A 72,089-nucleotide genomic window follows, 5' to 3' on the forward strand; every position below is an offset into this window, starting at 1 on the left:
ACTCGGGCCCTAGTGACAAGCATTAAACACAACAAGATTGCAGCAACAATAACTTCACAAACTTTATAGATAGACTAATCATAATGTAACAATCCATCGGATCCCAACAAATTACACAACACCGATTACATCAGATGAATCTCAATCATGTAAGGAAGCTCATGAGATCATTGTACTGAAGTACATGGGGGAGAGAATACCAACTAGCTACAGCTAGAACCCGTAGTCCATGGGGGAACTACTCACGGAGCATGATGGAGGCGGTGGCGTTGATGGAGATGGCTTCCGGGGGCACTTCCCCGTCCCGGCGGCGTGCCGGAACAGAGATTATGTCCCCCGAATTGGAGTTTCGTGATGGCGGCGGCGCCCCTGGAGTCTTTCTGGAGTTTCATCAATTTGTATCGCGTTTTTAGGTCGAAAGGGCTTATATAGGCGAAGAGACGGAGTCAGAGGAGCCACGGGGCCCCCTCACACCAGGCCGGCGCGGCCAGGGTGGAGCCCGCGCGGCCACCATGTGTGGGGCCCCCAGGGCACCCCTCTGGTCCCCCTTTGACTTTCTGGAAGGTTCCGGGAAAAATAAGATGTTGGGTCTTCGTTTCGTCGAATTCCGAGAATATTGCCCGAACAGCCTTTCTGGAACCAAAAACAACGAAAACAAGAACCGGCCCTTCGGCATCTCGTTAATAGGTTAGTTCGGAAAACGCATAAAAACATTATAAAGTGTGAGCAAAACATGTAGGTATTGTCATAAAACAAGCATGGAACATCGTAAATTATGGATACGTTGGAGACGTATCAACATCCCCAAGCTTAGTTCCTACTCGTCCTCGAGTAGGTAAACGATAAAAAGAATAATTTCTGAAGTGACATGCTACCAACATAATATTAATCATACTATTGCAAACCACATGAGATGAATGCAGTGACTCAAGGCAATGATCTATATTTTCTAACAAATAGATAACATATAGCAAAACTTTACATGAATAGTACTTTCAAGACAAGCATCAAAAGTCTTGCATAAGAGTTAACCCATAAAGCAATAGATTCAAAGTAAAGGCATCGAAGCAACACAAAGGAAGATATAAGTTTCAGCAGCTGCTTTCAACTTTCAACATGCATATCTCATGGATAATTGTCAACACAAAGAAATATGATGAATGCAAATAAGCAAGTATGTAAGAATCAATGCACAGTTGACACAAGTGTTTGCTTCTAAGATGGGAGGAAGTAGGTAAACTGACTCAACATAAAAGTAAAAGAATGGCCCTTCGCAGAGGGAAGCAGGGATAAAATCATGTGCTAGAGCTTTTCAAGTTTTGAAAACATATAGAGAGCATAAAAGTAAAGTTTTGAGAGGTGTTTGTTGTTGTCAACGAATGGTAATGGGTACTCTAACTACCTTATCAACCGGACTTTCAAGAGCGGCTCCCATGAAGGACGTTATCTCTACCAAGCAAGGTAGATCATCCCTCTTCTCTTTTGTTTACACATGTATTTTAGTTTTATTTATTAGATGACACTCCTCCCAACCTTTTGCTTACACAAGCCATGGCTAACCGAATCCTCGGGTGCCTTCCAACATTCACATACCATGGAGGAGTGTCTATTTGCAAAATTAAGTTGCTTACTGATAGATCGAGGCAAAACACGTGAAGAGAATTATTAATGAAAGTTATTAATTGGGGCCGAGAACCCCATTGCCGACTCTTTTTGCAAAATTATTGGATAAGCGGATGAAGCCACTAGTCCATTGTGAAAGTCTGTCAAAAGTAAATGACAAGATCGAAAGATAAAACACCACATACTTCCTCATGAGCTATAAAACATTGACACAAATAAGAGATGATAGCTTTTGAATTGTTTAAAGGTAGCACATGAAGTATTTACTTGGAATGGCAGGAAATACCACATAGTAGGTAGATATGGTGGACACAAATGGCATAGGTTTTGGCTCAAGGTTTTGGATGCACGAGAAGCATTCCCTCTCAAGTACAAGGCTTTGGCTAGCAAAGTTGTTTGAAGCAAACACAAGTATAAACCAAGACAAAGAAAACTTACATAAGAACATATTGCAAGCATTATAAAACTCTATACTCGTCTTCCTTGTTGCTCAAACACTTTTACCGTAAAATATCTAGACCTTAGAGAGACCAATCATGCAAACCAATTTCAACAAGTTCTACGGTAGTTCTCCACTAATAGGTTTAAACTACATGATGCAAGAGCATGATCTACTTGAGAGCTCAAAACAATTGCCAAGTATCAAATTATCCAAGACAATATGAAGCATTTTCTGTTTCCAACCAAATAACAATAAGTGAAGCGGTTTTCAACTCCGCCATGAACATTAAAATAAAGCTAAGAACACCATTGTTCATATGAAAAAGCGGAGCGCGTCTCTCTCCCACACAAGGATTGCTAGGATCCGAATTTATTCAAACACAAACAAAAATAAAAACGCTCCAAGTAAAGCACATAAGATGTGACCGAATAAAAATATAGTTTCAATAGAAGAAACCTGATAAGTTGATGAAGGAGTGGATGCCCAAGGCATCCCCAAGCTTAGACGCTTGAGTCTCCTTGAAATAAGCAGGGATGAACCACGGGGGCATCCCCAAGCTTAGACTTTTCACTCTTCTTGATCATATATCATCCTCCTCTCTTGACCCTTGAAAACTTCCTTCACACCAAACTTCTCATAAACTTCATTAGAGGGGTTAGTACTCAAAAAACTTTAATCCACCTTGGCCCTGTAGTGACACATTGCAAGAACTCAATAAAACATTAGCTACAGCTCTCCACGTCTAGAAAGCCTCACTTAAAGTCCACAAGAGACAATGCAAAAAAACAGAGACAGAATCTGCCAAAACAGAACAGCCAGTAAACACGAATTTTTACGGGGTACTTCTGTTGCTCAAATCAGAAAACTCAAAACTAAAGAAAGTTGCGTACATATCTGAGGATCACGCACGTAAATTGGCAGATTTTTATGAGTTTCCTATAGAGAAATCTTCCCAGATTCGTGACAGATAGAAATCTGTTTCTGCGCAGAAATCCAAATCTAGCATCAACTTTACCATAGAGACTTTACTTGGCACAAAAACATGATAAGGAGAGGTTGCTACAGTAGTAACAACTTCCAAGACACAACAAAACAGTAGCAAAATAAAGACATGGGTTATCTCCCAAGAAGTGCTTTCTTTATAGCCATTAAGATGGGCTCAGCAATTTTAATGATGCTCACATAATAAGGGTGAGAGTTGAAGCAAAAGAGAGAATCAAAAAGCAAGTTCAAAACACATTTAAGTCTAACCCACTTCCTATGCATAGGAATCTTGTACACAAATAAATTCATGAAGAACAAAGTGACAAGCATAAGAAGATAAAACAAGAGTAACTTCAAAATTTTCAGACATATAGAGAGGTGTTTTAGTACCATGCAAATTTCTACAACCATATTTTCCTCTCTCATAATAATTTTCAGTAGCTTCATGGATAAACTCAACAACATAACTATCACATAAAGCATGATTTTCATGATTCACAAGCACATACTTTTTATCAAGCTCAAAAATAGTGGAATCAAAACTTTCAAACCCACTTTTATCAATAATATAACAAGATGATTGATCAATCTCAAAAGATATGAGACTCATAGATAAAGTCAAGAACTCTCCAATCCCATTTTCATTAGTAGTACCATTAATATTATCAAGTAACATAGGACCATCATCTAGAGATTTATCATAAACATTTGCCAAACAAAACTCTTTAGTACCATGCATTTCGACATCAGGCACAAACAAAGCATTATCATAAGATTTATCAAAGTAGCATGGATTATCATGAATAACAGTAGCATAATTATTCTCACAAGTTTTACTCATAGGGAATATTTCAAGAGAATCCACAGGAACATAACATTCATCCTCTTTCGGTAAGCATGGAGGACAATCAAATAGTGTAAGAGATAAAGAGTTACTCTCATTAGAAGGTTGGCATGGGTAGCTAATCCATTCTTCCTCCTTTTGTTCATCACTATCCTCTTCTTTTTCATCCAATGAGCTTTCAGGTTCATCAATTTCCTCCTCTTTTTCATCCAATGAGCTTTCAGGTTCATCAATTTCTTCTTCCACTGGTTCCTGCAAATTGTGAGTGCATTCTTGTGCATTAATGAGTCTCTCTTTATAATCAATGATATAAGGATTATCACTCGTAGCTTTCTATGCAAAAATTAAGGATAGAAGAGACATAATCTTTAAGGTCCTTACAAACAGCACAAATTTCATAATTTTTAGACATGAATGATTCTATCTCAGAGGCTCCCATAAATAAGACAAATTGTTCTACCTCTTCGAACCCAAAATGAATATAGCTATTCCAATTATAGTTCATAATTAAAACTTCCTCACTAAAGCCACATTGAAATTTAAGATGTTTAGTATCCTGTTTAGAGCAACAGTTTATATCATGGCATTTAAGCAAGATTTTAGCAATTGTATTTAATTTTCTATCACAACACTCATAACTTTTCCCTTTCTTGATTCTCTATAATTATTATATAATTATATAAGCTCCAAATAGGTTGTGGGTTCTCCCGTAATAGCAGTTTTTAATTTTTAGGTTTTTCAAATTTTTATGGATTTTCGGGTATATAGGGAAAATAAAACAAGACAAAAATAAACTAGACAAAAGTAAACTAGGCAAAATAATACTAGATAGAAATAAACTAAGCACAAATAAACTAGACAGAATTAAACTAGCAAGACAAAATAAAATAAAAGCAGAGAGAGAGGTAGAGTGTACTCCCCAGGTGAACTTATGAGTAGAGCTATGCCTCCCCGGCAACGACGCCGTAAAATAGTCTTGATGACCCACAAGTATAGGGGATCGCAACAGTCTTCGAGGGAAGTAAAACCCAAATTTATTGATTCGACACAAGGGGAGGTAAAGAATACTTATAAGCCTTAACAACCGAGTTGTCAATTCAGCTGCACCCGAAAAGCACTAGTAACAGGGGTGATGTGAAAAGTAGCAGTAATATGAGAGCGAGTAGTAACAAGAACACGACAGCAATAGAGCAGTAATATGAGAGCAATGGCACCGTAAAATAGTTGATACTACTTCCAATGACATATAGAACGAGTATATGATGATAAGAGATGGACCGGGGTTCCCGACTATCTACACTAGTGGTAACTCTCCAATAACAAGTGTGGGGTGAACAAATTACAGTTGGGCAATTGATAGGATTGAAATAGCATTAAGACGTAACATCAAGATTATTAATCATGTAGGCATGCTTTCCATATATAGTCATACGTGCTCGCAATGAGAAACTTGTACAACATCTTTTGTCCTACCAGCCGGTGGCAGCCGGGCCTCTAGGGAATCTATCGGAAATTAAGGTACTCCTTTTAATAGAGCACCGGAGCAAAGCATTAACACTCCGTGAAAACATGTGATCCTCATACCTACGCCTTCCCCTCCAGCTATCCCAGCTTGCCTGTCACTCGGGGCCTCGGGTTCCGGACATAGACATGTGCAAACAACTTGTAGATACAATCTAAGCAATAAGTATAGAGCTTAAATCTAAGATCATGCCACTCGGGCCCTAGTGACAAGCATTAAACACAACAAGATTGCAGCAACAATAACTTCACAAACTTTATAGATAGACTAATCATAATGTAACAATCCATCGGATCCCAACAAACACAACACCGATTACATCAGATGAATCTCAATCATGTAAGGCAGCTCATGAGATCATTGTATCGAAGTACATGGGGGAGAGAATATCAACTAGCTACAGCTTAGAACCCGTAGTCCATGGGGGAACTACTCACGGAGCATGATGGAGGCGGTGGCGTTGATGGAGATGGCTTCCGGGGGCACTTCCCTGTCCCGGCGGCGTGCCGGAACAGAGATTCTGTCCCCCGAATTGGAGTTTCGCGATGGCGGCGGCGCCCCTGGAGTCTTTCTGGAGTTTCATCAATTCGTATCGCGTTTTTAGGTCGAAAGGGCTTATATAGGCGAAGAGACGGAGTCAGAGGGGCCACGGGGTCCCCTCACACCAGGCCGGCGCGGCCAGGGTGGAGCCCGCGTGGCCACCATGTGTGGGGCCCCCAGGGCACCCCTCTGGTCCCCCTTTGACTTTCTGGAAGGTTCCGGGAAAAATAAGATGTTGGGTCTTTGTTTCGTTGAATTCCGAGAATATTGCCCGAACAGCCTTTCCGGAACCAAAAACAACGTAAAACAACGAATCGGCCCTTCGGCATCTCGTTAATAGGTTAGTTCCGGAAAACGCATAAAAACATTATAAAGTGTGAGCAAAACATGTAGGTATTGTCATAAAACAAGCATGGAACATCAGAAATTACGGATACGTTGGAGACGTATCAGTTAGTGCCGGAAAATGTATAATAATGCTGTAAAGTATGAATAAAACATTCAAGTATTGTAATAAAAGTAGCATGGAACATAAGAAATTATAGATACGTTTGAGACGTATCAAGCATCCCCAAGCTTAGTTCCTACTCGCCCTCGAGTAGGTAAACGATAACACAAATAATTTCTGAAGTGACATGCTACCAACATAATCTTGATCAACATTATTGTAAAGCATATGAGATGAATGGAGTGATCTGAACAAAAGATTGCTAACAAAGATAATGACTAAACAGATGAATCATATAGCAAAACTTTTCATGAATAGTACTTTCAAGCCAAGTATCAATAAGACTTGCATAAGAGCTAACTCATAAGCAATAAATTCAAAGTAGAATGCATTGAAGCAACACAAAGGATGATTAAGTTTCAGCAATTGCTTTCAACACTTAACATGTATATCTCATGGATATTTGTCAACATAGAGTAATATAACAAGTGCAATAAGTAAACATGTAAGAATCAATGCACACAGTTAACACAAGTGTTTGCTTCTAAGATAGAAAGAAATGGGTAAACTGACTCAACATAAAGTAAAAGATTGGCCCTTCGCAGAGGGAAGTATGGATTACTATTTTTCTGCTAGAGCTTTTGTTTTGAAAATATAGAAACAATTTTGTCAATGGTAGTAATAATTCATATGTGCTATGCATAATACTTCCTACAAGTTGCAAGTCTCATGCATAGAGTACTAATAGTGCTCGCACCTTGTCCTACTTAGCTCGGAAACACGGATTATCATTGCATAACATATGTTTCAACCAAGTGTCACAAAGGGGTACCTCTATGCCGCCTGTACAAATGTCTAAGGAGAAAGCACGCATTGGATTTCTCGCTTTTGATTATTCTCAACTTAGACATCCATACCGGGACAACATAGACAACAGATAATGGACTCCTCTTTTAATGCTTAAGAATTCAACAACAGTTAATATTCTCATAAGAGATTGAGGTTGTATGTCCAAACTGAAACTTCCACCATGACACATTGCTTTAGTTAGCGGCCCAATGTTCTTCTCTAACATATGCATACTCAAACCATTTGATCATGAAATCGCACTTACTTCAGACAAGACGAACATGCATAGCATCTCACATGATATCCAACAAAGGTAAAGTTGATGGCGTCACCAGAAACATGGTTACCGCTCAACAAGCAACTTATAAGAATTAAGACACATAACTACATATTCATCACCACAATAGTTTTTAAGATATTTGTCCCATGAGCTATATATTGTAAAGGTAAAGGAATGAAATTTTAAAGGTAGCACTCAAGTAATTTACTTTGGAATGGCAGAAAAATACCACATTGTAGGTAGATATGGTGGACACAAATGGCATGGGTTTTGGCTCAAGGTGTTTGGATGCACGAGAAGCATTTCCTCTCAGTACAAGGTTTGGGCTAGCAAGGTTGTTTGAAGCAAAAACAAGTATGAACAGGTACAACAAAACTCACACAAGAACATATTGCAAGCATTATAAGGCTCTACACTGTCTTCCTTGTTGTTCAAACACTTTACCCGAAAATATCTAGACTTAGAGAGACCAATCATGCAAACCAAATTAAACAAGCTCTACGGTAGTTCTTCATTAATAGATTAAACTACATGATGCAAGAGCTTAAACATGATCTATGAGAGCTCAAACAATTGCCAAGTTACCAAACCATATGCAGCATTTTTCGATTCCAACCAAATAGCAATTTAACGAAGCAATTTCAGCCTTCGCCATGAACATTAAAGCACAATTAAGAACACAAGTGTTCCATATGAAAAAGAGGAGCGTAATATCTCCAATATAAGAATGGTGGGATCCAACTTTATTCAAAACAAAACAAAAATAAAAGCAAACCGACGCTCCAAGTAAAGAACATAAGATGTGATGGAATAAAAATATAGTTTCACTAGAAGTGACCTGATAATGTTGTCGATGAAGAAGGGGATGCCTTGGGCATCCCCAAGCTTAGATGCTTGAGTCTTCTTAAAATATGCAGGGATGAACCACCGGGGCATTCCCAGGCTTAGACCTTTCACTCTTCTTGATCATAGTATATCATCCTCTTCTCTTGACCCTTGAAAACTTCCTTTACACAAACTTCAAGCAAACTTATTAGAGGGTTAGTGTATAACCAAAATTCACATATTCAGAGGTGACACAATCATTCTTAACACTTCTGGACATTGCACAAAGCTTCTGAAAGTTAATGGAACAACGAAACTTATCCAACATAGCAAAAACGGCAATGCGAAATAAAAGGCAGAATCTGTCAAAAACAGAACAGTCCGTAAAGATGAATCTGGCAGGGGCACTTAACTTGCTCAAATGGAAAAACTCAAAACTAATGAAAGTTGCGTACATATCTGAGGATCACGCTCGTAAATTTGCAGATTTTTTCGATTTTTTACAGGGAGCTCTGCGAGAATTCGTGACAGACAGCAATGCTGTTTCTGCGCAGCAATCCCAAATATAGCATCAACTTTAGCATAGAAACTTTACTTGGCACAAAAACATGATAAGGAGAGGTTGCTACAGTAGTAAACAACTTCCAAGACTCAACAATACAGTAGCAAAATAAAAACATGGGTTATCTCCCAAGAAGTGCTTTCTTTATAGCCATTAAGATGGGCTCAGTAATTTCGATGATACTCTCGCAAGAATTAAGAGTTGAAGTAAAAGAGAGCATCAAAAAGCAAATTCAAAACACATTTAAGCCTAAACCACTTCCTATGAAAAGGAATCTTGTAAATAAACAAGTCATATAAGCATAATGCAATAAGCATAGAAAGGCAACACAAGCGCAACTTCAAGATTCTCAACATAAAGAAGGGAAACTTAATATTATTAAGATGCATATAACCATGTTTCCCTCTCTCATAATAACTTTCAGTAGCATCATGAACAAACTCAACAATATAACTATCACTTAAAGCATTCTTGTCATGAGCTACATACATAGAATCATTACTCTCCACATAAGCATAATCATTACTATTAATTGTAGTGGGAGCAAATTCAATAAAGTAGCTATCATTATTATTCTCATCACCATAATCATCATATATAGGAGGCATATTGTAATCATAATTAATTTTCTCCTCAATAGTAGGTGGACTGAAAATATCATATTCATCATTGCAAGCATCATATATAGGAGGTAAAGTATCATCAAAGTAAATTTTCTCCTCCATGCTCGGGGGATTAAAAATATCACAACTAGCTTCCCCAAGCTTAAATTCTTCCATAGCATTAGCAACAATGGTGTTCAAAGCATTTATACAAATAACATTACCATTAGCATGCATATAAAGTTCCATAGGTTTTTTAATTTTCTCTTCAAACACCTCATGTCCTAACTCAAGATAAATACTATAGAGATCTCTATTTTTTTTGTTTTTTTTTCATTAAGCCTAACTAGTGAAAATAAAAACAAGTACAGGACTAGACATGATAACAAAATAAATTAAATGCAAGTAACTAATTTTTTTGTGTTTTTGATATAAGAAAGCAAACAAGACAATAAATAAAATAAAGTAAAGCAAGACAAAAACAAAGTAAAGAGATTGGAAGTGGAGACTCCCCTTGCAGCGTGTCTTGATCTCCCCGGCAACGGCGCCAGAAAAATGGCTGCTGGCGTGTAGTTAACAACTTCCTTGTGACGGTAAAGCACACGTCCATTGGGAACCCCAAGAGGAAGGTATGATGCACACAGCGGCAAGTTTTCCCTCAGAAAGAAACCAAGGTTTATCGAACCAGTAGGAGCCAAGAAGCACGTGAAGGTTGTTGGTGGAGGAATGTAGTGCGGCGCAACACCAGTGAAACCGGCGCCAACGTGGAACCCGCACAACACAATCAAAGTACTTTGCCCCAACGTAACGAATGAGGTTGTCAATCTCACCGGCTTGCTGAAAACAAAGGATTAAGCGTATCGAGTGGAAGATGGTGTTTGTTTGCAAAGAACAAGAAAAACAGAGATTGCAGTAGAATGTATTCAGATGTAAAAGAATGGACCGGGGTCCACAGTTCACTAGAGGTGTCTCTCCAATAAGATAACTAACATGCTGGGTGAACAAATTATAGGCGGGCAATTGACAAATAAAGATTCAATACATATCAATGATGATTACTATGTGATTTAATCAGGGCATTACGACAAAGTACATAGACCGCTATCCAGCATGCATCTATGCCTAAATAATCAACCTTCAGAGTTATCATCCGAACCCTTCCGCATTAAGTTGTAAACAACGGATAATTGCATTAAGTATGGTGCGTAATGTAATCAACACAAATATCCTTAGACAAAGCATCGATGTTTTATCCCTAGTAGCAACAAGACATCCACAACCTTAGAACTTTCCGTCACTCGTCCCGCATTAAATGGAGGCATGAACCCACTATCGAGCATAAATACTCCCTCTTGGAGTTACAAGTATCAACTTGGCCGAGCCTCTACTAGCAACGGAGAGCATGAAAGAACATAAACAACACATATATGATAGATTGATAATCAACTTAACATAGTATTCTAGATTCATCGGATCCCGCCAAACACAACATGTAGCATTACAAATAGATGATCTTGATCATGTTAGGCAGCTCACAAGATCTAATCAATGATAGCACAAGCGGAGAAGACAACCATCTAGCTACTGCTATGGACCCACAGTCCAAGGATGAACTACTCACGCATCAATCCGGAGGCGGGCATGATGATGTAGAGCCCCTCCGGTGATGATTCCCCTCTCCAGCAGGGTGCCGGAGGCGATCTCCTGAATCCCCCGAGATGGGATTCGCGACGGCGGTGTCTCTGGAAGGTTTTCCGTATCGTGGCTGTCGGTACAGGGGGTTTCGCGACGAAGGCTATTTGTAGGCGGAAGGGTAGGTCAAGGGGCGTCACGAGGGGCCCACACAACAGGCCGGCGCGGCCAGGGCTTGGGCCGCGCCGCCCTAGTGTGGCGGAGCCTCGTGGCCCCACTTCCTTTCCCCCTCGGTCTTCTGGAAGCTTCGTGCAAAAATAGGACCCTGGGCGTTGATTTCGTCTAATTCCGAGAATATTTCCTTACTAGGATTTATGAAACCAAAAACAGCAGAAAACAGCAACTGGCGCTTCGGCATCTTGTTAATAGGTTAGTGCCGGAAAATGTATAATAATGCTGTAAAGTATGTATAAAACATTCAAGTATTGTAATAAAAGTAGCATGGAACATAAGAAGTTATAGATACGTTTGAGACGTATCACGCATCAATCCGGAGGCGGGCATGATGATGTAGAGCCCCTCCGGTGATGATTCCCCTCTCCGGCAGGGTGCCGGAGGCGATCTCCTGAATCCCCCGAGATGGGATTCACGGCGGTGGCGTCTCTGGAAGGTTTTCCGTATCGTGGCTCTCGGTACAGGGGGTTTCGCGACGAAGGCTACATGTAGGCGGAAGGGTAGGTCAGGAGGGGGCACAGGGGCCCTAGACCATAGGCCGGCGCGGCCAGGGCCCAGGCCGCGCCGCCTTATGGTCTCGGCCCCTCGTGGCCCCACTTCGTGTACTCTTCGGTCTTCTGGAAGCTTCGTGGAAAAATAGGACCCTGGGCGTTGATTTTGTCCAATTCCGAGAATATTTCCTTACTAGGATTTCTGAAACCAAAAACAGCAGAAAACAGCAACTGGCGCTTCGGCATCTTGTTAATAGGTTAGTGACATAGGCATCCCCAATGGGCTTGCCAAAGATGGTACCCGGGGTTTACTAAAGGCCCAGGACTCGAAGAATAAGAAGACTCGGAAGCCCATTTAGCGTTAAGGAAAGATAGTTTGTATTAGGAAAGATAGAGATTTGTAATCTTACGGGTTGAGTACGAAACCTTCCCGAACTCTGTAACTTGTGTATTACGAAATCCTCGGCTCTACCCTCTATATAAGGGGGAGTCGAGGGACGAAGCAAGGATCGAATCTACTGTCAACACAACCCTAGTTTTCATAATCGTCGAGTACTTTTTCGGCTGAAACCTTCGAGATCTACTTGCCCTCTACTTCTAGCAAAACCCTAGTCTACAATCTGTAGGCATTGACAAGTTAATCCTTTGTCAATTGGCGCCTTCTGTGGGAATTAGAGGTTGCAAGGAGCTGATCTCGATGGCACGTTCAAGATCGTCGACTTCGTCGGTAGCAAGCAATGCGATGGATCGAGGTAACAAGGGAAAAACTGATCTAGTCAATTTTATTCCTCACCCGCCCTCCCGTATGGATGCATGTGCTTATCTGGAGGAGCCCATCATCATGACGTTCGGAGAATTCCGATTTGGCGTCAACAAGGACGGATCTTACCGTCTCGAAGTTCCGATCTCGTCGGAATTTCCAGCGGTCGATTCTGACTTTTCGTCGACTGACGAGGAGTTTTCTTCACCACGCTTCATCGACACCAAGGCGAAGGGAAAGCTCGTCAAGATCTTCAGCGACACATCTTTCGAATCGTCTGCGGACTCCTTTATAAGCAGCGATTCCGACAGCGTCGACAGCTTCAACTTCATCGACAAATCTGTTGCCATCGGAAAGGTCTTCACCAATCTATATGATGGTGTCACCAATCCTGATAAAAATCAATGCTCAAAATATCATCAGATCTATGCGATCGAAGAGGCAGGCCGATCAGAGCCAGAAACATCAGAGGCTTTCGACGATTTGGGAAATCCATACGTCGATCCCGCTAATCTCAGAAGAGGCCTAGGCACTAAATACGTCGGGTCCTCGCCTCGAGAAAGAGTACAACTCCCGCAAGCAGCATGGGACAGGGCTGCAAGAGCCATGGATGGTTCAGAACCAATGACCACCACTGCTACTGCACAAGAGCTACAAGCATATCAATATAGACTTGCTCGAGTAAGTCGAGAGCTAGAAAAACAGACAGCATCCTTGAATAGGAGAAAAGAGGCGGCCTCCGCGTCCAGCAGGCGTCGAGCAGGGCTCAGTCGACAGTCAGAAACTTCGGCGGATAGCCATAGAGAGGCCCGAAGAAGATCGAGATCTCGGCTGCAAAATATACCCGAAGGAGAAAGGGGAAACCTAATTCAAAATCTCGACATGTCCTTCATGACGATCGATGAAAGGGGAAATATCATCCCAAAGACACCAGAAGCAGGTTACATGGCAACACAAGCTTACATCCTCGCGTCCAGACCACCTCCTGGGGACCCGAGAGAACCATTGTTCAATATGGCGATGGCTGGAGTAGGAGTTATGGGAACAGCGTTTGCAACAACGCCTCCCAAAGAAAATCCTAGGCAAAATAGTCCACGACCCACCGCAGCAGTTCAAGACCCCCCAAGAACAAGTGGAGCAAGAGACACAGCAGTCCAAGTAAGGGTGGAATGAGCGCGACAAGAAAGAAGGGAGCGTCAGCACTCACCAGAAGTTGCCGACGAAGATATGTGTGGGCTCCCGTGTTTCACGAGAAGAGTTCGAAAGACTCGAGTCCCAAAAGGGTTCAAGCTACCCGAAAATTTCAAGAAATTCGACGGCCTGCAAGATCCCGAGGATTGGCTCGTGGATTATCTCGAGATGGTGAAGCTGGTAGGAGGAACCAGAGCAACAGCTATGCAAAGTATACAAGTCCACTTGAGCGGTGCCGCGAGATCTTGGATAAAGAAACTCCCCCCAAGTTCCATCGACAGCTGGGATAACTTTGAGGATATCTTCGTGAAAAATTTCCAATCCACCTGCAAGAAACCTGCGTCATTGGAAGAGTTGAGGGCGTGTCGAAAAAAACATGACGAGTCGATGAGAAAATATATACAGCGGTGGAACATTATAAAAAACTCGGCAGAAGATATATCTGATGAGAGAGCAATAGATGCGTTCGTGGCAGGAATTCGGCGAGGAGACTTCGTCGAGGACTTAGGGAGAACTAACCCTAAGACCATATCAGCACTCATGGAGATAGCCAATAAGTGGGCAGATGGAGAAGACGCAATATACAACAAGCGACACAGGTCGCCAGAAGAGGATCGTGGTCGAAATTATCAAAATAGAAGGCGATTTTCTCGCCAGTTCTACAACAACGATGCTCCTGGCCATATATCGGCCGGATTTCGGGGAAATCCTGGAGGAAATAGTCGAGATGACTATCAAAGGAGTAATGAGCAACAAGGCGACAATAGAGGTGATTTTCGCGGCAACAGGCAAAATAGTGGACCAAGGTTTCAAAGACCTTACGTGTCTCCCGAGGAGATGATGAACGGTCCGTGTCAAATGCACTTTTACCTCGACAACAATGGAAAGAGGCAGTCAGGACATCTCCAGAAAGACTGCCGTAATTTTCAGGCAATGCTGCGAGCCGCAGGAATTGCAAATGCCCAAGCAAATAACAGAAACCCTCGGGATCCAAGGAGCGAGATCCACCTTCCACCTCCTCCCGCAATTACTAACGAAAATCGGCACCAGCTCAGAATAGCGGCAGCACCACACCCACCTCCATATGTTGATCCTAATTCTAACGGTGCGGTCTCGATGATTCAGAAAGCTAGGCCATCCAACAGGGCGCAGAAGGTAATATCACGACAAGTGTTCATGGCGAAAAGATGCCTCCGCCAACGGTCGAGTACTTAAATTGGTCGGGGCAAGACATCGGCTTCACAATCGCGGACCATTCGCGAGCAAGTTCCTCGACCAGGACAATCAGCACTCATTTTACCCGCAGTAATCGCTGGTTTTGACGTGTCGAGAGTTTTCATAGATGGCGGCAGCAGCTTAAACCTTATGTATGCAGATACATTAAGGAAGATGAACATATCCCTGGCAAACTTGAAACCAACTGCCACACGTTTCCACGGGATTACGCCAGAAAAGCCAAGTTACCCATTGGGCAAGATAAACCTCGACGTTCAGTTTGGAACCCGAGAAAACTACAGGATAGAGAATTTGGAGTTCGAAGTTGTGGATTTTCCGTCGCAATATCACGCTCTGTTGGGACGACCAGCGTATGCCAGGTTCATGGCAGTACCGCATTATACATATTTGTTGTGGAGATTGCCCGGGCCCAAGGGACCCATCACAATCAAAGGAAGTTTCGCGTTATCTGATAAATGCGACAAGGATTTTCATCGATCGTAGAAACTTTCGGGATGCAAGCAGAGTATGCGGCGCCAAGGTTCACTGATTATGATGTGCTACCAGAGGTAGGGAGATCTTCTAAGGAGCCAACTTTCAACACAACCAAAGATTCAAAAGAGGTACAGATCCACCCGACAGACCCAAAGAAAACGACGTCCATTGCAGCAAACATGGATGTCGCATAGGAAAGCGCGCTCGTCGAGTTCCTCCGTGAGCACTGGAAAATCTTCGCATGGTGCCCAGCTGACATGCCAGGAGTACCCAGGGAACTTGCCGAGCACCACCTCAATTTGGATCCTCTCGCAAGAGCAGTCAAGCAACCTTTGCGGCGTTTTTCGGAACCTAGCCGCAAAGCCATGTTATCGGAAATAGATCGACTCAAAGATGCTGGTTTTATTAAAGAAATAACTACAGAAGCCACGTGGGTATCTAACCCAGTGATGGTGCCGAAGAAACACACAAAAATCCTTCGCATGTGTGTCGACTTTACGTGTGTCAATAAACATTGTCCCAAGGATCACTTTCCCCTCCCAAGGATCGATCAAATTATCGACTCCACGGCAGGATGCGAACGTCTTTCCTTCCTGGACGCATACTCTGGTTATAACCAGATCAGATTAAAAGAAGAAGATGAAGCCAAGACAGCGTTTATAACACCTTACGGCGTGTTTTGCTACAAAACAATGCCCTTTGGTTTGAAAAACGCGGGAGCAACATATCAGCGGATGATGCAGAAGTGCCTAGCAACACAGATTGGAAAAAATGTGCAAGTCTACATCGATGATGTCGTGATAACATCAAAGAAAGGGTCAACTCTGATCGAAGATTTGAAGGAAACCTTCGATAATCTCGACAAGTTTTGCATCAAGTTGAACCCGACAAAGTGCTCTTTTGGAGTTCCTGCAGGAGAACTTCTCGGGTTCTTGGTATCAGCAAGGGGGATCGAAGCCAACCCCGAAAAAATCCAGGCCATCGTTACTATGAGAAAGCCAACAAAGTTAAAAGAAATACAACAGTTAACGGGGCGAGTCGCAGCTTTGAGCGGATTCGTCGCCGGGCTAGGAGAGAAGGCATTACCGTTTTACGCATTGATCAAACAGGGGAAAAATTTCAATGGAACGAGGAAGCAGATAGGGCTTTCGAGAACCTCAAGCGGACAATTTCGACACCACCAATCCTGGTGGCGCCTAAAGAGAAGGAACCTCTCCTCTTATACATTGCAGCCACACCTCAGGTGGTCAGCACAGCCCTAGTAGTCGAAAGAGAAGAAGAAGGAAAGCTCCATGGAGTTCAGAGGCCAGTATATTTCATCAGCGAAGTACTGTCGCCTTCAAAACAGCGGTACCCGCAATATCAGAAACTGGCGTATGGAGTATTCACGACAGCAAGAAAATTGCGACACTACTTTTCGGCGCACCCGATAATAGTGGTCAATGAAGCTCCCTTGTCAAACATATTGAACAACCCAGAAGCTACGGGTCGTGTCTCCCTTTGGGGAATAGAACTTTCCCCTCGGGACATCACGTATGAAAAACGAAAGGCAATAAAATCGCAGGTTTTACCAGATTTCATTGCAGAGTGGATGGAGTTACAAAATACGGGACCTCCAGATTTATCAAGAACCTGGACTATGAACTTTGACGGGTCCAAAAGGTTGGAAGGCGCAGGAGCAGGCGTGATACTGGTGTCACCCGAAGGCGACAAATTGAAATATGTCCTGCGGATGACGTTCCCAAACGCGTCTAATAACGAAGCAGAATATGAAGCTCTCATACACGGGATGAAGATGGCGAAAGCTTGCGGTGCAACCCGATTGAAAATCTTCGGCGACTCACAATTGGTGGCACAACAAGTCATGAACCAATGCGATGCAGTCAACGAAAGTATGATAGCATACATGGAGGTATACAATGAGCTGGAAAAATTGTTTGATGGATGCGAGGTAAACCACATCAGCAGGCTAAGTAACGATGAAGCCGATGTTCTCGCAAACATCGGGTCACAATGTCTCGCGATCCCTCCAGGAGTATTTTGGGAAGAAATAAGCGAGAGATCAACAAAGCCAGCCAAAATAAAGAAGAAGGAGAAAACAGAGAAATCTTCGAGTACCGCTAAAAATTCAGAAGAAGAAGAAGAAGAGAAACAAGAGCTAGTCATGATGGTGCAAATCCCTTGGATGCAGGCCTACATATCATACATCCTAAGGAAAACAATACCCGACGATCCAGTTGAAGCAAGGCGAATAATTAGGCGATCAAAAGCTTTTACTGTGGTCAAAGGGGAGTTATACAAACGAAGTATCTCGGGCGTATTGCAAAGGTGTGTCACACCCGAAGAAGGAAGGATCATCCTGAAGGATGTACACGAAGGAATATGCGGGCATCATGCGAGCAGCCGAGCTATTACGGCTAAAGTCTTCAGAGCAGGATTTTATTGGCTAACAGCAATCGAGGACGCGAAAGAAATAGTGCGAACCTGCGACGCGTGTCAAAGATTCGCGGCAAAACCTCACTCACCAGCAGCAGAACTTATGCCAATTCAATTGTCTTGGCCCTTTGCTCAGTGGGGTCTCGACATGGTAGGAAAACTACACAAAGCTTCGCCAGGAGGATATGAGTATATGCTTGTCGCTGTCGATAAATTTACCAAGTGGATAGAAGCAAAGCCGATAAATTCACCAGACGGCGCGTCGGCAATCAAGTTCGTGAAGAGCATCGTCTTTCGATTTGGAGTCCCTCACAGCATTGTCACAGACAACGGCAGCAATTTTACGTCCAAGGAATTCAAGGCATATTGCGCAGAAGTGGGCATCAAATTGAGTTTTGCGTCTGTCGCACATCCACGGACCAACGGTCAAGTCGAGAAAGCCAATGGCATCATCCGCAATGGTATCATGAAGCGCTCGTTAGGTCCATTGGAAAAAGCTCGGCATACTTGGCCGGAGGAGTTACCAAGCGTGTTGTGGAGTATTCGAACAACACCAAATACGGCGACACGAGAGACGCCGTTCTTTCTGGTCCATGGAGCTGAGGCAGTCCTGCCGATAGAAATAGAGCATGACTCCCCAAGAGTTACAGAATATGACGAAGAAACTTCGAGAAAAGTTTTGGAGGATGATGTCGACGCACTTGATGAAGCTCGAGACGAAGTCCTGTCACGAGTCGCCAAATATCAACAGGACCTAAAAAACTACCACAGTCGACGGTTACGGCCAAGATCCTTCCAAGTTGGTGACCTGGTTTTGCGACTCAACCAAAAAAGCCATGAAAAACTTGAGTCACCATGGCTAGGACCTTACATCGTCACAGAAGTAATCGAAGGAGGAGCATACAGAATCAAAGACAAGAAGACAGGGATTGCAGAGCCAAATCCTTGGAACGTGGCGCAGCTCAGGCGTTTTTACGCTTAGATGCCGAAATATAGTCTCCTCTGTAAAACATACAATGTACTGAAACGCCCGCGAGTTTTCAGACGCACTCTTTTCCTTTTTCGGGGCACCGAGTGGGGCCGGAAAAGGTTTTTAATGAGGCGGGCTCGCGGTGCTGCAATATAATAAAGATAGTAGAATTCTATATCTTTTTGTCGACGGGCTCGGGGGCTTTCCTCCTAGACGTTACAATATACATATACATAGTGTCGGCAAAATACAACTCGCAAAAATATTTCGCCTTGGTATAAAGCACCTCGCCAAGACAATTTTTTTTTGACAAAACAGAAGTCAACATAGAGTTCGGAGACTCATACTCGCAAAAATAGTACGAAGTATACTTTATTGTGCCTTGGGAAAACCTCGCATTATAAAAATACTGCAATCAAAACGCCCGGGGGCTGGGCGATAAAAATAAAAATAGTAACTTTACAATATAGATCATATACAAGAAACAATCTTCGGAACAAGTTTATCTTCAAGGATTTCCCAATAAATTGTCTATCATTAAGCGTTCAATATTTACAGCACGAGTACTATGCTCAGCATAGCTGCCCTTCACAAAGAATTCAGCATCCATCCGAAGAAGTTCATCCATCATATCTTCGGCAACGGGAGTAACAATATCGTCATATTTGCCGAAGTTTCTATTCCTCTTCGACATCTTGGCCAAGCACTTGGGAACAATTTGCTTTACATCCAACTTCGGGTAGCAAATCTTTATCATAATCATAGCAAATCTTGCGCCAGCAGCCAATTGGGCCCGCACAAAGCCGTGGATCCGAGGAGCATCCCGAAACTTATCCATTAAAGCAGGAAGAGTCTCTGGCATCTTGTTCCGAGGAAACATGGTACCATAGACCAGAGACAGAGTCCTTGTACAGAAGTCGAGGTAATCACGAACCTGGAGTGCGCGATCTTGAAACCTGACAATCTGGCGAGTTCGTTCAGGTGTACCCCAAAATAATACTCCATGCTCCTTGGCAAGACGAAGAAGTACATTGGATCGAGCTTCGACACGTTCATCTTCAGTAGTGGCATCCAAAAAAGAACCTATTTTTTTTACAAGAACCAGTGAGCAATGAGAAGACAAGCAAAAAGGAAAAGGGAAAGCACGACAATGAAGCACACCTGCCATATCCAAGCTAGCATCTGTCAGCAGTTGAAGCATAGCATTTTCGCGGGATGTAGCTGCAGCAGCTTCAGCAACAGCGGCGTCCTTTTCAGTTGTGGCATCCTGAGCTTGTTGAAGCGCAATTTTTTCCCTCTCAGAAGATTTTCGACATTGTTCCATAAGCATAAGCGATTGCTTCTTCACGGACTGGAGTTGTCCTCGAAGTTCTTCCAATTCTTCTATCAAATCCTTACTCGCAGAATCGTCAACAAAATTAACAGGGACAGAGGTCTTCTTCGGAAGGGACGAAGGAAAAACTTCGGAAGGACCAGGAATTGACGTATAGTTGTCAAATATTAACTGAAAAAATAGAAAAACGTCGACATCAATCATTGAGACAAAGATAGATTTCCATTCATTCTCATAATATATACATGTCTGTTACAAAAGAAGGACCTCTAGAAGACCTAATCATCGCCAGGAGCACTAAGGCGACAACATCAAAAGATAGAAAAAAAAAAGACAAGGTGGTCTACTTGACCTCCGGTTTGGATGCGCTTGGAGCAGGTGCTGGTTTAACACCAAGGAAGGAGAGGATGGGTCTTGCAGAAGGTTTGGCAGCTCTAATTAGAGATTGCCATTTCTTTGTCTCCATCTCCCCTATGTTGCCAACCTTGGCCCAGTTGACGTCTTGTTGACTATCAGCAATTAGCGCGATGGTGCCTTCAACGCCAATTTTCAAGCCTTCTTGGCGAAGTTTCAGCCCAAGATCTTCGGGCCCGTTGAAGGTTTTTGCGAGCTCCACAAAGGTAGAGGGGGTCTCTTTCTTTGGGAAGAAGTAGGGGAAAAGCTTCAGCAAGCCAGCTTCAGCGTTTTCAAGTCCGTCGCGCGCTTCATCCCCATGAATCTCGACAAGGGTCAGCGCGTCGAGAAGCTCGTCACCCTCTGGACCGTCAACCTCATATTCTTGATGCGTCCGCCCTACAAACAATCAGAGAGCCATATAGAAAATAAAGAATATAGGTGCAGAGCGAGATAATCCGAGGAAAAGCAAGGATTCAAGAACTTACTAACAAAGCGCCGAGCTTGCGATTCCAAGCGGGAAAGAATCTCTCGCCTCTCGAGCCGATTGCCGAGTTATGTTATTACTCAAGGAAGTTTCAGCCTTATGAAGCCTCTTTCGAAGATCTTCAATGGTGGCAAGCATCATTTTCAGCCTTTTGGCGAGCTTCTTCGCTCGCTTCAACTTAACAGCAAGAGCGTCCGCACGTTTGTTGCTTTCCGCAAGATCTCCTGGAAAAATTGCGGCAGATAAATACTATGATAAAATCATGGTACGCATGCAGCAAAGGAACAGGACAATAATACCTTCGAGCTTCTTGGTGTAGTCACGATACCCGACAAATTGGGTACCAAGGCGAATAAATTCCTTCACCAGAGGCTGAAGAAACGATTAAGGAGGAAAAAGAAGTCAATATAACCAATATAAATTCGACAACATTTAGTATGATCGAAGTATCGAAAGATTCAAGATTTACATCATCCAATGAAGGTGTCGAAGAACCACCGAGGAATTGGATAGAATCTCTCGATGGCTCAATTCTCGCTCCTTTTGATGGAGAGGCTCGGGGGCTCTCAACTAGCGGCGGTTGCACGATGTCTTGTTGGGGAGGAGAAGTTTCATCCCCATCATGTTGAGCTTCCGACACAATCAAAGTACGCGATGTACTCGTTCGTGCAGTAGCATCAACAGCTTGTTCTTCCTCGTCATCACTACAATAAAATGGCGGCAGTATAAGAAGCAAGAGACAAGAAACATCAAAACAGGAATAGTAAAGAGTAAGGAGTAACTCACGAGCCGACGAGGGCATCGGTGTATGGATTAAAAGCTGCCTTTTTATGTGAAGGCTCAGCCTTCTTCGGCTTTGGAAGTGCCGGAATCTTTTACGTCATCTCTCTTCCTCTTTGAAGCATGAGGAAGAGAGTGTGTCGAGGCGATGGCCTCTGACTCAGCAGAAGCCGCGGATTTGGGAGAACCCGCGATTTCAGTGGCAGGGCGAGTGGTGCTTTGGTTGTCATCATCGACAACGGCACGCTCCTCCACTTCTCCACCTTCAGGAAGAGGAGGAAGAGAAGCAAGAACGAGGTGGCCCTGAGAAAAAAAAAGTGTCGAGAAAAAGGCGTTAACAAAATAGTAATCGACAAAATAACAAAGCCCGAGGAAACAAATACAGCTATTAAAAGGAAATTACCTCGGGGAGGGGTTTGGCGCTACTATACGGCGCGACACGGCAAGAAGTGGGAATTAAATCCTTCTTGTTGAGCGATGAGATTTTGCGGATAAGTTTTTCAAAGTCCTTCAAGGGAAGATCCTTTGAGAGCCTCGTCGACATCTTCTTCACCAGCATATTTCCAGAAGGGGTTTTGCGAGCCTGGAGAGGCTGCACTCTAGTCCTAAGGAAATAGGCGGTAATCTCAATACCCGAAAGTTCTTTCCCGCGGGTATTCTGTAGCTCGTGAATGCGAGTCATCAGCGCCTCTATCGCCAATTTCTCCGCTTCGGTAGCTTCAGCATCCCAAGAACGGCGACGAAAGATTTTAGCTTCTCCGTCAAAAGGGGCGATGTTCTCTTCCGCCGGATTGGAGCTTTCTTCATGGATGTACAGCCACTTTTTCCGCCAGCCTTGGACGGAGTCGGGAAATTTGACATCGAAATAGTCGACCTCCGAACGAACACATATAACAACGCCGCCAATATTGTAGGCGACGTTGTGGTGGCTATTGCGGCGAATACAAAAGATGCGTTTCCACAGGGCCCAATTGGGTTGGACCCCGAGAAAGCACTCACAGAGTGTGATAAAAATCGAAATGTGGAGGAGAGAATTGGGCGTCAGATGATGCAGCTGAAGCCCATAGACAAAAAGGAGACCACGTAGAAATTCGTGGATTGGGGGAGAAAGTCCTCGGATGAGGTGGTCAACGAAACTGACCCGGTAGTTGATTGGAGGCTTTGGGTAGCTCTCCTCCTTGGGGAACTGGAGAGCGTTCTCAATCTTGCTGAAACCCATCTTCTTCAGCATGTTGATGTCTTGGCCTGAGATCTTGGATCTCTCCCACTCGGCGCTTCCCAGATCTGTTGATGTCATCTTCGATTCTGGTGTGCTGTGTCTAGTCAAACGAGCGCGCGGCAGCATCAACGGACCTAGCAGAGAAGGGAGAGAAAGTGCTCGAGCGCTTGGAGTAATGGGAGCAAGGGAGAAGTTGCAGAGGAGAAGCAGAGATGCGGCACGAGCGAAAGTGCTCAAGGAGGAAGACGATAGCTTTATATAGCGGTATGACGCACCGTCGCAACCGTTGGATGGGCAAGGACGGAGACAGATGGCAACCATGTGGACAAGGGGTAAAAATGTATTTTTACCGGGAAGTGAACAGACAGGAGATACAGTGTAAGTGCCAGAAAAAGCGGAGGACGTGTGTACCCCACTTGCAAGACGTATCAATCAGATGGTGAATTTGGACCCACAAGGCAGTGAAAGGAGCGGTTTTCGCATATTTCCAATACAGAAATCGTAGCTATCATCAGCAATGACGTCATCATGGTAAAGGAAAAGCTCGACTATGAAGCTGGGAGAGATTATCGACAACACAAGATTATTTCGAGAGCCTTTGATCAAATACAAGTTTTTGCCCAAATGCTCGGGGGCTACTTTGGAAAAAAAAACTTCGAGCATGACAAGATAGAAAGGGCGAGAGCCTATGGCCAAATGCAAGCATTTGTTCATAGCCTCGGGGGCTACTCCCATCGGGAGCGCTGGTCGCGCACCCGATAAATAGAAAAATACCGAGAAGGATTATAAATATAGCAGCAAAGCATACTAATCTGTGGAGCCTACACCCAAGCACAAGTTCTTGGATGTAGCCTCGGGGGCTAATCCCATCGGGAACGCTGTTCGCGTGCCCGATGAATTTTTATCAAAAGAAAAAATAGAAGTGAGTATATTTCGAGTTACACAGATAACTCTACATATACTCCCATCGGGAAGATAAAATAAGTCATCAAATATGACTCGATAAAATGTGCTATTCCAACAGTACCGAAAAGCACTCGACAATATATTCTCGGAGCGCTAAAAGTCGCGAATAAATCTCTGAATGCCGCAAAACTTTGCGAAGGTAAGACCCCAGATCCGTTCCGAGCGGCGTGGCACCGTCTCCGACGGCGGACTCGTTACTTTTTTCCGTATCAACGGATACGAAGAAAAATCCTAACGGACGCGTTAGGTACCCGATAAAATATGACCGGGACTCGACGGAATGGTAAGACCTTAAGCGGCACCTCGTCGAAGTTTACACCAGTATCCCGAGATCATGTCCAGGGACGTGATCTTGAAGTAGGTTTTTGCGGATTGCCACTAGAGCAGTTAACTAGTACCTGATCCGTCAGATGAACTAGCCCCAACTACCATTATCCCTGTACAAAATAGTATTTGCATATTGAAAGATTATGTAATGAGTAAAATTGGAGATTTTCCCTGATTCTTCGGTTCAAGAAAAATCTCGGGGGCTACTGACATAGGCATCCCCAATGGGCTTGCCAAAGATGGTACCCGGGGTTTACTAAAGGCCCAGGACTCGAAGAATAAGAAGACTCGGAAGCCCATTTAGCGTTAAGAAAAGATAGTTTGTATTAGGAAAGATAGAGATTTGTAATCTTACGGGTTGAGTACGAAACCTTCCCGAACTCTGTAACTTGTGTATTACGAAATCCTCGGCTCCACCCTCTATATAAGGGGGAGTCGAGGGACGAAGGAAGGATCGAATCTACTGTCAACACAACCCTAGTTTTCATAATCGTCGAGTACTTTTTCGGCTGAAACCTTCGAGATCTACTTGCCCTCTACTTCTAGCAAAACACTAGTCTACAATCTGTAGGCATTGACAAGTTAATCCTTTGTCAGTTAGTGCCGGAAAATGTATAATAATGTTGTAAAGTATGTATAAAACATTCAAGTATTGTCATAAAAGTAGCATGTAACATAAGAAATTATAGATACGTTTGAGACGTATCAAGAGGTGCGACGATGCTGGACGACCTGCCGGACGAGATCGTCGTCCACAAGATCCTCATCAGCCTGCCGCCCAAGGACGTTGGCCACTGCCGCGCCGTTCGCAGGTCCTGGCGCGACACCACCACCACGCCTGAGTTCACGCTCGCACACCACCAACGCCAGCCCTCGCTCCCCATCATCGATGGCCTCCCCTCCCGCTTGTTAGTTTTCTTTAGTTAGGTATGATTAGCTCTCTGGTCTTTATTGATTATTATATATGAGAATCGTTTCAAATAAATTGATTGGTGTTGGAATCGAGTAAAATGTTTCATACTTATAGTGCTGCAAAAGAAAGTTTGTTTAGACTCTGACGAGTAAAATGTTTCATGCTTAGAGATCGTCGTCCACAAGATCCTTGTCAGTATGCGGCCCAAGGACGTTGGCCGCTGCCGCGCCGTTCGCAGGTCCTGGCGCGACCCCACCACCACGCCCGAGTTCACGCTCGGGCACCACCGCCACCAGCCCTCTCTCCCCATCGTCGACAGGCTCCCCTCCCGCTTCGTTGTCCTCCATGGTGGCAGCGGTGACGGCGCCGTCTCCGACCAGCAGCTCTGGGCCTTCCACCCGAACCCCACACTCAGTGGCCCGATCTGCCTACACGCTTCCACGGACGGGCTCCTCGTCATCTCACACGGATGCCGGTTCCACATCTACAGCCCGGCCATCCGCCGGCACGCTCTGCTGCCGCAGCCCGAGCATACTCTCCCCTGCAACAGCATACTCGACCTCTACCGGCACGGCACAACCGGGGAATACAGGGTGCTCTGGTCTTCAACAACGGGGGATGAAACAGCGTTGCACGTTCTCACCGTGGGAGACAACGAGTCGAGGAGCGTCAGGGTCACAATGCCGTCCTCGCCTTCCCTAGAGCAGGCAGTGCTCCAGGGGCTACCCCGGGACACCCATTACACCGGCGCCGCCACCGATCATCCGCCGGTCCACCACCGTGGCAATCTGCACTCGATGCGCAGACATCGTGGCGCCACGGACACGGCAGACATTGCGGACATCATCGTGTTCGACGCACAAGCCGAGTCATTCCGGTTGATGCACACCCCTGTCAAGCTCGCTTATTTGGATAAGCTGTTAGAGATGGAAGGGAAGCTTGCTCTGTACAGCATCGACCACCGCCTCACCGCTATAAATGTCTGGGTGATGCAGGAGTACGAGGCTGAGATCTGGGCCTTCATGTTCCGGATTGACGTCTCAATGATGGAGGCATCACAGCAACTTTACTTAACTTCTTACACGAAGAAGAAGAAACCACTCGAATCAACGGTGCAGTACTTCACTCAAATGGCTGTGCTCAATGAGCGTGAGCTGCTCATCAGGTTTAACGAAAAACATGTGCTGCGCTGCGACGTTGATGGGAATTTCTTAGGTATACTGAACATCGGAAAGTTTCAATCTTGTATGTTGCTCACTCAGCACCGCCTCCAGGATAGCATCATTCCGATACCACCCCATACGTGAGTGCAAGCAGAAGATAAGGAGGCTCTGTTCAGTGGCGACGCCAGAGATGAAATGATGGGTATTCATTTTCAACCTGTGTATTCATTTTGCCAAAATCCTTATGTATTTGCCAAATTTCTCCCTGATTTATGAGAAAATTCTAAGGTTTTGTCAAAATCTTGGGTATTCAGCTGCATACGCAAGGATACTCCTGACGCCGCCCCTGCTCTGTTCTCCAAATGGCGGCACGATTGGATGTTCATCGTTTGATTCATTATGCCCTTTAGGAGTATCTTCATATCGTAGGCTCCAGCTATCCTATATGAGTCATGTGTTTTGTTCTTAACTTTTCTCGCCTTATTAGTGATACTGCTAGTACAATTGGACATTTTGGATGGTTGCAATTGCAATAGCACCTCTTCTATCATCAGTTGGTGCTTATGATTTTTTGTGTCCTTTGTTGGACATCATTTTAATGTTATGAACTATAAAGTATGTATGATATCAGAAACGTTTCTACCGTTCATCACTAAAATTTCCTTTCAGTTAGGATTGTTAAATATGGACTGACTGGAGTTCACACTTTTGTTAGAAATATGCCATTTTTATTAGTTGAAATATTTCTTGGGGCTGATTGTTTGATCTTTGTCTGTTCAAGTACTCAATTTGGTCTTAACTCTTGCATACTTGCACCTCCTCACTAGTACTACCTCCTTTCCAAAATGTATGCCGTTTTGTCGAACTATTTTAATTAGCCGTGAACAGCTTATATTATGGAACAATGTGAAATTATATATGGCACTCGGTTAGCACTGTTTTGTGCGTGCTTGTTACTCCACTTCAGTAGTTGTCCGTACATTGATCCGTGTTGCTCCCGGAGTCCCGTAGCTTAATTTGACATTTCTAGGTACAAGCAAATGACCGAAGATGTGCTCTCCTGGAGGAAGATCGATGAATGTGCTTTGTTCTGTAACTTGATTACACCTCAAGGTGACAGTTGGGCCGATTTAGGACTGGGCACATATCTTTTCATGCGGTTAATGCATGTCTTGGGTCGCATGGAAATTCCATCAATTTCGATGGTGACATACTGACATCTGAAATACCCTGCCCGCACTCACAAAACAATAATCCTAGACTTACGGACTGATAGGCTTACGGAAAGATTACGGACGAACGTGGCCGAAAATGGCTGGATGAAATTTTATCCCTTGCTGAAAAACCGGGAGTGGTTTGTAGTTTCACCCATTCATGCTATGCCACGTTATAGGTCCGTAAGAGATTTCCGTAAAGCCTGTCCATAGGTGTAGCATTACTCACGATAAGTGGTTCTCTCTACTCCGGAGTAGATTTCTCAACGTAACTTAAATGCCGGAGTGAACAACTAGCATTGCAAATTCACAGCTAGCATTTTCTCTTGTTTCCAGAATTAAAATCGAACAACTAATAACCTGACGCTAACAATAACAGTTGGTGCTTATGTTTTTTTTTTTGTTGGACATCATTTTAATATTATGAACTATGGAGTAAGTATTATCAGAAACTTTTCTATTGTTCCTACACCCAAATTTACTTGAAGATTGCATGGTTAAGATGCACTTGTTAGATAATCAATAATATGGTTGTGGGCATGGGTCATCCTCCTCCCAAATTTTATTTCACTATTTGTCCAGACTATGTGCTACATCATCATCCGCATCTCGCCTAACAGCCACAAAGCCGACCACTCTGCACTCCAGGAAGGAAGAAGGACCCCTTCTAAACCCCAGCGATAGAGTGCCGTTCTTCTTCACCTGCAATTTCGCCACAAAATATGGAAGAAAACCCACCTAAATCCATTCATAATGAGCCCTCACTGATTCCTAGTTGCTATGAATGTTGTGTTTGACAAATACATGCATGCATTGCTTCCAACAATCTCAAAGCATACACATGCGCAGCATCAGTATATCAGGTAAAAACACTTCTTATTCTTTAAAAAAAAGACTCCCTAGGATTTTCTATTTTTTTTTAAATAATACTTGACCGAGATGAGGAAAGAAAGATGATTTATTGATTATATGAGTTCTCGGGGAAGGCGGTGCCGACAAACTTGAAGAAGCGCTCCGAGTAGAATCGAGGTTCCACAGCAGATATTGACAAGGGGTTATACTTATACTTGATGGACTTATATGCATGCTCAATCTTCTTCGTCATGTTGTACTTCTGCAGAATATCAATGATCCCTATGTATAGTACGACATCATAAACATGATGGAGCGATTTGCTGTCATCCTCTTGTTTATCTTCTTTCTCCGCTCTCGCCGGCATGTTGACTCCTAGCTGGATCGGAAGCCTATCAAATTTAAAAAAAAAATCATCTCAGATCATATATTAGCGTTGGAAGAACATGAGTATTGACCTAGAGAAATTAACTAATGATGACCTTCCTGTGCCTGGAAGCAGAAGATCAACTTCCTCGAAACATGCCGATGACGAACGCGAGCGGCTTCCCCGATGTGTGGGCCGACGAAGCTGGACCATTTTTGTTGCTGCCTCGCTGCAGCAAAATCAGCCCGTCTTGATAGTTATAAACAGAATTCTCCTCTGCGACATCTGCATTACCGATTTCAGTAAGGAAAAAAATGCTTTTGCAAAATAGGTTAACTGGACAACTTACTGAGAAATAAAGATACACATTCCATGCTTACCTGCTTCTGAAAGAACGGTTAAGTTATCTGGCAAAATGCTTTCACGACATGATGATCCTATTTGTAGGTTTCGACGAGCTCGGTAATGGAAACCAAGAAGTAAGCTGTAATCCATTATACCATGGTTCCTTAGAAATTCGCTGTCGATTTCAATCTGCCTACATAGAGTAAGAACAAAACATGATTGTTACAAACAAAAACTGGTCATGATAATATACAATCTGTTATTTCAGAGTAAACATGCTTACTTAAGCAAAGCACCCCGCCAAGAAGGCTCAAGATAAAACGAATAATTCAGATCCAAGTCTTTCAGCGTCGTGTTCTCGTCGATTTTAATTTTCTCTGTAGAACGTCCCAAAGATGAACCTTTTAAGTCAAATCTTCGATGAATTCTTAGTTCTGTGCAGAACATGTTGCCCATTACTACAAATTGAAACTGCACATATAAACAACAAAAATCAACAGTTCAGTTTCTACATTATTTCAGAAGAAGTAATTAGAATAGGAAATATCATATATAACAACTAATATTCTTTTAAGATTGAACGAAAAGTACTACCTGTTAAAAAATATATAACAAGCTTTAGACAGTATATGTGCAACTTTGGCTGTCATTATCAACGGTGACATGTTATCTAAATTAAAAAAGTAATTATATTATTGAACTATTTCCCCAGAAAAAATCAATAGTATTATTTAATATGATCAGATTAAAGAGTTTTGTATGTAGTACCAGTTGAAATCATTTTTTTTTGGTTACAAATTTGAAGATATTTTTACTTTTGAAATAAGACATTAGGGAGTAGAAATAACAGTTAATAATGCATGTCACTAGCTACCTTTCGACCACTGGAAGGTGTCACCCTGTGGAGGCCAAAAAATTTAGTTACGAGCGTATTCTCATAGGTTTGGACATGACGATAATAGTATGGGAGCATACGCAGAAGAACCTGCATGGTATCAAGTAAATACAATGTCTCACATGTAAGAAATTTAGTATGCAAGAAAGAAAAGTTTAATTCAAATGCTAATATGATTCATAAGGTGAACTAGGAAACTAATTCAGATAAGCTAAAAGCTCAATGTCCATTTAGGATCAAGTGCTTTGGGTGAGACAAGCAAGGTCGAGATCATTGAAATCTTCCTATTCCTACATATCAAGAGCTGAAGTTCAGTAGACAATGAGAACCTGCACTTCTGATTTCCGAAGAGTCTTGATCATGAACCGGTCGTCCTGCGACAAGAAAAAGATACTCCCACTCTTTCCGGGGAAGATAGCTCCCTAAGTGCATCACTTCCACTAATGGAAATCATGTAGTCTGCTGTATCAATCTTGAACATCTCCCTCAAATTTCTATAATAAAACACTAGCAATAAATTAGTACGTACGTACGTCGTGTAATGTTTTGAAAAAGAAGAAAAGTAGTGCAAGGAAGCATTGCAGAACAAGGTTCAAAGATATATACTGCACAATATAGCACGTTGAAAGAAAAGTGAGGCGGGCACAAACCTGAAAACCATTGGGCAGTAGTCCTTCCACTTAAAATCTAGAGCACGATGTGAAGGAGTAAGCTTTGATCCGTTTTTGGGGAAGTTCATCCAGAAATTAGCTTTGTGGCCATAATCAGAAGTTCGCACCTCACGCTCCGGGATGGGCGTAATCTTTCCAACTGTGTACCTGAGTAGTGCGATTGAACCTTTTACTGATCACGAATATAAACTAGCTCTTTTCGCAAAAAAAGAATATAAACTAGCTCTGTCAATTGTCACGTCGATAAAAGGAAGAACATAGTCATAGATTACAGCAATAGTGTACTACTAGCTAGAGAAGGAAACTGTTGAGATTGGGATGCCCTGTACTAATATGCATCAATTAGTTACCTGATTCCAAGCTGCAGACAGAGCATCAGATCGTAGCTCCGGTGGCCTTTAATTATCGTCTCTCCGGGCCTTTTCGCGGCCCTTCTGAGGCCAAGTTTCAGTTTCTTGGAGGACGATTCCGGGAGGCTCCACTTAGCCAGCACAGTCTCGCTGATTAGAACTCCCTGAGCGTACTCCCTGGACGTGGATGTTTCGCGGTACGCGGTTGACTCGTTTCCCCCCGACCCATCCGAGTTGGTGGAAGAATCAAGAATGGATGAGGCTGCCGCGTGGGGCGTGGAATTTATACAGGGAAGGAGGATGAGGAGGAGGCGGTTGGGGCACGTTTGGGCTACGGTTTCCCACGTTGGCGTTTGCTCGCACGTTTGGACACGGACAGCAACTTGGCGGGAGAGAGCCTCCACTATTCTTTCGTTTGGGCTGGATTTCGCTGGGAAAATGCCGGTGCTCGATCACATTGGCCCACTCGACGTTGACTCGTTTCCAGCCGAGACACACATTTCGTCCCAACCATCCGACGCCCCGCCCCCGACCCCATTTCGTCCCAACCAACCAACCAAACCCTAACCCCTCCCCACCAAAGCGCCGGCGGCGGCGCCGGAACCAGGAAGCGACCCGCCGGCGCGCGCCTGCATCCGTGCGCGGCGCTCTGTCGACCTTGCCCGCCGGCCCGCGTCGCGCGCGCTCGCCGGACCATCAGCCGCACCCAGGAGAAGGTACCTCCGGTGGCCGCCAGATCCGGGGGCCGCTACCTTCTCCGCCTCCACCTCCACGGCGAGCCAACTCCACCAGCCGAGCCCTCCACCACGACGCATCAAGCTCCGCGTCCAGGCCTCCAAGGTCGCCGTCCGGAGACTCCACCTGCTGGACCTGCGACTGCACGGGGGAGGCCTCGACCCAGGGGTAGCTGCAAGGTTGCTTCGCTCTACGGTTTATACTTTTCTCACACGCAACATGTGTAGTTGGATTTTGAATCCATTGTTCCAAATACATCCACTATGCTCCATTCTTCACGCACGATCCTACAAATACGGATCCAATTCTTCTTATAACTACTAGTCCTAGTAGTAACATTGGCAGATGGGAGATCCTACCAACAACTGCGATGCCTCTAAGGATGAACAATACAAGCCATGCTAGCTACTCTTGTTTCTCTGTCCACTACTTCACATCAAACCCTGTTTTGTTTTGTTTTCTAATCTTGGTCTACTTTTTTTTTCTTTATTCAGGTTAACTCACTGGAACAAGCCCAGCTGAATACCAAACTCTGCAACCATGTACGGAGACATCCGAGGTAACATAAAGAATTTACAGACGACACACGTACACATTCGTTGCTGTTGCTGCTCCCTTGTGCCTAGCAGCACCAACTCAGTTACTTGTGCTTTTATTTATGCAGCATCCTGTGACCCTGCCCGCCTACGGCTGCTCCCACCAGTCGGTGATTCCTTCCGGTGCCACCCGGCCGTTCTGGCCCCACCAATGTCGATCGGCTTCAACTACCTCGTCGGTGCTGGTGCGGGGGTGACGTAAACACCCACCCTACCCGGTGAGCTCCTCGCGTTCCCATTCTTCCTTTTCTAAGTTCTCCGTGGTGCCACGGCTGTCCCGATTCTGTGCTCCCTCCTATCTAGCTCGATTCAACTTCAGCCTTTTTTTTGTTTGTTTTAGTTTAGATTCCCCCATTATATAAATGGACTGTCTAGCTGATCATTGGGCAAATTAGATCACTATATAGCTGCTATTAGTAGTGTCTCTATTCTGTCCTGATGGTTTGATTTTTCAGCACTTGCTTATTTGGTCGAATAAGAATAATCTGATATGGGAAAATGGGGACATATCCATGTATGACACCCATGCATTCTTAGTATACATGCGTCACCTATGATTAGCTCTTTACTTCTCATCTTGCTGGAATTGCATGTTGTTCCGTTTGGTGTCATATTTACTTGAAGTCATTGTTTTCAACTCATGTGAACCATGGAACCTCAGGTTGGGAAAGATGCAGCGCACGTGTTTCTGGTGTGGCGCCCAGGTTCACCTCCGACGACGATTACGTCCACAGCATGCCTGATTCTGCTGATATATACTATCACCGGGTAGTTATAACTCTGCCCTACTATTTGTGGTTAGTGCTATATCTCAGGTCTGGCTAACATATTAGCCTCCACAGGTCGGAAGGGCTGGACGTTTTGGCACCCAAGGGGCTTGCAACAACATTTGATTCTTCTTCGTCTAGTTCTGATGTTATCAATCAGGTTTGTATAACTGGTATACTTTTTTTTACTTCTCTCTTGTGAGCAGCAGAGCTGGACCTAACTCGGATTTCACATATGAATTATTTGAAGGTACAATTAAGCTTCGAGGTTGACATAAAGTAGCTCATCGCTGATGCGGCTCCCTGGTTGGCCGACCTGCACCTCCACCTGGACTATTACGTTCCTGGTCAATGGCCTCCTTACTCGGGCTCCTACTTTTCTTCCTGTTGATGGTCGCCACCTCCAGCAGGTGAGACCGATTCCTCAATCTGCTGCTGGGATCTGTAGCTGTACACCCACATTTTCCATGAAATCTTTTGAGCATTGAATTCTCATGAGGATACTTCTGCATTTCCAAAATAATGAGTATGCACATTACGAGAATTGATTCTTATTATTCATGTTAGGATCTTTCACTGCAGCTTAAAACTGTGATTGCCTTCCATTGGGTGTTGCTGGATGTTGTTAGATTTTTTTGCTGATGGAAGACTTCTGGATACTTCAAATTGTGCCAAGGTACTTGCTGTTAGAAGCTACATGTTTGATGTTTATTATTGTTCATATGCTGGGGGCAACTTGAACATTTCAAAATGATGTTAAACTTGCTTTCTTGGTCGACTTTTTCTTATCTCCTCACAGGGTGATGCGGACTCTGGGCACGGTGCAAAGGGATAATTGGCCAAGTTAGACGAAGGTTGGAGACTTGCTCTCTTTCCTCCGTACTTTGCTGGATTCGATACCGCCAAACATGTTCTCATGGTTGTTGCGCAACTCTCTTTGCAGGTGCTTTAGACAAGAGAATACCAAGATGAAGTGTGTTGGTCGTGCTGCCCACTGGAGCTGCTGCCGGCGTACACTAAGGCTTCCTGCCCCTGCCTTCTTCGACTGTGACCTCTCCTACTGCGGTAGCCTTCTTCTTCGACTCCTTGTGTTCAGGCGGTAAGGTTCTGGTTCCAATCGATCCAATGACGTCACTGTTTAGGTCCAGCTGTGTTGGCTGTTCAATTAGTACTTGGTCATGGCACTAATAAGTGCTGTTGTAAGCTAACTATTTGGTTGGTGTTTATGATTAAAGGGTAAATAAAATCACAGCGTGTTCCTTTGCACTGTACATGTCCATTAGCATCTTCATATTAGTTATTTTGATGCATTTGTGACATATTGGTTATCTTTATCTTGCAAGGATCAGATTTACATTCCATGTTCATTTCTAGCAAAGATTGTTGGTTAGAACTATCATTTATCTTGCTTGCTTTGCACTCATTTGCACTTGTGACAAATACCTTCCAAATACTGATTTATTGATGTTTCTCAGATGCAAGTTTTAGAGGGCTGGTAGCATCGAAGCCATGACCTGCAGGTGGAGGGTGGAAGAACAGCTAGCGAAAGCTGAACTCATCTTGCTTGCGAAACCAATTGAATACCTGGGTTGTACTGGTCGTGGACTGTTATTTGTGACTCCAAATCTGGAATGTTGGGTGGTAGTCGACGAAGTACATCGTTTTTGTGATGCTCCAGACCTGTGATGGAGTTGGGTTGTCCTGTTGCACTTTTATTGATTAATGTTTGGATTATGATCTGATTATCCCCAAAACAGGGTAGTTTATGCTGAAATTTTCTGAGAATTTTGACTAACCGCCCCTTCCCCCATATTGGCCAGAAGCGTCCAGAGTAGTGGACTGAGCATAAAGTGGCCATTAGATTGACCTGCATATGCACGGACATCTAAAATATTAGAAAGAATTTTGCTGATTTATTTATTGCTATATCCAATTTATGGAGTTGATACACCATTTAATTGATATCGTTTAGCAAAATGAATCACTGTGCTAGTTAGCTTGTGACAGCCTCTTCCCAGAGGATGTGGTACAGCAGAAAGTTCTCGTGGGCTAAGGGAGGTGAGATTTGTCCGCGATTTAAGACCAAAACACTCCGCAGCCGGCATCCATTGGCCAGGGCGAGCTCTTTTGGATCTCCATTAGAGAAATGAGCATGTAGGTAAAAAAAATGGCACTGAAATCAAACGGAAACAAAATATTTGAAATATTGGTGCAGGATTCAAACTGTTTGAAGGTTGCTGCTCAGGTCAGATCATGCACGTGCTACATAAAAAAAGGCGATGAACAGACACTGTTGTTTTCTTCTTCCTCTAGCCAATGGAGAACTTGGATTTGAATCATCCACCAGCCCAACTATCACGTGATAAAGGAGTACTACGGGAAGGCCTAAATTTTGATTGCTGCGTGAGAACGCCATCGAAGGTTAGAACATGATCTAGTTCATGCAATTTCTTGCAACTTGCAACTGATTTTTATTCGTGTCTGGTTTCATTGCTTGCAGATGTTCTAGATAGCAGTTCGGACGAGGAAGACGATTATTCTGACATGGACGAATATGCTGGAGGTGCAAGAGAGGGGCATATAGAAGTCGGCGACACCCTCGTTGGAGCTAGGAACGGAACAGTGTATTTTCGGGCGCGGTGAGGGAGGTAGTGTGGTGGCCCTGGGCGAGGTGCCACTACGAGCAACAACCAAGCTTGACCCAAGCTTTTCGAGATCGATCGAACTCAACAAGCCCATTTTTTTCTCTTCTATTGGCTAGCTACGGTGGCCCCAATTTGATTTCTCGCGTACTTTTTTCATTCATTCTTTTATCGATTCGATCATAACACGGGCGAGTCCACGCATACTTGCTTTTCTTCTTTCTTTCTTTTTCATTTACTTGGATACTTGCTTTTCTGGAACGCTGAATCGGGAGCAGTGTTTTTCAGATTCCATCGGACCAATCAATTTACCTCCCCTGGTCACGCACAAATGCAGGCCTACTATACACATACTAAAACACGCGTAAGCGACTGATCGATCGACTCAAGTAGAGCCCTAGACACAAGTTCAGTTTTATCTTCTCCTGACTTTGTGCCTACCAAAGCTAGCTTAACCAACGTCAAATGATCATGCGTATAACACGAAAAGCCAAAGAATAGCTAGCTCGGTTTTCTTTTTTGCTTGTCATAACCATCAAGAGTGTCCAATGCTTGCCTCGGTTCTCTTCTTCACAGTAGACTCAAGACAAAAATAAATAAATAGAGGGTCAACTACATGCTTTCCTTTGCGAAGAAAATCTACTTCGACAAGGTAGCTAACTAGCTGGAAAATTTGCCATCAACTATTCCAATTTCTGGGCATTTCTTACCAACACAGCAAAATAGCATATGCACAGCTCTACATGCATTCTAGATTCAACTCCATCAATTAAAGACGACCGCAATGCAAATTAATATATTGCACACATGCAAACGAAACGATTACACTCCATTACAACCTTGTGCTCTGGTTACAAAATCTTCACCGGATTTTACAAGACTTGAAACACTGCACCAGCAGCACAAGCCACGGAGACGGCGCATCTCGAATTTCTGCCGGAGCCCTCCCTTGCACCAGAACCAGAACAAGCAGAATCTGCATTCCCATAAGGCAAAATTCAGACACTATCCCTTGGACTAAAACCACATGGCTATTGTAACTTAACAGACACAATCCAAATTCTTTTTTTATCGACTCACATATACAGTTATCATTTTGGAGCTTACATTAAAGGAACCACAAACTTGATCTGTCATGACCTAGTCATAGTTACACAACTTCCAAAACTGATCCTAAACCAGAGTCATCATCGACGGCTCCATGGCCGGATCACACTTCAGCCACGGCTCTACATGGCCACTGCGCAGACCATTTAGACGAGACAATGTGATACTCACCTGAACCACCGAGACATAGAGGAAGAAGGCCACCGCTACCTCCTGTGGCTAGCTCCAGCCCTGCTTCTCCATCCTGCAAATAGAATGTGAAGGCTTAATTGCTGCCAGCAATCACATGTTCCGAGGCATGCCAATGAAATGCCAAGAAATAGATTGAGCAGCAGTGGCAGCAAAAAATGTGATGTTGATTATTCTGGGGAGGCAAACAAATTGCAACTGATGACAACTGTCAACTTGGTCAAATAAATTGTACTGGCACACTACAAAGTAATTTAAAGGTTGATGTCATGCTTTATTTTATATGGATAAGTAACAGTGGCAACTACCAGTAGTAAAATTAGTCAAGCGCTAGAACCTGGCACTATATTACCAGCAGCAGCCAAATACTATCAATTCACAGCTGCTACGAGTTAAACTAATTAATCAATGGAAGTTCAATCAGTGATGGTCTCAAAATAACTGCCATGACCTTTGCCCTTTTTTGGACAACCATACCACAATTCAAATAACAGAAAATGTGCATACAGCACACCCCTAGAGACATTCAAACACACAATCCAGTTCAACGAGTATGTTCAATGTTGACAAGATCAACTACACCTCCAACAGCACATTCCAGTACCAGCAAAGCACCAAAAAACCCTAAAAGTCCAACAGCTAGATGGCCGTACACAGGGCATCAAAGGGGAACTCAAGGAATCACCTGAGAGAATTGTAGACAAAAGCCAAGATAGCACCACGACGGTTGTGGCGCTGCGAACTCGCCGCCAAAGCCAGCCCAACAGCCGGCAGACCGCACACACTTATGCACCTCACATATAAGAAGTCATATGTTAGAAAAGAAAGTAGGATACAAGGATAACTAAGCTAGTATGCACAAAATATGAACTAGATCAATGGAATGCACTGTATTCAAAGGGATGCAGGTAGACTTCTTAAAAAAAATAGTTGGGCAATCTCATCTATCACGGGAGCACCATTAGAGTAGGTACATGCCATTCTGTGCAGATAGCTAGCTAAAGACGATATAGATATGCCCATGTGAAGACAAAATATAATTGAGCAAAACTAAACGGAGAACAAATGCTCCTGGATATTCTAGGCCCTCAGTTTATGTCTAACTCATGCTATTTAGGACCTCAGTATAATATTGCTACGTTGCAACATTGCACAGCATGTCAACTTGGTTAAAGCCCAAAAAGACACATGTGGCTGAAATAGGCACAATTCATAATGAAAATGTCAACCAAAGATTTTTTTTAGAACAGTGCTTAGTGCCAGGATCACGTCCTAGTTGCACAACTACCAAAACTGAACCTAAACCAGCATCGTCATCGCCTCGATGGCCGGATCACACTTTAGCCGTGGCTCTAGATGCCACTTTATATCACAGCAGGGATACTCACCTAAACCTCCAAGACTAGAGGAAGAAGGCCACCGCCGCTACCTCCTTCGGCCACCTCCGGCTCCGCTTCTCAGTCCTGCAAATAGAATGTGCACGCTTAATTACTGCCAGCAATCACATGTTCACAGGCATGCCAATGAAATATCAAGAAATAGTCAAAGCAGCAGCTAGCAGCGAAAATGTCATGCTGAATATTCTGGGAAGGCAAATAAATGCAGTTGATGGCAACTGTCAACTTGGCCAAATAAATTGTAGTGGAACACTACAAAGTAATTTAATGGGTGTTGTCATGGTTTATTAGATATATGGATAAGTAACAATGGAAAATATCAAGATAATTAAAGTATGTGATCGCTAGCCAGCTAGGAGCAGCAAACCTGGAGCTATATAATGAAATCTGACATTACTACATCACCAGCAGCAGCCAAATACTATCAATTCAAAGCTGCTAAGAGTTAAAACTAAATCACTGCAAGTTTAATTAGCAAGTGTTCAAAAGTTTTCCATGATATTTGCCTTTTTGTGGACATCCATATCACAATTGAAATGACAGTAAAAGTTCATACAGCATGCCTCTAGAGACATTCAAACATACAATCCAATTCGACTAATATGTTAAACGTTGACAAGATCAACTACACATGCAACCATACATTCCAGTACCACGAAAGCACAAAAAAATTCTAAAAGTCCAACGGCTCAATGGCTCTACACAGGGCATCGACTCCATGGCTAAAACAGCTATTATTGGAAATCAAGTTCATCACCAACTGTACATATTCATGGTCATGCAAGAGAAGCGAAGCCCACAAAGCAAGCATGAAGGTCTTAAGCCCATATACATTAAAGGAAGAGACAACATGCTAGATGATCACAAACAACAGGACATCCTAGAGGTCATAAACAGACCTACCAATATCCAAAAAAGCAAGTAGAAAGTGACCCAGAACACAGATTTGCAATTTTCTGTAACATTCATGCACACAAGCAAAGGAAAAAATATAGAGAATGCAGTGACTTCCAATCAAGGATAGCCAAAAAGGAAACAAAAGGTAAATAATGAAATACTCTGTCCGATTCATATTAATTCATTCAACTTTGTCTAGACAAAGATGATTCTAGTCAACAAACGCGCCTAGATATATCTAAGTTAAGTCAATTAATTTGGATCGGAGGGAGTAGCTCAGTTTTGGCTCAATATAATCGAACTGCAAACAAATGTGAACAGTTGAGATCCAAATTCATGACCACGGCCATGATCTCTGTACATGGGCAGCCTCAACCAACCAGAAAAATCCTACTAATTCAGATCAAACAAATAGGATAACAAAAGAAAAAAAAGGACCATGCAAACATTCTCACTTGCTTAAATTCCCCTAGTTTATCCCTCTCATTTGGCAAGAACACAATTCACAGAGAACACCATATGCAGCAACCAGACCAGCAGGGTTAGAAATAGTGAAATTACCTCGACCCTGAACTTGCTGGTGATGCCGGCAAGGGTGCCCATCCTGTAGACCTTTTGCTCGAGGTCATCCACGGCCAAGAAGCAGGACAGCGGAGTCCTGTCCCGCTTCAGACTCGTCGGTGGTGAACACGGGTAGCAAGGGCGCCACACATGAACCAACCAACAGGACGATCCCTAAGTCCTTCTAAAAGTAGAGGTCCTACTAGTAGCATGCTGACAACGGTAGTAGCAAGATCTGCCACAAGTTTTTCCATTGATCTACATCAATAATATAGAAAATAAATCAGTATATGTTCATGCCTATAGAACAGCGTAGAAAATTAAAGTCCAACCAATTGGAAGCAGCTATCTTCACTTAGGATTTATAACAAGAAGACTGCATTGATATCCATGCTATCATCAGAATCAAACCACGGAAAGCAAAGGAGCTATTCTCCCTAAACAAAATGACCAAGATTACACAGCACCAATCCATAACATACAGTAAGAGCAAATGGAGGCCTTTAACAGAAAATTCATGAATTACATTGACTACTACAAAGATCAGCTGCATTTGACTCAGTCTTGACGTGATCAGTGATCACAACTTCTAAAAATCATTATTGCATGTTGTTGTGTTAGATTTACAAATGATAGACAAAACACAACTGTCTTCTCTTTGTTTCTCACCAATTTACACATGAGCAGGAACAGGGGGCTATTTATTTCTGAAACCAAATCTGCGGACAAGATGAACATGAGACTAGAAGCCACACAAGAGGAACTGAAACAAGAACATGAACTTCAAGAGAACAAGAAGCAATATATAGGTCACTGTTTCTCAATGTTTGGGTTATATTAAAACATATCATGTGACAATTTCAATTTGCTTACTGCTCCTGAAGGATAAATCTCCTGAACATTTTCTTATTCAACCGTTCAAGTCCTAGGAGCTTTTTCAAATGTTGCAAATAAATTTTGAATATGCATGCTACAAAAAAGGAGAGGAAATTCTCTATCAAATCAGACCATACATGCTGATAGCACAGATAAGTTAGTGAGGTCTAATGTAGGCCTACTGCTGCTAAACAGGACTAATGGGGCCTAATGATGATTAATCTGCGCCTCCAACTAAGCCAAACACTGAAATGCTGCCAATGCATTAGAAATCAGCGAAAGTTGATCTAAAATCTTGATTTGGCAGACAAATATTAACATGTAGTATCTGGAATTTGTTTTACTACAATCTACAATGAAGAGCAAATGGGCAGCAGTGGCATGGTGTATTCATGCATCTTATGCAGCTCGGACTAGCTGATTTTGGCCACCACGAGTCCGTCCATGTTAAAATCAATTTCCACAAAGTTCTGGGTGCACATCTTGCTCACACGGACATAGACACCTAAAAATCTGAACCTTTCACCTAATGACCTCTACTGATCTGCTAGTTGTTAGCACACATCGGGATGCAACTTCTCAATAGGAATGCCAGTTCTTGGCAGATCCACATCGCACCAAACCAGGGACCAAAGAGAGGGGAACAGGGGTCCTCACCTGCAGGGCAAGCTGGACGCGAGGTCGTCGTGGACGAGGTCGCCGGCGGCCATGTGGAGGAGGGCCCGGAGCTGGTGGCCGGCGTGCAGCAGCACACCGCACTCACATGGACGCCATCTCCTCCTGCTGGTCGGCTCTCCGGTGCTTCGCTGCCAGCGGAGGGAACGAGGATATCGCGGTGGTTGGCGACAGATCTCCGGGGCTCGCGTCGCCGATGGCGCGTCCTGGCTGCCGGCGCACCATCACCGGCGTTCAGCAGGCGCCCCGGTAACGCGCGCGACGCGGGCAAGGCGAGATCGACGGAGCCGCTCGCGCGTAGAATTACGCACGCGGGCGTGCTCCGGCGAGCAAGCCCAGCCACGCCGCCGTGGTCGCAGCAGAGGAACGAACGGGGAGAGGGAGGAGATATGCGTGCGTTGGTTAGGGTTTCGGTACTTTTTTTTTTCTTGTTAAAATGGGTTCTGCTTATTTTGTTATATACGCATTTATTTGGACCCTAGATTTGCAAAGCGGGCTGTTGGGCCAGTTGGGCTGAGTTTTCTGTTGAATTCTGTTGCCTGCCGTAGCTCCAAAACATCTCCCGCGCGATCTGTTGCACGAGGCAGTATGCATGGCTGGACTATCTATCTCTTCTCTTTAATACACAGGAATAGAAATCGTATCCTACGCACGTGCTGCAAATGAAGAAACTTTTGCTCAAGCATGTACTAGAGGGATGATTTACTCGGAAAATTAATTCCATATGTTTATTCTTTTTCCTATTGTGTGCGAACTTAGGTAAATCACCACCTTTTGAGTTCATCATATGTCTCTCTTACCTTCCACTTTCTCATGACATATCTGTTATCCCTTTCTTACTTTCCCGCAACTTTATCCCGCCATCCTTTTGTAAGGGAACATTGCCCCTATGCGTGTCTTTGGTAACTAATGACAATCTCTATGGACTAATATTTTCATCGATTTTATATGAAGGAATATTTCATAGATAACGTTTGTAGTCCATGTGTTGAATTCAACAATGGATTCCATGAAGTTAAAGATTGATTTGAGGAGGTAAATATGATATGATCAAGAAGAAGAAATGAAGATGGAGTTCTTGTGCGGGACTCAATTTAGACATGCTCTAGCTTATGTGTTAAGCAATGGATGATCAAGATATTATGCTAGAGCATGAGGAGATACAAGGTTGACCAAGACTAAGAGTGAAGATTGAATCCAAGTTGGTCAAAACACAAAGCATAAAGAATGTACCACATGAGATCATGTGATCATGTGGTATGGTAAGCTTTGTAAATTATGCTTCATGAGCTAACCCATTATATATAGCTCATGAGACGATGACATCAAGTGATGATCGTCATCAAGGTTGAGAAGGGCAAGTTCAAAATGAGCACCTCAAGAAGATTTTATGCTTGAAGCTTGTCGTCCATTCCTTGATAATGGACATGTAAAGATGTGCTTCAATGAAGCTATCCCATAGTGGTGTATGAGGAGCAATTGTGAGTCTTGACGAAGCAACAATAATCAAGTGAGACATTCCGCTTGAATGAATCTTGAAGTGTTTTCATCAAGTTCAAGTGGATGCGAAAAGCAAAGGTATGGTCTTGTTAGGTTTTAATTTTACCGCTCTCAAGGTGGTTGTTGGGAGACCGGGTTATGTGATAGATAGCCGCAGTATTAAGAGGGGCTTTTGATTGGGTAAATTGATCACATCATCTTAGGGAGATCAATTCTTTGCATACTTTGCATCCACTATTCTTGTTGTGTCTTGGTGTTTCTTTGTGTGAGGTTTTGGGTTTGTTGCTGCCTTTTCAACAAGCCAAAGTTCAGTGAAAAAGAATTTCGTATGCATATTCTATTGCGTTTTCGAGTTTGGATGTTTTTACCGGTTCTTCACGTAGAGAGGTTTTCTCTCTAAATTCATGTAAAAAATGTCCTTTGATGATTCCTAATAATTCCAACAAAATTGGTTTCATCTTAACCGGAGTTTGGAAACATTGTAAAAGTTTAGTTATATTGAGAAAAATCCATTTTGAAAGAACTTTGCGAGACCGGTGGAGCCAAACTCGCAGCCGAAACCAACCGACCGCCATCAGAATTTTTGGTATACATGGCGATGTTCTGCCGCCGAACTGGTTCCGGCTCACCGGTTTCGAATCGGTGAGGAAGCCGGCATGCCCATTTGAGTCGGCCCAGCCATGTTTGTTAGTTGCCATTACAACAAGCATTTTAGTTCGACGTCTGTGTGCCAAACTGTTTGGCGTCTAAGCCGGCATCGCCGAACTTACCGCTGGATTGGGTCGCAGAGTTCCCCTCAAATTGCTAATTTCTCCCCTGGACTACAAATAGCCCTTCTTCTCCTTGATGAGGTCAGGTCAACCATTCATATCCCTCTCTCTCATACTCCATTACTGAACCTGAAAGGCTTGCTTCCTCTCTCTTCCCGCCTATCATTTTGTTCTTGGGGGATTTGGAAGATTAGATCTACATCCACAATCTCCGCCAATCATTTTCTCCTCTAACTGATGTGAACTCTTAGGATCTAGATATTGGAGTCTTTTGTTGATTTTCTTCTTTGTTCTTCCTCTCTAATTCCTCCCTAGTACTTGTTGCTTTCGTGGGATTTGAGTGTGAAATATTTGAACACCTTTTTTGGTGGGATCTTGGAGTGAAGAAATCTAGATGGTTGAGGTTGTGCATGTCTAGGATATTGGGGATAATGGCCGAACGGTGAATCGAGGTAAGCAGGCTTGATCGATATGATCACCAATCAGGCTAAGAATTACCATGTCGATGATTATTGGCATGAACCAAAGAATGTGTGGCCAATGCAGGGTATCTGTGCAAAAAAAAAAATCCCCTCAAAGTTAGATGAGATGTAGAAGAAGAGGTAGGTGGTGTGAATTGCACTCATCCTTACCTACCACGACAAATTAAAGCAAATAAGTTTTTAGCGAGCTTCACTACATGTAGATATCAATATCGGGAAGTCTTGATTATGAATAAACCAACAATCACCTGAACGGAAACACAGTGTCGAGGTTGTTCTCATCGTGTGAGGGTTTGAGTTTAGGTATCTTGGTTTATCAGAGGGGGTTGGTGCAACGATGCGGGCATGAACTATATATGATGACACTAGGTTTAATAAAGTCTGACATAAGGATACAAAAATCACTAATAACTATGATTGCACGAACCATTGTCGGTGCAAATGGGAAGTTCCCAATCACGTATGGTAGCGAGTCCATGTAATATGAGAAGAAGAGGAGGAGGAGGAGGAGGAGGAGGAGGAGGAGGAGGAGGAGGAGGAGGAGGAGAAGAATGCATGCATGCATTGACTCTATATACTTTGACTCTGTGTGCACACAAGAAAATGAAGTGTGGCATGAACTTGTATACTAGCTACTAGTGGCTGTTATCACCAGATTTTGGCAAAATCAGGAGATGGGCCGTAAGTGAAGATGGGCTTGAAAGATACACGCGTGGAGCATCTTTGAAGCGGCCTTGCACGAAGAGTTTGGTCTTAATTGCCCGTGTATCTGTAATACAGTAGATCGCATCTTAGTTTAGAATTAAAAGATAGAGTTTAACTCGTGCACGGTTAGGTGCACGCCCCAATTAGAAAGTCCCTTGGACTATAAATATGTATCTAGGGTTATCGGAAAAGGAGGACAATCACGTTCACAACAAACACAAATCAGGCGCATCGCCACCCCTTCTTTCGAGGGTTTCTCCCGGGTAAGCATCATGCTGCCTAGATCGCATTTTGCGATCAAGGCAGCACACGTTTATTCGTCTACCTTGTGCTGCTCGTGCTGAAGCGTTGTTGATGGCGAGTAGCACTACTTATCGTAGATGTTTTGGGGCTTGCATAGATGCTTTTCTTACGCATATCTGCTTAGCTGTGCCGTCCCTCGATATCTAGCTGCCCTTGCACCTATCTAGGTGTAAGGGCAGCATCTTGCTTGTTCGTTGTTTAGTAGATCCGATCCGTTATAGTTGCTCCTTGATTCTTCAAGGATTGGTTTAATATCCGTATGGTTAGGCCTCGCAAACGGGTTGAACGTTCCGGTAGTGCGTTAGGTATGGTTTGTTAGTCCTAAGAGGGATGTTCCGGGAATTAACTTAATGTTGGTTTTTAGGCCTCTTTTAGGGCTAGTTTTCCATTATCTCTCGTGTCTATTAGGCTCAACTACGCGTAGGATGTTCCGATCATACGGTGAAAACCCTAAACTCTAGTAGATTGGTTTAGCTTTATACTGATCAAGCAGGAGCCCCATGTCAGCGTTAACCCTACGTAAACCATGGGGCGATCGGCTTTGTGAGCCGATCCACAGGGCAACCTGAGAGCCGATCGGGCTCGTTTTTAATGTTTACGTGTCTGCCATGCGAGAAACTAATCGAAGCAATCCAACACCTTCCCGACCGGTATAGGTCAGGTGGCACGCTCTCGCAACCGCTAGGACGTGTGCCGGAGCATTTGCGGGACGACGTCGAGGGACCAGGGCCCACTGCAGCCTTGGAAGCCTCCCGGCTCTTCGTGTTGCTTAACCACTGCTCGCCGGTGGGTTTTGGTAGGCAACAGTGGCCAAATACATGAGCCACTCACTACTAGAAGCATCCATATATATGTCCGCCTCGAAGAACACTCGTGATATCATAATCCCTAGCTAACTTTTAAGATGGATAGGAGATGGTTATCACTTATCATTTTATATGTCATTTCATTGTTGCGCATTATTTTGTCTGTGTAAAATGATAGCCATTACCTACAATTTCATGTGTCATTCAACTTTTCACTTTTATACCACCTTTATACACGCATAATAGGAACTCGTGCAAAAGGGGAGTGGTCCGGCTATTACCCTTGCGATATCATGTGTCGGCCCTACCCGGTTTGCCCGTAAAGTTGTCTCTCTAGCTTTTCGTGAAAAGTTGTGATTCCATGTGGCTTTAGTCTTCATTTATGTTAGAATGGGTCATATTAACATGCCTAAGCTAGACATAGGCCAAGTTTTCCCCTATAAATGTAGAATCTCTCAACGAGATAGTCCTATTTGTAAAACAAGAGCGCAAACTTTTCTGTTGATTGTACTCTTTTACACCATATTTATATACATATATTAGGACCATATGCAAAATGAGAATGGTTTTCGACCCTTCCCCACACGATTTCATGCATCTCCCTACCACGTGGCCCCACAACGTACATCCCCTAGATATTTCTTAGAAGCGATGATTAAACAACATAAGAATAAGAAAGTTCTTTATTTTGCCCTTTAAGGGCATGTACAACCCTCAACACTTAGATAGAAGCTTAGGGAGAAATATGATAAAGCTCATGAAAATATAAATATGTAAGCGGACTCACTTTTAATGCGAGATGCTAATTAGACGCTACACATGTAGCGCCCGTCTCTTGAACGTTGGGCGCTATGACGCTGAGCGAGTCCGCCACCCTATCTTTCTTCCGCGCAACACATCGTCGATCTCTGGCTACTAGCCGGCAATGGCATCGCTCATGGATGGACGGACTGTCGCGCTGCGTCAGGAGGAGAAGAAGCCGGTAGCGGCTGAGGAGCGGATCCCTTGCGTCTCCATGCTCTACCGACTCTGGGTGCTCCAATTGCCATGCGCCCATTCCCAGTTTCTGTTTGAGTTTGTCCATGACTCGCAGATATTCTCATATCTTTGTGCGCTTTCTAGCACCGGACATCCGGAACATCAGGTTGGCCACCTCCAGCGAAGAAGGATGCCACCACAGAGCCATTGAGTCGTCGACGAATACGCCGCCGCCAACACCCACCACATGAGCAAGCCCTAACCCTAACAGAGAGAGAGGTGCTACCCGGGGGAGGGGGGCTAGGGACTGCCGGCCACTGCCATGCTCGGCCGCTTCGCAAGGGATCTGACTCAACATCCATGAGGGCCACCCCTGCCGCCAGCTACTTCGTCGGTCATCGCCTGACCGCTACAAGCCACCGCCATGAGGCTGCCACACAACTAGGGGCGACGCGCAGCAGATCGCCTGCCAGGGCTGCCGCCCCTGCGTCCACCCAATATGCCGACGGGCCGATCTTAGACTAGCCACGCCACTATCCATGGAATGTGGCACTGCAGATCTTAGGGTCCTCCGCACGCGCGACGCATGATAGGAGGCCCGACGCCGCTAACAGCCTCGGGCTTTGCGCAGGCGTGCGCGCCGGCAGCGGCGGAGAGGAGGACGGGAGGAGGGAAGGGTTGGACGCGGCAGCCTAGGGTTCAGCCCGATTTGCCGTAGGCGGGGGCGACGCAGATCGAGGTGTTCTTGGATATGGTGAACGATTGGTGTTATTGCATGTGACAACAAAAACAATGAATTGACATTAGATTAAGGATTAATGGCCGTAATTATCTCTCCATCTCCACGTTAATTACATGCGTCCCATAATTAAAGCAATTTTCGAGTAACTCAAAAATAGGAAACATTAATAATCAGAAAATAGTCAATCTGGTAAAAGATGGAAACAGTCAATCAGGGAAACAATAATTAACCCATTAGTAATTCACGCTTTGATTTGGTTGGAGCTGTTAAGGGAAGAGAGAAATCAGGGAAATATAGTCAATCGTTTTGAGGAGAGTAGCATTCGAGTTGTTATCTCTTCATAATTGATAGAATCAATTATCTCCTGAATTCTCGTCTACTAATTACGGTAAGAGGGGCGGGATAATTTTTCCTTTCCCTAATTAATTCTGCTGGCCAATGAATTGGACCGGATCTGAGCCGTTATTCCCAGCGATCCGACGGCCAAAAAATGAATAACACAAAAGAAATGCACAACCTGAGCAGTCTCTCCCCTGATTCCCCTTTCTTCCTCACAGCCGTCAAGGACAGCGCGAATCCGGCGGAACGGCTTCTCTGGACGGTGCGCGCCGCTCCGTCCGCGGCCGTCTTCTGCTCGTCCGCGGCGTCGAGGGACGCTCCCTTCCGTACCCGGGCAATGGCCGTCTCCAATCCATGGAGGAGTTCCACCGTCGACCCCGCGTCGACTTCTCCTCGGTCAGTCCCCCCTCCTCTTGATACTCCTCCTCCCGCTCCACGTATTTTTGATTGCTGCTATGCTCACGCCCGTGTCATTCTTTTGTGCTCTGATTCGGCGTATCGACCAGGAGGACGGCCACGATGCGGATGGGGGGAAATGGCCTACGGAGAGTGGAGCTAGGAGTGTACAACGCACAAGGGGAGGAGGGGGCGGCCTGGCCACGACGAGTAGATCGTCCAGTCCCAACTTGCGCTGAGAGAGACATGATTGAGCCCAGCAAAAGGTAGTACTTTCCCCCTGTTCAGCTGTGATGTACCGTGGTGGCGCATGATTGATCTGGTTGCTAATCTGTTGTCCTCTATGGTAAACATGTATTTGAGGCACACAGGACATAGGTCTAGATACACTATACTAGTAACACATATATTCTGCTTTATTAGTATTGATGGACAAGCATCAAACTGGTGACGAGCTCACCCGATCCATCTCCACGCATAAGTTGTGCAAGCTCAGACCAGATTAGAGTTAGCAGCCAATTCAGTTGTACTTACTCATACATAGTAGTACGGCCTACCAGGATGCCATTTGCTTATTTTGTGCATTTTAGGATGGTGATGATGCATAAACTGGTGATGCTTAACATGACGATGCAACTAAGCTATCAAATTTTCTACTGTACAGAAATGTTGTGGGTAGCAGTAGTAGCAAGATTCTTCTTTTTGAAGTACAAACAAATGAGAAATTATGTCGATCTTTAGTTGTTCAACATCAGGGTGGTTGAGTCCTTTCATTACGAGACAGATTGTATTTTGATGGGCATTCCTCAGTTTCTCTATCCCATAATTGTTTTCCCTTGACATGCCAATACTATTGAATTCCATATCTCCCACATATTAAAGATTCGTAACATTGTTTGTTGGTCATGCATAAGTCCGCACAAAGATTTGGGAGATTGTGCATGATCAGTGAACAAGAAATTACCTTCTCGGTTTTACTTATATACTTGGGCAGTGGATGCACATGATTTTTTTTCGGTTTCTTTGCTGCTTTTGTGAGGATAACTTGCAGTGAGGGTGGGTTCTATTTCCCATTGGTTTGCCTTTTATCCTTTAGGAGAGGTTTATTAAATCTCATCTGATTTGGTACAGTTGAACACATTATTTTGTACAGGTCGGAACCTCAAATCCATTTGACCATATGAGAGGTGTTTTTGCATGTTGCGAACTTAGAACCATTAATTCCTGATGGCCATATGCTCCATTCGACCAGAATGGCTTATTGCATTCCCAGAATCTGCCAACTGTGTGAATTCTTAACTTCCTGCTAGTAATGTGTAATTTTTTTTTGCTTCTAGGTTAGCTCAAGCTCACACACAATTCATGGTGGCAACACACTCATGATTGTGGCATGTGACAACCCTATCAGTCATACTATGTTATTTAAGAACCTTACCATGCAATCTTCATTTTGGCTCTGCTTTATGGAAAATCACATCAAGACAAACCGCTGCGCATGTCATATTATGTACTCCCTCCATCCCAAAATGTAAGGCGTCTAAGGATTAGTCAAAAGTCAACTTTTTTTTAACTTTGACCATTATACACAAAAATATAAACATTTACAGTACTGAATCAACATGAATAGATTGATCATAAAATATATTTTCTTAATATGTCCATTCGATATTGTAGATGTAAATATATTTTTCTAAATATTTGGTCAAAGTTAGTAAAGTTTGACTTTTGACTAGTCCTTAGACGCCTTACATTTTGGGACCGAGGGAGTATAAGATACATAAATTATCTCTTATCGTAGGTTACTGACACATGAACATCCATGCTGCAGTTTACGGGGCGTCCGTTTGCCACATCCGCACGTGCAGCGGTTGTGCCTATGATTTGTGTAGTTACTTCCTTGGATGCAGGGTTTCTGCCTATTGTCGATATGTCGCCCTCTCAAGTCTCCAATCCATGGAGGAGTTCCACCGTCGACCCCGCGTCGACTTCTCCTCGGTCAGTCCCCCCTCCTCTTGATACTCCTCCTCCTGCTCCACGTATTTTTGATTGCTGCTATGCTCATGCCCGTGTCATTCTTTTGTGCTCTGATTCGGCGTATCGACCAGGAGGACGGCCACGACGCGGATGGGGGGAAATGGCCTACGGAGAGTGGATCAGGAGTCTCCCACGCACAAGGGGAGGAGGGGGATGGCCTGGCGACGACGAGATTGTCCAGTCCCAACTCGAGCTGAAGAAGACATGGTTGAGCCCGCAAAAGGTTGTACTTCCCCCTGCTCTGTTGTGCTCTACCATGATTGATCTGGTTTGCTAATCTGATGTATTCTATGGTAAGCATGTATTTGAGGCACGCAAGGCATAGGTAGATACCCTATACTAGTTACACATATATTCTGCTCTAGTATTGATGGACAAACATCGAATGACTAGCAGTAGCAGGCGAGCCAAACTGGTGACGAGCTCAGGATCCATCTCCACCCACAAGTTGTGCGAGCCTAGACCAGAGTGGAGTTAGGTGCCAATTCAGTTGTACATACTCATACATAGTAGTACTGCCTAGCAAGATCCTATTCGCTTATTTTGTGCATTTTAGGATGGTGATGATGCATAAACTGGTGATGCTTAACATGACGGTTCAACTAAGCTATCAATGAATTAACGAATGCAATATTTTTTCAGGTTACATGGTAATGGCCAAATTTATAATCTAAGATGATTCGTTTCTCTTTCTTTTTAAAGCGATAGATCTCCAAAATCCGTCTTGAGCAGGTTTTACAACTTGTCAAACACTGGGATGGCCATGACCATGGAAACATTTATAGTTGTAGTAAACTATATGTGGCATGCATTCTAGATAAAGTTTTTCTTCTGCTTCTTATATAGTAGTTATATATGTATAGCTTCATTTGTTTTGTTTCTGAGGAAGAAACTACCCAACACAATAGCTAGTATTTTTCATTAGCCACTGTATGTAACTAGAATATCTCTTCCGTCGGTGGATCATGCTGAGCTCAAGTTGCTCATAATATGGTGACTTTTACATTGGCAGATCGAGTATAGCTCATCTAGGGGCTCCTCCCTAGCGGCTTGGCCCAGGTCTCGCTGAGGCTGCTCCAAGTCCGCGACGCCATGCTTGGAGTGGATGGAGCTGGTTCTGGACACAAATGACAAGACGCTGAAGAGGAGGAGGGGAAGGACCTAGACGTGGTTGGAGTCCCTTATCGAACTTGAGGGAGACGCCACCACGACGAAACCGATCAAAAGGTCCCTTTTTTCCCTTGTTATGCTATGCTACATCCTACTCTCCCACGATCGATCCGAATGTAAATTTGCTACTGTACAGAAATGTTGTGGGTAGCAGCAGTAGCAAGATTCTTCTTGCGAAGTGCAATCAAATGACAAATTATGTCGATCTTTACTTGTTCAACATGAGGGTGGTTGATTCCTTTCATTATGAGACAAATTGTGTTTTGATCAGCATTCCTCGGTTGCTTTATCCGATAATTTTTTCCCTTGACATGCCAATACTATTGAATTGCATATCTCCCACATATTAAATATTCGGCACAGTTTTTCTTGGTCATGCATAAGTCCACACTAAGATTGGGAGGTTATGCATGAGCAGTGAACAAGGAATTACTTTCTCGGTTTTACGCATAGGAATTTTTTTCGATTTGTTTGTTGCTTGTGTGAGGATAACTTGCAATGAGGGTGGGTTTTATTTTCCATTGGTTTGCTTTTATCCTTTATGAGAGGTTTATTAAATTTCATCTGATTTTGGTACAGTTGAACAAATTATTTTGTACAGATCGGAACCTCACTTCCATGGTGTTTTTGCATTTTTGGGAAGTTAGAATCATTCCGGATGGTCATATGCTCCATTTGGCCAGAATGCCTTATTGCATTCCCAGAATCTGCCAACTGTGAATTCTTAACCTCCTTCCAGCGATGTGTAATTTTTTTTGCTTATAGGTTAGCTCAAACTCACTCACGATTCATGGTGGCAACACACTCATGATTGTGGCATGTGACAACTCTATCAGTCTTACTATGTTATCTAAGAACCTTACCATGCCATCTTCATTTTGGCTCTGTTTGATGGAAAATCACATCAACACAAACCACTGCACATGTCATATTCAGTATAAGATACATAAATTATCTCTTATCGTAGGTTATTGACACATGAACATCCCTTTATGGGGCGTCCGTTTGCCACATCCACATGTGCAGCGGTTGTGCCTATGATTGGTGCAGTTGCTTCCTTGGGATGCATGGTTTCTGTCTGATGTCGATGTGTTGCCCTCTCAAGTCTCTCCCTTTCTACTATTTTCGTTTTTATTTCTCACATGTTCATCTTGTTTGATCGAGGCGTAAACGCGACAGGAGCCTCCAGGTGTGTAGCAAGAGGTGCTCTCTATTCTTCTCTGCAATTTTGTTTGTCAAGTAGTAATTGCGTGTCGCCATTGATAATTTTCGAAACATTGATTGATAGCACATGGATGTGAATAGTCAGAAGCACTCTTATATATGCATATTTCTTATGGGACATTATTGATAATCCTGCTTGCTGCTACCGCTGAATACCTATTTGCACGCCTGGTTTGTATACATCAAATCACGAGTTAAATAATCACCATGATGCACTTACTGACTTACCATTCTATTGTGGTACGGCATTGCACTAGCTGTAGGTGCTAGATCATCTAAGGGCCTGATGATTAGTGTATTAGTGTTCATTTTTTCAGTTGATTGTAGTTCTTACAAGTGAAGAACAATCAGTGATTTCCTCATTGTATTTTTCATTTTGTTTTATATATCTTCAATATTAATGTTGATGTTCACCGAATAATTGTAGGTTTTGAGAAAACAACTGCCTATACCAAGTACGCACATTATCACCAGCAGAAAGGATTCAAACCATCACTAGTTTGTACCAACACATTCATAGATGGCGCTTTTTTATCAGTTGAAGCAGAACAAAACCAAGGCGGGGATACCTTTCTACGTAAGGTTCTATAGCTAAATCGACCTGGATTTACTTATGGGCTGAAAGCTTGTCTTAGTATTAATTTTACTAAATGAAATCGCATTTTTAATTTGCAGCTACATGGAGTCAGACCCTGTTAAGATTGTCGTCAAGGGGATGGAGAGGTTCAGAAAAGAAAACCGTGATCTCGTCATCATCAACATGAGTGGGGCGCCATTAGCAAGAAGCCACTCTTTGGGGAAATGCGTTAATTCTGACAAGCAACGGTATCTACACTATTATAGTATATCGCAATGTTTAATTCATATATTGTCGAGGATATCGCCCACCTCTTTCTAGTTATTTGCAGAATCCAGATTTGGTGATATTTGTGATGGAGGCATTCAGGAAAAAACATTTAAAAGAGTGCTTGTGTTTGTGCTGTGACCGACAAAATTAGATGGTCATGCAAAACGATGTTGCACACTTATAGCGTGTTAGTATTGTTCCCTTTTTCTTGCCTAATCCTCTTGGAGTTATTTTCTACTATCATATTTCCTTCGTTATCATTCTCTCCCGGTGGTTACCCATAAGTCAACGTCCAAGTATTTTACATGCTTCCACAATGTGATGTGGTGTTACTGTCATTTGTTGTAGGATGCATTCACATAGTTCTGTTACTGTGAACTTTTTTGGATAGGGATTCATGTTTGTCGTTGCTTAACTGATAATTAAGATTTCATACTTCTTTCTTTTTGAACATAGATTTCATACTTCTTCAATACTTCCTCATTATATATGTTTTATACTGCAATGAACCAGGGTTCCATGGTGCTCGGCACCAATGTCCTTGGGTATGTGTTATCTAGCACATTGTGAAGGCACTGACAAGCAATGAAAGTTTCAGCATTTTTATGTTTCCACTGGTGTTCTTGTTTTGGCCATAACATTCATAATTGAACCCTTCTGGTAGAGATGCATGTTTAAGGTTTGGACAGTCAACGAATGCACATTCAACTAGCTAGCTAGCATAATCAGGGATAATTTAAGGTGGAATACAACTGTTCTTTGTATTCTAGCAAGCTTTTGATATTTGATGTTACTGTTTTGCATGGTAGTTCACATTTGCAGTGTTACTTTGAATTTTAAGCTGATGTACCTGACAGTCGGTGTCTTCGCAGGATGCCAAGGTCACGCGACACGCCGGATCTCAAGGCCAGTTGGAGTCATTAAACACCATTGCGACCTCGACACAACTGTTCAGGGCCTCATCGATACTGGCTTCCAAAGGTCACATACTTCTCATTATTTAGTCAACATTAGGCCTCCATTACTATCCCCTATTAATTTTAATGCACACCACTATTAGCAGCTGCGGCTTAATTAGACAACATTAGGCCTGTTTGAAGTTTTCTAATTAAAAAGTAATTGAGATTCATGGAAATAGATGCGTGAGGTAGAGCATTTATTCTTCATGGATGCATCATGCATGGCATATCCAGTTCTATTAGCCTGTATTATGCATTGTTTTAGCGTTACTGCCAGCCAACTTCAAGTGTCGTGCCAGATACAGGGTAGACGTCAAATTATGATTCAAATTATTTTAGATGATCATCTAGAAGCCAGTTACACATTAAGTTCCACTGTTTTGTTTAATTAAATGCCTTGAAGGCGAGTAAAGATGTTCACCTACGTATTCGTCTACAATCAAGATGGCTTATCAACATTTTGTGCGAGTCGACTTGAGATGCTTTGTGCTATAGGATGTGATGCTCGGGATTCCTATAGTCACTGGTTTGATGCAGTAGTGACTTAAGATATTTTTGACAATGTAAAGTTTGAAGTAAGCTTTTCGCTGAAAGCGTTTGACCTCTTATGTTCTATCTTTCTGCTTTCAGATTCGTGCACAATAATGACCACTTACTATATATGTATTCAAACAAGATGTCGAATGATGAAGAAAACCTAGAAGGCCGAATCCACGCAAGGTAAGAAGGTTGTCATCTTTTTGAAGCTTCCGACCCTTCAGATTCATATTGTTTCATGATTTACATGCTCATATGTTTTCCTTATTCTGTTACTTGATCTTCAATTTAAGCAGTATGCATTGATATAAAGTCACTACTAATTACATTGGATGGAATATTACGTCGAACTGATTTATACTTTCTGGAACATAGTCGAGAGCCAACTCATACTACAATGCACAATTTAGAAGTGTGATCTTTTTAGTAACATTTGCAAAGGTTGTCCCCTGTAGGCTCATCGCCTTGAATAAATCCTCGAATTCCATTGAACTTGCTTCCTGCCGTCGTTCTCATAGTGTTGCTTTTGTCTGTAGGTGGATCGCGATCATTGATCGGAGGCAACCATAAGGTACCACCACTGATCCCCGCGTCTCGTGAGAGACTTTTGAGTTTATTGCTGGATGTGTCATGCAAGTGTTTGCCGGGTTATCTCCCTGTAGTACCACCAGTATCTACAGATCCGCGAATTCTTACTTGAGCTGCTATATTGTGCGCCTTATGACCGTAATGAATTCTACTTAATAGGATGCATTTAGCATTTAGATATTTTGGTTCGTAGCAGCTATTTATCTAATTACCCTAGATCTACATGATTTGTGATAGGACTTGTACATACTGTGATGTATTAAGCTAGTATTCACCTACTATCTGTTTATTACTACTATACTTTGACATGGGACCGAACTTGTTTCTGTTGAAGTAATCAGTTGGTTGTCTATAACTATGTGGTGCAAAAATAAGATGTTCTGATAAGTAGACATTGTTTATACTTCTTCTATGTGGTAGTCAACATGATCTGTGATAGAAACTGCATTTATCGTGATACAACAGAGTTCCTGTTCTATCTGGAAGAGATCCAAGAAGGTATCCTGTTGGATCATTTAGGTGGAAATACATGCCTACTGCACTAGAGATTAGTCCCAGGTTGTTTGATGCTAGGTCTTTGCATCATGTTTCCCATGTGAAAGAATGAGTTCAATGAGAGCAAAAGAATTACATGTTCCACTTGTTGATGGCTTCGTATTAGAAACTGCATCACCTAGAACTAGAACTAAGCTGAGTAAATTCCACATGCCATTTTCAGGAACAAGACTAAAAACGGATTTACTCTTGATCATAGGGATTATGGGAAACTCAGATGACTATGGCTTCATTTTCCAAGATACATATATGTTGTAGGTAATAACAGAGCAGAGAAAAACTTGAACTTTGAATGCTTGGTTAGTTTAGCTACGAAACTGAACCTTGTTTAGATGGTTTGTTGAGGTCCCAAGCTGAATGTCTTTTAAAGCTTGATTCAACATGATTCTAGCTTGCTTCCAGGATTTTCTACCATCTTGAATGAGCTCAACTGGGATTATAGTGTATCCTGGTAAAAGTTAGTGCCGTGTGCCAAGTAGGAACCTTGTCGACTGGATTTTTGTGGGCATAGTTTTCTAGACCTACCTAATAAAGGTCCATTATTCAGTAGGTTATTTAGTGTATGTTATTCTGTAGTCTGATTGATACACTCTAAAAATGAACCGGGCTGCTATGATAAGTGAACCCTTGCTGAACTTACCAACTTAAGTTATCTTATTGGATTTCGATAATAATTTGGTATGCAGAAGGATCATTGCACAAATGCAGAAGTAAAGACACATCTCTCCTACATTTATTGAAAAAGGATAATATATGATGTTCTTTGCTGTAGTTTTTTGTGTTCTGTTTGTTGTATATGCCCTATGGGTTAGTCCTGTTGCTTGACCACTTCTCTGTCAGTATTTGGCATTATTTAAAAAATACAAGATAATTGATTTTTGGGTCTGCTCCGATTGCACCATTTGGTTGTGGTTAGTAGTTGTTTTCTGAACCCGCCTCAGCTTCTTCTTATAGTTTGTAAGGTGTTGTGCATCTATATTACACTCATATGCTTGCATCTTTCCGTCCTTTTCATAGTAAACCTGCCATTTTGTTGGCATTTATACTGTATATGTATATAACATTTTACTTTGTGTCTCCGAATTGAACCAGGTACAAAGTCGCTGCATGGAGAAATGAAATACAACAGTTTTAGCTGTCTGTTGTTGAAGTTTTGACATATCAATCCATCATCATTTTAATGCTTGGATGAAAAACAATGGTCTTGAAATATTGGTCTCTCGTTACTAAATGGTGTATTCTGAAGCCTTGCATGTAGAGATCAACGTGTTGCTGTGTCCGTCGAGACACGTGGCCAGCTTGGCCGCCAACAAGGATGGGAAAATGACATTGAGGAAGGGAAAAGCATTTGCAAGTAGTTGAGTGATCCAGACCAGAACGTTGTAATAGTCATGTAGTTGTTTCCTTTGCCACATAATGTAATAATATTAGGTCTTAGTGCCTCTTCTCTATTTCTGAGTTAACTTGAATTTTATGCTTGAATATGAGCTGTGACTTGTGCACTCATATTATTCACTGTGTTATATGATCTAAATGTCCTGAAATGTTGAAATATCATGGCCAACTTTTGAGCTCTATAATATATTAATAATAAAATTTACATTGATTAATTAATTTAATGAATACTTTTATGTCTTGAAGAAAATCCTGAAATTTCGATGTATACACTTTGAAAGCACTTGGTGATAAATAAATAAAATACTATCTAGCGAGTGAGGTTCAATTGATCAACCAATCAAACCATTTGGCCAACGTAATTTGATTTGGCGCTGAGTACCATTCTCCTTGCAATTTGCTTTGGTGTTGTTACCATTTTTTCTCACGGCTGAACATGTTACATAGAAAGAAGAGATTTGCCAAACGATAATTAACTACCATAATTAACCGAGTTGACCACCAGCACATGCACATAAGGCAGTAAATCCTCCTTATTTTAATGATGGGATTCCTTGTATTCCTAGGTTTATGGAGGACAATCACCCGTCCTTTAAATAAGGCAATGGAAACAGAAATATCGGGCAAGTAGAAAAGGTGGCGCCAAGGACGGAAACACAGCCTTGATCTCCTGTCTATAAATATGGAAGAGTGGTGGAGAATACATCTTACGACGGCCACGAGCAAGGAGGAAACTCTGAGAAGAGAGGCACTCCATCACCATTTTGATATCTGCAAGGTAATGCATCGCGCAACTTCATCTCAAAAGATCTAGTGTGTCCCCCCATCTTCAGATCTTTTGATTGCTTTCCCGCTGATTAAAACTTCATGTGATGCAGATCTATCGAGATGCAGGCCGCTGAATGTGTGGAGCTGCGATGCATCAACTAGATCAACAATTCTATCGACATGGATAGATGACCGGTTGCAGCAGCAAAGCAAATGCACGGCACTCATGTAAGTGTGATTCACTGGTTACAGCCTAGAGTTATTGGTGTGGCCGGAGGCCTTTGGTTTGCACCATCTGAAATCGCATCTTGGTTGACAATGGCGTGCATTATTATCATAAAAAAAATCATTATGCCCACAATTACGCATAGGTTTTTCTTAGTTAAGAAAATTAGCATCAAGTTAAAGGAAGCATATTAAGGGCCAAATGATATGCTGCGACCCAGCATCACCTATTCTCTACCAAGTAATATTAAAAATTAAGAACATAAGATATGACTGGTATAGCATTAATAATCCAAGCTAGAAAGCAGCATACTCAATGGTGAGAATATTCAGATAATGCAATACGTCTTGCACCCAACATGCTAGAATCATGTAGCTAGTTCTGTTTCAAGAATTGCATACTAGATATACACAACTACGCGGTGCAAAATAAAATGTGGCTAGTATAGGTGTGATCTAGTAGTAGTAGTTATGTGTTCAACTACTAGATACTTGAAATTTTTTGAGGAGAAGAGATTTCCATATTTTCAGATTACAAGATTCAAGTTGAGCCTGCAGCCAAAAAATTTGATGCATTTTTGTAAGAGCCGGGCGGACATGCCTTTTCTTTTATTCTTCAACCCATGCTTGTAGTGAATTTTTTTCCTATTTTAGTTTTTTGTTTCTACTACTTTTAGAGCAGTTTTTTATGAAGTGCAACCCAAGTTATGCATTGCCGCATGGTTCTATTTCAAAAAATTGATGCATTTTTGTAAGAGCCGGGCGGACATGCCTTTTCTTTTATTCTTCAACCCATGCTTGTAGTGAATTTATTTACTGGTTATTGTTTTTACTGCTTTTAGAGCAGTTTTTTATGAAGTGCAACCCAAGTTATGCATTTCCATGGTTCTATTTTAAAGAAGAAAGAGTGGTTGCGTGCAATTCCGCAGCAGTCTGATTGGTGTAAGAAAAAACCCAAGAGAAGATGCACCAGATGCAAACATGCTTGCATGCTTTCCACTAAACTTTCCAGATCGATTCGTTTTAGCAGGTCCATTTCTGACTAGGTGCTACATGGGAATGATTCCTTGCACCAGGAGCTCAAGTGAACTCACATTTTCCTGTCCCCTCACTAACTCAAGCTAAAACCTTGAATTAAGAGTATCAAGAAATCAGCCTTTTAAGATATGGCCTTAAGATATATATTGTTGTTTTATGTCTTGCTGAATGTTTTAACTTTCTGGGCATGCATCGATGTGATTATTGGTTCAGATGTGCTGTCAGTTTTGAGAGGAGGCCGTTTGTTTATGTTAGTTTCAGATTAGACTAAGTAGGTTTATGGTACTACCACATGTGATATATCATATGTATCTGTTCCATTTTGCATACATTATTGCGACATTTTAGTAAATCTTATTTGGTACATATGCATGTTCACAATATTTTCTAGAGTTTAGTATATGGATCTTACTGACTGATACCTTCAACAACCGCTCATTATATGCTCTTATGATGTAAAGCAACACATGAAACAAACCAGATGTTGTTTTTCGGTGGAGTAGAGTGACAAATGTATTGGACGTATATTGTAATAATGTGTGCATGATCTAGCTATTATACATGTGGGACATTTACTTCTTGATTTGTATCAGTTCTCTCATTAAAAATGCATGTGGGGCTTTTACTCTTTTGAGCCTATGAGCCTATGTCGTCATATTGACATTTATATTTCTACCATACTTCCATATATGTACTTCAGCCATCTCTCTAGACAACTTCAGATTTCTTAAAACTGCTTTTGTATTTTTAATGTTTGCTTCTCTCACAACACTTGCTCGTAGCCATTGGTTTCGGTGGAGGTTTCCTTTGGTGTTCTTTGTGTTGATAGATCCATAGTACTTTCATGTATTTGCTTTTACATGTGTAAAAATAATGTGAGTCGCAAAGTTGTTTTTCTTATTCTTGTAAAGCAACATACTAACCTGTGATTCTCGGTAGGCAGATGGCTGGGAAGGAGGTGGCTGCTAACCTGCTGATGGATTAAGTTTGCTGCGCAGGAGCAGATTCAGCGGGAGGCGCTGTGTAGTTGACCGAGCAGGTGGCGACCACAGTGGCATCTCCCCACTCTCTCGAGATAGCCAGACCAACAAGCGAGAGGCACCCTGTCATTTCTTAACCTAATCCAGTACAGGGGATGCATTTTGGGGACATATGCTGGTGAAAATCTCGGAGGAAGGATAGCTAGATGAGCACTACAAGGTGTAGCCTACCTATGTATGTGTAGTTGACTTTTTGTGGATGGTGACTAGTTGAACCACGTGCTACATCAAGAAGATTCATGGATCAGTTTCTGATTCATTTGTCTGTAGGCCAGCATGTGGTGAATATGCATATACAAGTTTGAGATGAAAGCATTTATATGTAAGTATTAAGTATATGAGAATGAAGAGATCTGTTTTATAGAGTCAAACGCGTATATTGCATGGGTATGAGAGGAATAGAAATGACGCTTATTTTATATGTGTATCTGTCCACATGCATTTTCTTCGGTGAAAACTGGTTCACATCTACAAACCAAAAGATGTGTTCTCTTGTGGATCTCAAATTAACGAATGACACATCTAGAAAATATATGCTTTGCAGGACCTTATGCCCTGAAATCTCAAATGATGGATTCTAATTTGTGGCACTCACCCTTTTTTCTATGCATTTCTATGGATCTCTAGCCAATCAAAATCTATAGTTATCACACGAGGTTTCCATAATAATATCAAAATAAATAGAAGTCTCTCATAAGTAATGGTGGCACACTTAACTATAGGTATATGCAGGGGGCACATGGCACGATTAAAGGCCGATTAAATCATTAGATGTTCCTTGTTTTATCGAATTGAACCACGTACCCTACAGATGAGGTTTTTATGCGCCCATCCATGCGCCTAGTTTAGGTGGCATCCATTGGGCGCATCTTGAAAATTAATCCCCACATTCGCGTATTTCGGTTAGAAAACAAATACGGAGAATACTACGATGACACATAATGCTAGCATCTTCGTGCTCCTTTAGCTTCCGTCGAATCTTTGTGGTACTCTAGCGTCCCTACTACAAAGTATTTTATATTGCTGCTACTCTCTCCGGATAGGACTCACGGCCGTCATCGCCACAGGAATAAGGAGACCACCGTTGAGATGAGCAGCCTCGCCAGGCCCACCGGGGGCGACACCCTATTGGCATGTTCCTTCACAACCGGAGGTATCGCGCTGCCATGAACGACAAAGCCGAAGAACACGGCCCCATGGTTGAGGAGCTTGATGGTGATGCGCATGGCGAGATCCGGGAATGGCTGGATCTTCGTTCGACAACGACACCCTCCGGTATCTGGGCATACGAAGATTGCTTGACCTTTTTACCGAAGAAGAATTTCCTCCGGTGATACCTCCGGTGTCTCGGCCAAGTAGCCAGCGATGACCGCCATAGCACGTAAACATCATGGCTATGGGAAGGAGGTGCTGGTTCTGGTCGATGACTAGCATATCGGAGCCACGCCTGGTCACCACCACGACTGTGCTAGTGTTGTCCACGTCATGTTGTCTAGGCGAGAAGATGTCGAGCATGACTTGTGCATGAGGACACGGCGGCGAGCCGACAACAGGTGACTGATCTATGTACATGAAGGAAGGGAGTGAGACCAACGGGCTTTATACTATATTTTTCCGCATTCCCAAATTTTTTAGGAAACAAAACAGCACGCGCAAGGACGGAAAAAAAGAGAAGAGAACCTTCCTTGGATGAACCCCAAGTAAAGCCTCATCAGTAAGCCACGAGATTAAGTCACCCGTTAATACTAATCCCGCTACGTCATGTGCTCCCTCACCATAAACTTAGGCGGGACAACAGATGGTGCAAACTAAAATTATATAGCAGGAAATGAAAAGCTAGTGCCAAGTTTTAAAATTTGGATAAAATTTAGAGGCCTACAAATATGGAAAGGGGTGGAGCTTACATGCGCGTCGCGTGTGGCTTAGGCTCACGAAATGTGAGATGTGCATCTTCTTTGTATCTCTAATGGTATGTATCCCTAAGCTGATGGGACCCGAATCTTCTTTTCCGATCCTATACTGAATCTCGGTCTTATTTCTATGCTAGCTTATTGTTTGAAGGAGAAACCGTGGCAAATTTACCATGGAAAGAAGCAGCACCTTATATAAGTTTAGGCAGGGGTAGTATCTGGATGGAAACTGCCCATGGCGGATCTGTGTGTCCGCTTGAATTACGAGACATAGTAATTGCTGGCATTAGTTAGGAATCTCACAAATCAAGCATTCATTTATTTCCACCCGCCCTTAATTGGCGTTCTTCCCGGTAATCAGGGCAAATAGAGGGTACGTATTCGCAGCGAGCAGGTGTGCATGATGAGAGCTTTGGTGTTCGTCCACTCAGCCTTGTTGATTTCCGTTTACTGCCAATATGTCAAACTCCTAGTAGAAAATTTAGCCTTCATTTGAGCATGTCCGAGTCGTGGGTGTTGGTTTTGAAACAAAGATGTGAATCAAATGGAATAGTTCCAAGTATAGTAGTGTAGCTGAGAGCTTTGGAGCTAATTTAATTAGAACAAAAAAGCGGTCAACGGGAGAGTGATTGGGTAAGAGCAATCCTAGGAGATCGTGAATATCAGCTCGGCCCGGGAATAAAAGCCAGTTTCTGGTATTTCCCTAAACCGTTTAGATTCTGATGAAAGAAAAGCCCAGCGGTAGTTTTGGAGTTTTGGATGGAAAGTAAAATACTTTAGTAGGATCTGTTTCCCCTTGAATTACGAGAGACAGACACAATAATTGCTGGCACTAGTTATTAGGAATCTCACAAATCAAGCATGCAGCGGACATTTATCTCCCCCTCCCCTTAATTACGGTGCGAGTCTTTTGTTCTTTCCAGTAATCAGGGTCGATGGAGGGAAAACGAAATTAGAGCCGAGATGAAAATTTTGGCGCTCGGTTTTAAATTGTAAATGCCTTGCTTCCATGTCCATAAATATGGGGAGGGGTGTAGCTAACGCGTGCGTCGCGTGTGACTTAGACTTTGACTCTTTACTCGTCGAGGAGAGGAGAGGAGCAGACCCTTACTCGTCGAGGAGAGGAGTGGAGAGGAGAGGAGCAGACCCCTACATCAGAGAGGAGGAGATGATCAGTCTTTTCTCGAGCAACTCCACGTACGTTCCTCCCCATGGATTCAGCAGAACAGGTATATATTGGGTCGATTCATCCATCTTCCTTTTCTTACATTGTATCGCGTTGCCGTCGACCGTAACCCATCTCCATTTTTCTTGTGGTTAGATTACCTACAAATCGTCATCCAACAAATTTCTGAGCGAGTGGACGGATTAGATCCAAAACTGGAGCGCATGCATATTAGGTTGGAATCATAGCAGAGATCTTGTCGCTATCAATGGTTTTTTGAGGTAATCCACGTTTTTATTTAGTCATGGTTCCAGTATTAGTGGAGGCGGTGCGGTCTGATTTGGTTTGGATGGGTGCTCATGAACTCGTTGTTTCATGCATGAGGTAGGAGGAAGAAAAAAAGTAAGACCTTGATTTGAGGTAGGAAATGCCCACGTCACCCGGTACGTCTTTCCTCTTCTCAATCTGCCTGGCCGCTCGAATCTTCAATCCGCGTATTCTTTCGTGTGTAGACCAGGCGACAGACCCGAAGGCAATTGCAAGATATGTCGCCATAGCTCGCCGACGTTGGCGTCGCTGGACCCTCTTCCTGCTCTGTGCGCCTCTCTAGGGTAGGTGAACCCGTCTCGCCTTCCTCCACAATTTTTTTGACAAAGAGTACTATTTAATATTTCATAAATTTCTAAAATTCCACAAAAACATGCTAACTCATTTCTCAATACTATCACTCGTAAATGGACGTGATATTGATTTCCACTTTTTCTTTCCGAATCAAGAAGAATTTTTTTCTTGTCCCGCAAATTCTTGGCTTTCTTGTTCCCCTAGCTTTTGGGATGATGCAAATGCGATTTAGCTGATATATGTGCTCAAGTCATCTAGATCCACATTGAAAAGGTTAACGTTGTTTTGAAATTGTGCGACAGATGGATGACGCCATGCTTTGGGATTTAGGATGTTTAAAAATGGTGTCACAATCATGTCGACGTGTCAACTAGATCAGCTCCACATATTATAAGAAGACCACACAAAAAGTTTGATTTTTTTTAATTCCAGCGGAGGCAAACAAAAGAAGTCATTTCCTCCTAATCTTAATACTTTGATTTTAATTTTTATAAGCCCAAGGCATCCCCTTCTTCATCGACAACATCATCAGGTTCCTCCCCTGAAACTATATTTTTATTCAGTCACATCTTGTGTTCTTTACTTGGAGCGTCGGTTTGTTTTTGTTTTTGTTTTTGTTTGAATAAAATGGATCCTAGCATTCACTTTGTGGGAGAGAGACACGCTCCGCTGTTGCATATGGACAAATATGTCCTTAGGCTTTACTCATAATGTTCAAGGCGAAGTTTCTTCTTCGTTAAATTGTTATATGGTTGAAATTGGAAAATGCTACATGTAGTAATTCTAAAATGTCTTGGATAATGTGATACTTGGCAATTGTTGTGCTCATGTTTAAGCTCTTGCATCATATACTTTGCACCCATTAATGAAGAAATACATAGAGCTTGCTAAAATTTGATTTGCATATTTGGTCTCTCTAAGGTCTAGATAATATCTAGTATTGAGTTTTGAACAACAAGGAAGACGGTGTAGAGTCTTATAATGTTTACAATATGTCTTTTATGTGAGTTTTGCTGCACCGGTTCATCCTTGAGTTTGCTTCAAATAACCTTGCTAGCCTAAACCTTGTATCGAGAGGGAATACTTCTCATGCATCCAAAATCCTTGAGCCAACTACTATGCCATTTGTGTCCACCATACCTACCTACTACATGGTATTTCTCCGCCATTCCAAAGTAAATTGCTTGAGTGCTATCTTTAAAATTCCATCATTCACCTTTGCAATATATAGCTCATGGGACAAAATAGCCTTAAAAACTATCGTAGTATTGAATATGTACTTATGCACTTTATCTTTTATTAAGTTGCTTGTTGTGCGATAACCATGCTTCGGGGGAACGCCATCAACTATTGTTGAATATCATGTGAGTTGCTATGCATGTCCGTCTTGTCCGAAGGATCTATCACCTTAGTGGTTGGAGCATGCAAAATTGTTAGAGAAGAACATTGGGCCGCTAACTAAAGCCATGAATCATGGTTGAAGTTTCAGTTTTGGACATATATCCTCAATCTCATATGAGAATAATAATCATTGCTACATGCTTATGCATTTAAGAGGAGTCCATTATCTGTTGTCCATGTTGTCCCGGTATGGATGTCTAAGTTGAGAATAATCAAAAGCGAGAAATCCAAAATGCGAGCATTCTCCTTAGACCTTTGTACAGAGCGGCATGGAGGTACCCCTTTGTGACACTTGGTTGAAACATGGCATGCAAACATCCGGTAGTCCAAGCTAAGTAGGACGAGGTGCGGGCACTATTAGTACACTATGCATGAGGCTTGCAACTTGTAAGATATAATTTACATAACTCATATGCTTTATTACTACCGTTGACAAAATTGTTTCATGTTTTCAAAATAAAAGCTCTAGCACAAATACAAGCAATCGATGCTTTCCTCTTTGAAGGACCATTCTTTTACTTTTATTGTTGAGTCAGTTTACCTATCTCCCTCCACCTTAAGAAGCAAACACTTGTGTGAACTGTGCATTGATTCCTACATATTTGCATATTGCACTTGTTATATTACTTTATGTTGACAATATCCATGAGATATACATGTTATAAGTTGAAAGCAACCGCTGAAACTTAATCTTCCTTTGTGTTGCTTCGACACCTTTACTTTGATTTATTGCTTTATGAGTTAACTCTTATGCAAGACTTATTGATGCTTGTCTTGAAGTACTATTCATGAAAAGTCTTTGCTTTATGATTCACTTGTTTACTCATGTCATTACTTTTGTTTTGATCGCTGCATTCATTACATATGTTTACAAATAGTATGATCAAGATTATGATGGCATGTCACTTCAGAAATTATCTTTGTTATCGTTTTACCTGCTCGGGACGAGCAGAACTAAGCTTGGGGATGCTGCAACGTATCGATAATTTCTTATGTTCCATGCTACTTTATTGATGATACCTACATGTTTTATGCACATTATATGTCATATTTATGCATTTTCTGGAACTAACCTATTAACAAGATGCCGAAGAGCCAGTTGCTGTTTTCTGCTGTTTTTGGTTTCAGAAATCCTAGTAAGGAAATATTTATGCATTTTCTGGAACTAACCTATTAACAAGATGCCGAAGAGCCAGTTGCTGTTTTCTGCTGTTTTTGGTTGCCGAACCACCAGATATGGACTGTATGAGTACAATGTCATGTCATTTGGATTAACCAATGCCCCCGCCTATTTCATGAACCTCATGAACAAGGTCTTCATGAACTTTTTGGATAAGTTTGTCGTTGTTTTCATCGATGACATTCTTATCTACTCCAAAACCGAAGAGGAACATGAACAAGCACTTGGAAATAATCCTAGAAACCCCGAGGCAGCACAAGTTATATGCCAAGTTCAGTAAGTGTGAGTTTTGGTTGAAGGAGGTAGGATTCTCGGGACATATATTATCCGCAGGAGGAATTGCTCGTAGATCCCGCCAAGATCAAGACTGTCACAGAATGGAAAGCCCCAACCACTCAGACCGAGGTCCGCGCATTCCTCGGATTAGCGGGATATTACCGCCGATTCGTTGAAGGATTTTCCAGCATAGCCCGACCCATGACTCAACCTGCTAAAGAAGGACAAGAAGTTTGAATGGACTGCCAAATGTGAAGAAAGTTTCCAACAACTCAAGAGCAGATTGACCACAGCCCCAATACTGATCATGCCGGATATCACCAAGCCATTTGATGTCTACTGTGATGCGTCCAAGATTGGTCTTGGATGTGTGTTGATGCAAGAAGGCAAAGTGATATCATACCTGTCCCGGCAACTGAAGCAGCATGAGCAGAACTACCCAACCCATGACCTCGAACTCGCAGTCGTAGTGTTAGCCCTGAAAGTTTGGCGTCATTACCTCATGGGTAATCGATGCGAGATCTATTCGGATCACAAGAGCCTGAAGTATATCTTCACCCAGAAGGAGCTAAACATGAGGCAACGCCGATGGTTAGAACTAATCAAGGATTATGATATGGAAATCCACTATCACCCCGGCAAGGCCAATGTAGTAGCAGATGCCCTGAGTAGACTGCCTTGTCAGTTAAACTCCATGATAGCAAAGGAACAGCCTAGCCTACACCAAGAGTTTGAGCATTTCAGAATGGAGCTAGTTAGTGAAGGATACCTAGCCAGCATAGAACTGCAGCCTACCTTGATTGGACAGATCAAAGAAGCCCAGAAGGGAAATGCCAGCATTGCCGGAATCAAGAGTCAGATAGCTGCAGGAAAGGCACCAGGATTCACCATAGATGAAGAAGGAGTACTTTGGTACCACGGTCGCCTGTGTGTACCGTCGTATTCAGAATTGAAGCAAGTCATACCGAAGGAAGCTCACGACACCTCGTATTCCATTCATCCCGGAGGAACCAAGATGTACCAAGACCCGAAGGAACAATTCGGTGGCACGGAATGAAGCGAGAGATAGGAAGTTACATCGCCAAGTGTGATATCTGTCAGCGAGTCAAGGCAGAACATCAACGACCCGCAGGACTGTTGCAACCCTTACAGATTCCTGAGTGGAAATGGGATTCTGTTGGTATGGACTTTATCACAGGATTTCCCAAATCTAGCAGAGGAAATGACTCCATTTGGGTTGTCATTGATAGGTTGACCAAGGTTGCCCACTTCATCCCTGTCAAGACCACATACCAAGGCCCAAAGTTAGCTGAGTTATACATCTCAAGGATAGTCGCCTTGCACGGAACCCCGAAGTCAATTGTGTCAGATAGAGGATCACAGTTCACCTCAAGATTCTGGCAGAAAGTGCATGAAGGACTAGGAACCCGTCTCGAACTTCAGCCACGGCTTATCACCCGCAGATCGACGGACAGACCGAGAGAGTCAATCAGATACTAGAAGATATGTTGAGAGCTTGTGTACTGGAATATGGATCCAAGTGGGAAGACTGCTTGCCCTATGCAGAATTCTCGTACAACAACAGTTATCAAGCCAGCCTGCAAATGGCCCCCTTTGAAGCCCTGTACGGAAGGAAATGCCGTACCCCTTTGAACTGGTCAGAAGTCGGAGAAAGCCAAGTCTTTGGACCAGATGTTCTTCGAGAAGCCGAGGAGAAGGTGCACAAGATCCGCGAGTACCTCAAGACTGCACAATCCCGACAGAAGAGCTACGCTGACAAAAGACGCCGAGAGATGACCTTTGAGATTGGAGATTTTGTCTACCTCAAGGTGTCACCCCTCAAGGGAATGCAGAGATTCCAGCTGAAAGGAAAACTCGCACCCCGATATGTCGGACCCTTCAAAGTTCTGAGTCGCCGAGGCGAAGTGTCTTATCAACTGGAACTACCCGAAGAAATGGCAGCCGTGCACAATGTGTTTCACATCTCACCTGCTCCGGAAATGCCTGGAAGTACCAGAGAAGACCGAAGTATTCAAGAATATCGATCACCGATCAGTGGATATCAACACGGACTTGACTTACCGCGAAGTACCTATTCGCATCCTGGAGGAAGCATACAGAACCACCCGCACCAGGAGTATCAAGTTCTTGAAGATTCAGTGGAGCAATCACACTGAAGATGAAGCCACTTGGGAACGCGAAGAAGACATGAAGAAAGAATACCCCGATCTCTTTAGTACCTAGTTTTCTCTCGATCTCGGGACGAGATCTTTTGTAAGGGGGAAGGGTTTGTAACATCCCAAATTTTAATAAAATGGACAAGAGAGAATTCAAGAACCCCAAAAATTAGAGTTAACAAAAACTTTTTCTCCTCATATAGGTTTATGCATGTAGATCACCTTTTTAATTATGTTGAGTGTGCAATTGCCATGATGTTTGCTTAGGTGATCTCTCTCACTCTAAAACCCTAGCCATGATCACTTGATCACCCAAATTCAAATAAAAGTGAAATAGAAAAGAAATGCTAAAAATCAACTTCACACACACATATGGCTTAGGCCATTTTTACAAATCTTTGATATAGACCAATTTGGTTTGCACCATTGGGTGTAAATGGATACTAAACATATATTAACAACTTTGGAAACCATCAAACACATTTCAAATCAAAATTGAAGCAAATATGAGCTCACATATGATTATGGTCACATGTGCCATTTTTATCCTGATGCTCACTTTGAGCCCCTGGATTTTTACTTTTCACTTCTACACCTGGCTATTTCTTTGCACCTCATCCAAGACAACATCAAGCACTTCAACTTTGCCCAAAACCACCACCCCAAATTCATCACCAATATCAAATGAGAAGCAAGCAAAGTTAGAACAAATTCACATATGCAAGATCATATGCAAAATGAAATTTTGCAAATCAATTCCATTTTGAACCCCACCACCACCAATAGACTACATTTAATATATGTTTACAACCCACCAAAAAGATTTTCAAATTTCGAAAATTTATTTCTTTCGGCCATTTGGTCGAACACCTTGTGGGCAGTGGAGGAATTGGAGCCCATGCTGGTTTTGGAGACGACCAAGTCCAAGCTCTGGCCATCCTCAGATGCCCTGGCACCCCCTCTCACCCCTCAGCACCAGTAGCACCACTTGCACTAAGCATTGTGTGATCACATCATCAATATCTGGCCATGCCGTGGCATGGCAATGCCATCACCATGCCATCTTCTCACCTGGTCGATTCTAGCATGCACCGCCATGTCCCCTCTCTCCCTCTCACTTCACTGAGCCAGCCCGTGCCCTCCCGTGGTCAAAGAAACGCGTGCACACGCCAGCATCTGTGCGCCCAGACGCGCCCAGCGCATGCCAGGATCGGCATGGACGCGCGCCAGGACGCCCCTGGACGCGCCAGAGCGTGACGCCGCCCACTGCCTCGCACCACCTCGTCCTCTCCCCTCAGCTCCAGTCGACGCGTGACAACACCAGGAACCGCCAGGACATGGCCGATGGCCCGCGGGAACGCCGCAGGTGACGCGAGCGTCCACGACAGCCCGCCATGACCTGCAAGCTTCCTTCACGATCGCCGCCGCTGTAGCCCCTCTTTTTCCCCGCAATCAAGCCCTACAGCACCGCCGTGACCTCGCCTGCACTTGAGCGTCATCGCCAGTACCTCTGCGCCACCCTACCGTCGACGCCATGGCTGACCTCACCTCAGACCCCCGGCCACCTCCCGCTCCTATAAAAGGAGGGCTCCTCCCACCAAATTGAGCACGCCAATCGCTTCTCCTCCTCACCACAGCTCTTCTCGTCCCTCCAATTTCACTGTTTAGCCACCGCCTCGCCCCAATCGCTAGCTCGGAGCCGCCGCCAGTAGCCGGAGTTCGCCGGAGCAGGAGGCCACCCCAGGAAGCGCCGCTGCTACCGGGGGATCCTCGTCCTCGACAACGACGCGGCGCACCTCTCCGACGACCGCCGGAGCCCTCGAGCGCCCTCCGACCCCCTACCGCCGCCGCCGGTGAGTTCCTCGCTCGCCGTCGACGACGACGCGTCTGGACCGTGTGATCGCGTTTTAATCGCACAGCTCTCCTTCCCCCGTACCGCTTCGGGCTCTAAGTCCCGCTGACGCGTGGCCCCCGCCGTCAGACGGCCTGCTCGCGCTGGACGCGAAGTGGGCCGGCCCAACCCCTTTTCTCTCGCAGCCCAGCTATCTTTCCCGCGCGAGCCCACCAGTTCAAATTTGAAATTTCCAAAATAAATCGAATATACAATCTGATGCTAACTTTGAAATTTAATAGAGACAAATCTACTCAGCCAAATTTTACAAACTTTATATATTTGGAAACCTTAGGAATTTATCTATACAATGCCACTGGAATTAACTATAGATCTATTATAGAATTAAAATAGAAAAATAAACAAGGCAGGGACTTTTCTGCATTAGAATAATTATTAAAAATC

General features: G+C 43.2%; 1 protein-coding gene, 2 long non-coding RNA genes and 1 pseudogene across 3 annotated transcripts; 3 read left to right on the top strand and 1 right to left on the bottom strand.

Annotated features, from left to right (window-relative positions):
• The first annotated feature begins 25,170 nt into the window (after nt 1-25,170).
• LOC124663181 lies at nt 25,171-26,670 on the top strand. The gene is made up of 2 exons (XM_047200909.1): nt 25,171-25,372; nt 25,532-26,670. The coding sequence occupies exons 1-2, from the start codon at nt 25,171-25,173 to the stop codon at nt 26,668-26,670; spliced, it is 1,341 nt and encodes a 446-aa protein (XP_047056865.1).
• Nucleotides 26,671-28,698: 2,028 nt separating this feature from the next.
• On the bottom strand, nt 28,699-31,325 carry LOC124663191 (annotated as a pseudogene).
• Nucleotides 31,326-33,597: 2,272 nt separating this feature from the next.
• Nucleotides 33,598-34,145, top strand: LOC124699653. The gene is made up of 3 exons (XR_007001472.1): nt 33,598-33,728; nt 33,901-33,994; nt 34,118-34,145. It is a non-coding gene; the product is annotated as an uncharacterized LOC124699653 (long non-coding RNA).
• Nucleotides 34,146-34,281: 136 nt separating this feature from the next.
• Nucleotides 34,282-35,103, top strand: LOC124699646. Its single transcript, XR_007001468.1, has 2 exons — nt 34,282-34,417; nt 34,794-35,103. It is a non-coding gene; the product is annotated as an uncharacterized LOC124699646 (long non-coding RNA).
• Nucleotides 35,104-72,089: the final 36,986 nt, after the last annotated feature.

This window comes from Lolium rigidum, chromosome 1 (genome assembly GCF_022539505.1).
Source record: "Lolium rigidum isolate FL_2022 chromosome 1, APGP_CSIRO_Lrig_0.1, whole genome shotgun sequence".
Taxonomy (NCBI): domain Eukaryota; kingdom Viridiplantae; phylum Streptophyta; class Magnoliopsida; order Poales; family Poaceae; genus Lolium; species Lolium rigidum.

What these genes read in the sequence shown, in the direction of transcription:
- LOC124663181 (XM_047200909.1), top strand. Translation starts at nt 25,171, where the DNA reads ATGCTGGACGACCTGCCGGACGAGATCGTCGTCCACAAGATCCTCATC. An exon ending in CCGCTTGTTAGTTTTCTTTA is followed by an intron (nt 25,373 to 25,531) that starts GTTAGGTATGAT and finishes TTTCATGCTTAG; the next exon opens with AGATCGTCGTCCACAAGATC.